The following is a 53649-nucleotide window of genomic DNA, read 5'->3' on the forward strand; positions in this document are numbered from 1 at the left end:
TCCGCAGACTTCTGAGGATCCGGTGGCAGGATAAGGTGCCAGACACAGAAGTCCTTTCTAGAGCAGGCCTGCCGTCAGTTTACACCCTGCTGATGAAAGCTCAGACACGCTGGGCAGGCCATGTTGCAAGGATGCCAGATCATCGCATCCCTAAACAGCTCTTCTATGGTGAGCTGTTTCAAGGGAAGCGATCGCACGGGGGACAAAAGAAGCGATACAAAGATACGCTTAAAGCCTCTCTCAAGTCCCTGGATATTGACACGACCTCCTGGGAGACCCTGGCACAAGACCGATCAACATGGCACACGCTGATCTACCAAGGCTGTCAAACATCTGAAGCCAGAAGGACAACCATAGCACAAGAGAAGCGAGCACTCCGTAAAGCCAGAGTTGCAAAAGCTGCAACAGTGGTGCCCACACATGTCTGCCCGACATGTGGTAGAACATTCCGTGCCCGTATCGGCCTTATCAGCCATTTGCGGACACACCATGAACAGTCCATAACCCGTTAGATGTCAAGGTCCTCTTCGAATACGATGGACGAACAACAACAAATGGTGACTAGATACTTAACAACTCATATGAACTGCAAGGGGCAAGGAGCGCCAGCCCGGAGAGAGAACTCTTGACATCCTGGTTAGATAAGTTCGATGGATTCAGGTTAGAGCCTGAGGAAGTTCAGCCTAGGGCCATGAACTAAGGGAAGCCGTATCTGAACCATTAGCGTTTCTCTGTGGTGGATGGGTGAGGTCTCAGAGGACTGGAGAAGGCCAAGCATAGAAAGGAGACCAGGGAACAGGGGCATGGCTAGAAGGGCCCACTTGGGTAGGCCCCAGCTTTGGGTGGGTGGACAAGAATGGAGGGGCAGGGGAAGAGAGACAGGCGGGATGGGGGGCAAGCCTGGTGCCTCACAAACTGAAGTTGCTCAGCAGCGTAAAGCACTTGTCAAAAAGGCTAATATAATTCTGGGCTGTAGAGCCCTGTATGGAAGCCCCAGGAGATGCAGTGAGAGGGCATGGCCCCCCACTGAGACAGATGGGAAGGAAACCCCACCCCTCCCCTGGAGCCCGGCAAGCCACACCCACCCGACCAGAAGAGAGGAGTGGGACAAGAAGACTAGGAAGCTGGCCTTGCCACTCACTTGGCCTGGAGCAGGTGAGGAGACAGCTGCCTCCACCTATGGCTGGACCAGGAGCACAGAGAGGACCTCTGCGACTCCAGGGGAGGAGCTGCCAGGACAGCCAGCTGATGAGGGCACTGAAGAGTCACTGCGCCTGCCCTTGGCCGTGTGCCCGGGGGAGATGAAGGGACCCCATAGACGGAGGTATGTCGTGAAGGACTTGTAGGAAGTGAGTGGCTCATGGACCCCAGATATTAGTCTGATTTTGTGTCCAAAACTCAATTCAGCACGGTTTGGCTGGTTCCCTGCTGACCCGCTGGTGGACCCATCTGCGCTGGTAGGGCCCTGGGCTGGGAGCTAGTGGAGTAGGATAGGCCCAGGTCCCCCATCCCCTAAAGCTGCCCCACCTTAGGCCAAGAGGGTCTGTGTCTGTCAGCCGCCTGCCTGAGTTAGGAGGCCAGGAGACTCGTGGTGCTCTGCCCTGCCTGGGGCCAGGGCTCTGGACTGTGGGCCCTTGGCGATGCCTAGAGGGCCAGTGCCTCAGAGATTGCTAATTCCCCAACAGCTGTTTCCTTGGTGGGGCCTGAGAGGGCAGGGCCTGGCCTCCCTCCAGAACTAGTGGGGAGGGGTGGTCACAGCCACCTGCAGAGGTAACGCTCCCTGTGCTGTTATGGGCTTCAGCCCAGGCCAGCAAAGGCCTGGGTCAGAGTGCCTTCCCAAAGGTCCTTGAGCTTCCTTCAGGAGGCAGGAAGATTCCTGCTCTTCCCTTCCTGCTAGCATCCCATCCCCTCCTGCTAATTCACATGCAGATGGAGCTTTCTGATTTGGATTCCATGCTTGCTTTACTTTGGAGCTTTTACTCTTGGAGAATACAGAGTAAGTACAGCATATGGGCCTCACTTCCTGCCTTCCCCTGGTCTGCTAGCCCTGCATAGGGGCTCCAAGCTTTCCAGCTTCCCGCAGAAGCTCAGACATGCCACCGGAATCCAGGAGGGCACTGCATCTCCGCCCATACCCTGAATGCACGACAGAGCAGCCAAATGTGCATCATGTGAAAGTGGTTCTGTTTGGCTGCGTGTCTGAGCTGTGCATGCCCATGCTGCCGTTTGTCTTCCCTCTCGTCCGAGAGAGAACCTGTTTCCCCTTGAGTTTGATCACAGACTTTAACACATTTACCAATCGGTGTCCATATTTCAGTAATACAGAGTGCTACTACATGTCAGCTCACAGGGCCACGGACAAACAGGGTTATGGATTCACTTCAACAGAGTCGATTAGGGACACTCTTGCTTTATTAGTCTCATGGCATCAGTGCTACTAATGTTGCTGAATGGTGGTTATGCAGCTATTACAGAGCACACATCAGCAAGCACTGCGGAGCAACGCATATAAGAGTAAAAGGCACTCAGAATGCTTCCGTCCCTTCTACCGCGGGGGGTCCCGGCCCTGATCCTCGCTTCAAGGGCTACGGTCGACATGACTCCAGCTGGGAGAATCCTCCAAGGTCTAGGTCCTGGTGAGACTCACCAGGCACGGGACTCTGCACTAGTTGTATCACGGTTGTTTACCGGGTGTGCGTGTACCACTGACATTCATGATGCAGATATGTATCATTTCAGCCTACTGGTGGTTTTGTCCCCAATATCTCTGATGCCCACACTGAAAAGTCAAAAAGTCTTGGTAGAGATACAAAGTTGCATCGTGTCACGGGGGTTGAGATGGTTGGGGAACAGCTATCACAAGACCCAGGAGCAGTACATCCTCCCGCAACTGTGGGTCGGTGGGACGCCAGATATACCCACTCAAATACATAGTGTGGAGCTGAGATCAGTTTCAAGCAGAGAGGGGACAGCCGTGCTTAAAAGCGAATACAAGTTTTGGGATTGGATACTAGATAGGAGTTGATCCCCCATACATGCTAGGGCAAAACTTATATTGGAAGTGAGGCTGACATAAGTGCTCCAGCATTAAGTCCACCCAATTTTTGTATCTTATTCCTAAGGGGCTAAATGTCAAAAGAATTCAGGATTATGGTGCATCAAGCAGGAGGCAGAAAAATTGTTCTCCTTGGGCTTAAACTGCAGCAAGGGAGGTTTAGGTTGGATTTTAGGAAAAACTTCCTGTCCGGGTGGCGAAACACTGGAATAAGTTGCCTAGGGAGGCCGTGGAATCTCCATCTCTGGAGATATTTAAGAGCAGGTTAGACAGACACCTGTCAGGGATGGTTTAGAATAAGGAGATGGACACTAGATGACTTCCTGTGGACCCTTCCAGCCCTGCATCTCTCTGAGTGTATGTTCTGAGCATTGCTTCCCTCTCCTCCGCCGACATCTATCCAAGATGATCTCTTCTAGCCATTCATGCCAAACCCCACGTGCCAATCCTGTTGTGAGTAACATGAGCTGTTGCAGATAGAGATGGGGGTGTAAGGAGTTACCGTATGCCTGGAGCTCGGCTGTTTCCATTTGCCCTCTAGTTTTGGAGGCTTTAGGTCTCTCTCAGATTGCATTGTCAAGCTATTGTCCCCAACCCTGCAATCTAGAATTAACTCGTTTTTATAAAAGTTGAGCTCCTCTCCTGGAGGGCGCTCATCCTCCAGGTGCTGGGGTTTTACATAAAACCCCCAATACTGCAAGATTTGTGATAAAACCAGGTGAGGTAGCAAACTGGGATGACAGATTCCCTGAAAACGGCTTTTACTTCAGGTCTGGCATTGGAGTCTTGCAGCTTCACCACTGCTCGCCCATTCAAAACAAGAATGAGCAAAGGTACGAATGTTGGATAGGCCGCAGGCGGGCATTGGCCAAAGGGGTGGACTTGATCAGACTTGCCAGACCTTGGCTCCTGCCCTCTTAGTGCAGCCCTGCGGGAGTTCACCTCATGGCTTCTGCATCAGCTGGACGGCAAACTCTGCATACCAGTGATCATCCTTCCTGACTGTCTCTAGACTGGCAAGTTTTTCCGCAAAATCATCTGCTTTTGCGGAAAAACTTGCCAGTTGTCTACACTGGCCGCTTGAATTTCCAGAAAAGCACTGATGATCTCATGTAAGATTGTCCGTGCTTTTCCGGAAATACTGTGCTGTTCCCATTCGGGCAAAAGTTTTTTTCCGAAAGACTTTTGCGCAAAAGGGCCAGTGTAGACAGCACAGTACTGTTTTCCACAAAAAAGCCCCGATGGCAAAAATGGCGATTGGGGCTTTTTTGCGGAAAAGCGCGTCTAGATTGACCACGGACGCTTTTCCGCAAAAAGTGCTTTTCCAGAAAAGCGTCCTGCCAATCTAGATGCACTTTTCTGAAAATGCTTTTAACGGAAAACTTTTCCGTTAAAAGCATTTTCGGAAAATCATGCCAGTGTAGACGTAGCCCCTGTGTATTGAGAGCCTTCCTGTAGGCCACAAAGGCGAGTTAATCATTGGGCAGATGGGGAAACCGAGGCACAGAAAAGGAACGTGATTGGCCTTGGGCCACGCAGCGTGTCCGTGACAGAGCTGGGAATGGAACTCAGTGTCCTACTCTTGTGCCCAAGCGCTGGACCAGCCCAGTAAGAACTGTTGTTTAAGTGGATTCAGTGTGTTCTGGATGGAGGAGTTAGTGTTGCATGGACTCTGTGAAACTGACAAGGAAAAATGTGCTGGGAAATGAGACGTTCTTTGGCAGACTTGGCAGATCGCATTCCTCCAAGAGTCTGGGACACGTTGGTACAAGAACATAGGGAGGGTAGCTGTGTAACTCCCACGGACGGCACAGAGCTTTGCCTTCCAGCTTTAAGCCTTGCTGTGCCACAGGGTCCATCCGCCTTGTTACTGGCAGGTGCTTTTGAGTGCCACTCAAAAAAGGAGTTAGCAATGGCTTTGCACTTCCTCAGCAGATCTGATTTGTCTTCCCTTCCCCACTGAAGGCCATTGCAAAACCCCTATTGACGTCAGAGAGGCCAGGGTTGCATCCCTGGGTTCTCCCTTCTGCCCCTCGGCTGGGGGAGATTCACAATCCCCCTTCGTTATGTTGCTCAGAAATGATTGAAAACATGAAAAGCATCAAGTCAGTTTCCTGCAGTCCCTGGTGCTCCGGGGACGCGGCAGGTCTGAGTGTTCACGTCTCAGTCCTCGCAGAATCTCTTCCCAGACACGTCACCCTGCCTGCCACGGCTCAGAACTCGGAGCAACAGTGAAAATGGGTTCCAGATACTAATGTGAAGGGATTTCATTCCCAGAGTCTTGGGCTGAACTCTGATATCCCACCTCCTCAAGCGCCTCCTGCAGAAGGAACTTACGGGTGACCTGCTGCCCTTTATTTTAAGGGCTCACCCCTTCTTATGCCACTGATTTATAATGAGCTGGACGAGTTCTTTAATTTCTGCCCCTAGCTGCTTTATGCAGAGCTGACATTCTTCCCCAGAGGTGTCTGCATTTCAGGGCTGAGCAAAGCAATTCCTGGGGGTCCCATCTGTAACCAGTTCGACTGGTGTCTGTAAATGTCTGTTGTTTATTATAGAGACACCTCAGTGTCACTAAAGTCTTGCAGCTGCTCTGTGCTCTTGTGAAATTGAGGTAGGTGGGGAAATGTGACTGTCTGCTCTTTGGACACCAGCATTTTGGATCCGTGTTATTAACTACGGCTCCCAATGCCCGGCACAAAGATGGGGCAGTACCATTGCCCCTATTTTACAGATTAGAAAACTGAGGCACGGAGACTCCCCTAAGGTCACTGGGAAAGCAGGACATAGGCCCTAGGTCTCCTGACTCCAGCGCAGTGCTCATCCACTGCATGGATGGGATTTTCATCCCTTCACCCGCATGTCTGTCGGCAGGTGTGTACACAGCTAGGCAGCAGGCAGGGACAAAACACAACCTATCAGGTGATGTGTTAGGGAGGGGGATGAATGGGGAGGGCATGTAAGGGGTTCGGTGCGTGGATGGGTTGTGTAGGGCAATGTTTATATAGGATCTGGGAGCTTGTTTGGGAGACATCAGGCAACTTACCATGTCCTGCAATTCCCCCATCCTACCTGGGCAAGCTTGCCTTTGTTTCCCTGTAGGAGGCGGCTGGGATGTTGGGGGAATCTCTGACAGAACAGAATGCTTAGCCTGCACAACCAGGAATTCAGGGGTTAAAGCCATTTGCTGATGTCGTAAGACTAAAATTCCCCCTCTGGAAATACCCAGCTGACCCTTGAGAACCTGCTATGAGAGGGCTGGTTCTTACTATCGGGGGGTGGTTCCAATTTCGGTCTTAAATAGGTGCTTGAGGGTGGGATGTCTCCTCAGAAAGAGATCGGCCCCAGGCAGTGCCCAGCCAGCCAGCTGCTGGGAAGGGAGGGAAGGAAACAGCTGCCTGCCAACCCCTGTTACAAAGGGATTAGCTGGAGTGAAGACATTTCCCTCTAGGCAAGCAATGGAACCAGCTTCTCTCCTCCTGCTTCTCAGCCTGGGCTGGACCTGCAGAGGTAAGTTCCCTAGAGACCACAGCAGCTCACAGGTTCTCTGGGCTGGAGAGATCGGGGTTCCCTGCTCTTCTATTCTGGCCCTGGGTCCTGCTTTGAATTCTTCCTCTTTGCTGTATGGTACTGCTCTGTCGGTACAGCCACAGCAGCTCTGCCTCCTGGTGCAGCTGTGTCCCAGTGATCTGAGCACAGGGCTCCCAGGGATCTCTTTGCCTGCTCCAGATTGGCTGTGATAGGGGTGCTGAAGAGGGGACTCTCTCACAGGACTGTCTCCAGCCTTGTGCACGTGGCCTGCAGTTATTCAGGGTGTGGCACAGTGGGGTCCTGGTCCGTGGCTAGGAGTGTTAGGCAGGCAGCTAATATAAACAATAATCCCACTTCCTTTTCTCTTCACTGCACATGGAGCTTTCAGACCCTGATTGTTCCCCTGTGAGCTTAGACTATTAAAACTGGCTCAGAAAGGGAGGAAAAAACACGTCACCTGCACCCCCAGATTCTGGCTGCATCTCAAATGGGATTACACACCTGAATCTCCGGGAACAGCTGGCTTAGTTCTTAGAACAGTGCCAGTAGCTCAGCACCTAAGGAATCGGTGGTTGTGAGTAGCGGTGCCCTCAGCCACATTCAGGGCTAGGGCTGGTATTTGTTAGAAAGTCCCAATGAGGTTGCTGCATTCCGGAGGCAATCCATACAGACCGCACCCCACAGAGCTACTGAGCCGGGCTGCTCTCCTTGTCATGCTGAAATAGACGGCTGGTCTCACAGACCCGCTCCTCGCCCATGTGCCGCGGCCCACATGACACCTCCCTTTCCTGATCCTGAAAGTTTCCAGTGCGGAGTCCCCATTCCCATCAGCTGATGCTGCGGGAGCTGCTGGCTCTCGGTGTCTCTGACCCCTGTGCCCTGGCGATAGTTTAAGTGACTCGTGATGCCGTCCAGCAGCTGGACATTGGAACCATGAAACCAGCGTTCAGTGCTCCGAGCCCACCAGCCCTGGGAAGTGCCCTTGCAGAGTTAAAAGCCAGATCCTCAGCTGCTCTGAATCACTGTCACTCAAAAGCGCACAGCCTGCTGCAAAAAATGGAACCTTCATCTTGTGCACTGAGCTCTCCAGGGAGTCAGTCAACAGCAGACTGCTGCCCTCTTGGTCCTTTCCAGACAGTCAAGGGTTGTCGTGGCTCAAAGTTTCCACCGCTGCTGTGCCGCCCAGACGTGGCTGCGTTGCAGCAGTGGGGTTGGCTCGGCATCTTGAGATAAATGTAATCAGCATGTGGCATTCACATGGCTCGCCTCTGGCTGGCCGTTCCTGCTCCACGCTGGCTGCCTGGCTCCCAGCAGGGGGCTAACCGGTGATGGGTGACCGGTGTTTGGGATCGTTTTTGAATCACCACCTGTAAAATCTTTGTGGGGAGTAGAGACTCGGGGTCTGTCCCGTGTGAAGGGTCCCGAGGCCCAGCGCTGCCGGGCTGCCCCCTCGGCATGCAAGGAACCTGCTGCGGCTTCTCAGGCCAGTTGTGGGGAGGGGGAATCGGAGCCTGCAGCCCAGGAGCCAACCCTGCTGTCCTGGGAGGCCTGAGGGGCTGTTTGTGCGCTTGCCGCTGGCTGAGGTCACCACCACGGAGCCCGCTGGAGGGGAAGTGAAGCTGAAGGGAGAAATCCTGCCTCTTTTGAAGACGAAGGCAAAATCACCCTTGACTCCACTGAGGCCGGAATTTAACCTCAGAGCGGCTGCATCTGCAGCGTTCCCGACACGCCCACTATAGTGCACTTGGGTGACATTTGGTGGTTTTTAAAGCTCACACCCGGGAAGTCCTAGGATTCTGGGGGTGTCTCAGCACCAGGAGTGCCGGGATTCTGGGGGTGTCTCAGCGCCAGGAGTGCCGGGATTCTGGGGGTGTCTCAGCACCAGGAGTGCCGGGATTCTGGGGGTGTCTCAGTGCCGGGATTCTGGGGGTGTCTCAGTGCCGGGATTCTGGGGGTGTCTCAGCGCCAGGAGTGCCGGGATTCTGGGGGTGTCTCAGCGCCAGGAGTGCCGGGATTCTGGGGGTGTCTCAGTGCCGGGATTCTGGGGGTGTCTCAGCGCCAGGAGTGCCGGGATTCTGGGGGTGTCTCAGCGCCAGGAGTGCCGGGATTCTGGGGGTGTCTCAGCACCGGGATTCTGGGGGTGTCTCAGTGCCGGGATTCTGGCACAGGAAACGATTGTGGAGACAAGCTTGATACGGTGACCCGAGCGCAGTGGCTCAGAAAGCAGAAAACTGAACCCAAACTCTCTCTGCCTCCCTTTCCCTTGGCAACAGCTGCCTTAGCTCCCCCTGGGCGCTCACTGCTCTTCCCCACAGGAGCCTTGTTTTCACCACTTGCTGCTTCCCTCTTTTCTCCCCCCACCCAGGCCAACTGACCGTGCTGCCCCAGGAGCCGCTGGTGGAGGTTGGAGGCTCCATTCAGTTGAACTGCTCCCTGGACTGTCCGAATGGGAAGGTCCAATGGAAGGGGCTGGACACCAGTCTGGGGAACATCCTCTCCACCCCCAGCTACAGCCTCCTGAGCGTGACGCATGCCACCGTAGCCATGGAGGGCACGTGGATCTGCATAGGGCATTGCCAAGGGAGTTCCTTTCAGGAACAGGTCGATCTTCAAGTGTACGGTAAGTGCCCTGCTTCGGTGCAGGTAGCCCCTGTGGCCTGACACACCCCAGACGCCAAACGCACTGGAGCCCAGCGGGGGGACAGTCCATCTGAGCCACAGCCTGTTACCGCCCCATAGGCCTGACCCAGGCAAACAGGAGGGAATGGCCAAGCGTGCTGGGGAACAAGCCAAACGGACCCTGCACAGACAGTGCTGCCAAAGGCTTTGGAGCGGAAGGAAAGCCAGACCCCTGCTCATCCCTGTCCAGCAGGGCTGCTTCCGGGGTGACGTGCAACAAATGGCACATCAGGGTCACTGGGCGGCTGTGTCCCTCTTGGGGGCCTGATCCTGTATCACCCACCCTGCCCAATTCACAGAATCCAGCTAATGTCGGAACTTACAACCCAGTGGCCCAACTCTGCGGCCATCCTGACCCTGACCAAGGCGGGATGTTTAGAGGAAAGTATCCAGCCTTCCTACCCCTCACGTTGTGCCCTCCAACACCCGGGGGTGCTTGTGCTCACTATGTGTCCTGAAGCATGAGGACTGATGACTAAAATGCAGCCCTTCTGGGGTGGAGGATGGCAGGAGGCCTGGCTCTCAGAGGTGAGGGGCACCTGCAGCAGCCACTGAAAGAATGGGAGCTGTTAGTACCCGCCCCTCTGAAAACCAGATCCTGGAGTTTAAGGTCTAACTTGAAAGGCCCTCCCCACTGCATGGACCTCTGGCTACCTAGCAGACCCCGACAGGCCTAAGGGGGCAACTGCTCCGGGGGGCCTGGCGATGCAAAAGGGCCTGGAGTTCCTGGGCAGCTGTAGCCACAGGCCCTGTAAATTACTGCTGGAGCGCCAGGCCACGCTGAGCTCTACCGAGCCCCAGCCCCCGCTTTTGCCTCCCTGCCTTGCCACTGCCGCGGAAAGAGGAAAGGCTGAGCTGACTGGCCGAAGGTTTGAACCTGAATTCCAGGCAGGCCAAGTACAGCCAGTCCCCGACTTACGAACGAGTTACGTACAGACAGTAGGTGGTAACTCGATCTGTTCGTGAGTCGGGTTCCGTTCCCCGACGTACGGCCGCGCTGTTCGTAAGTCGGGTTCCGTTCCCCGACGTACGGCCGCGCTGTTCGTAAGTCGGGTTCCGTTCCCCGACATACGGCCGTGCTGTTCGTAAGTCGGGTTCCGTTCCCCGACGTACGGCCGCGCTGTTCGTAAGTCGGGTTCCGTTCCCCGACGTACGGCCTCGCGCTGTTCATGAGTCGGGTTCCGTTCCCCGACGTACGGCCGCGCGCTGTTCATGAGTCGGGTTCCGTTCCCCGACGTACGGCCGCGCTGTTCGTAAGTCGGGTTCCGTTCCCCGACGTACGGCCGCGCTGTTCGTAAGTCGGGTTCCGTTCCCCGACGTACGGCCGCGCTGTTCGTAAGTCGGGTTCCGTTCCCCTACGTACGGCCGCGCTGTTCGTAAGTCGGGTTCCGTTCCCCGACGTACGGCCGCGCTGTTCGTAAGTCGGGTTCCGTTCCCCGACGTACGGCCGCGCTGTTCGTAAGTCGGGTTCCGTTCCCCGACGTACGGCCGCGTGCTGCTTGTAAGTCGGGTTCCGTTCCCCAACATACGGCCGTGCTGTGCGTAAGTCGGATTTTGTTCGTAACTTGGGTTCCGGCCGTATAGGAGGTTGGTCGTAAATGCGAACGGTCGTAAGTCGATGCGTTCGTAGCTCGGGGACTGGCTGTATTGTAACCCTGCAGCCTGGCTGGCCAAGCCACTGGAACAACCGCCAGAAAGGTGGTTTTGTGGCTTCTGGAGTGAAATTGGCCGCTGGTCCCTGGACAGATCGGAGAAGACTCCTCGGGGGAGGGGGCAGGAATTGAACGTCCCACTCACTCCCCTCCCCAGTGGCCACTCCTGGCCCAGCACCCGGGGCCCCGACCCAGGGTCGATAGTGTGGCTAGGCAGCCTGCCCTTCCTCACATGCCATTCTCCCCTCAGCTCTGCCAGACACGCTGCAGCTGGAAACCCAGCCCAGGGCGCTGGTGGCGGGGCAGCCGGCCCATCTCCGCTGCTCGATTAGCAAGGTGTACCCACCCAGCAGCTTGACTCTGAGCTGGTATCAGGGGGACCAGAGGCTGCATGGCACAGAGGCCGAAGAAGAGAGCGACGAGGAGGAGCTGTTCAGTTACCACTCGGAGCTGGAGGTGCCCGGGGAGAAGGTGACGGAGGGCTCGGCGTTCAGGTGTGAGGTGGCGTTGCTGCCGCCAGGCGCAGAGAGGCCTTTCCAGCGGGTGAGAGCAGTGACTGTGAGCACAGAAGGTACGTCTGGTGGGTGGGCAACGCCCCTTGCCAAAGCCTGCCCCAGCCATCTCGCCGTGAGGATCTCCTGCTGCCAGGCTGCTCATTAGGGATGTGAAAATCCCATTTAATTCATTAACCAGCGTTGATCTAGTTAACTGATGAAAGGGGGGGGGGGGCTGCCTGTAGTGAGGAGCAGCTCCAGCCCTGGGAATGGTCCTGCTGCTCCCAGGCACCGGTTGACCATTCACGTCCCTACTGCCCATGTGAACTCTGGCCTGTGATGCCCAGGCAGCAGGGGGGCCAGGCTGGATAGGCCTGAATCCACCTGTGTGGAGACCTTTTCCTAACCCCTTCCCGCTCTCCAGGAGTCCCCCAGCTCCTGGGGCCTGGCTCCAGCCCACCCCCCGCAGCCTTCCTCCCAGCCCCAGACGGCTCTGCCCCCGAGTCCTCTTGGAAACCACCCTGTGCAGTTAGGGATCAAGGAAAGGGGCCCTGTACGTGCTGGTCCTTTTTGCTGTCGAGGGCCCTAATCCCAGATGTCACTGGTGGCATGAGAGATGCCTGTGAGGGGTCTGATGCTTAGTGAACATGAGAACAGCCACACTGAGTCGGACCAAAGGGAATCATCCCGGGATTCCTCCCCTGTGGCCCATTCTCAGCTTCTGGCAAACAGAGGCCAGGGACACGATTCCTGCCCATCCTGGCTAATAGCCATTGATGGATTCTCCTCCAGGAACTTATCTAGCTCTTTTTTTGAACTCTGTTAAAGTCCTGGCCTTCCCCGCATCCTCCAGCAAGGAGTTCCACAGGTTGGCTGTTTGCTGCGTGAAAACACTGCATTATATGAAGGGAACAACTAAGCAGTGGATAGGGCTTGAGATTTCTGATGCAGCCATCTCTCTGGAGCTGGGCTCAGAGGGGTGGAATGAACCAGCAGCTGGAGCGTGTTCAATAACAGCAGAGTTCAGGGGGCCATTTCCCTAACTTGTATAGCTGCAGCTCCTTAAGGACCAGGCCACAGAGCACTGGTAACCAAGTGTCAAGAGCGTAATCGAAACCTTCTGTTTACAGCTGTGGCAGAGGAGCCCACAACTGAGTCAGTCCCTGGCCAAGAGAATCCTGGCACCGAGTCCCTGGCTACTACAGAGAACCCCATCGCTGGGCTAGTGGCTACTGCAGGGAACCCAACCACAGACTGGACTTCTGCAGAGAGCCCCTCTGCGGAGCTCACGGTCACCTCCCACAAGCCCAGTCTCAAAGCCACCCCTGACCACCGCCTGGAGACCACCGAGACCCTCGCCACCGAGTCCAGCACCGCCCCGCAGCGCCCCAGCGCCACCCCCTGGAGCCGCCGCAGTGACACCAGCTCTGCTCCAGCAAGCCCCACAGCGGGCGTGGCTACGACAGGGAGCCCCTGGCCCGAGCAGACCACAGGTGGCAGGAGCCCCGGAACAGCATCTGTCTGCAGCCTTCGGATCAGGCCTGACCCTCCCGAAGGGACCACGGGGGAAGCCCTGAAGATCACGTGCGAGGCAGAGTGCGGTGAGGGTGTTGCCGTCAGGTGGCAGGAAACCCCCGTGGCGCTGTCTCAGTACCAGGAGGAGGCGTCCGAGGGCAAGTCCACCCTGACGGTTGACCACGTAGATCTCACCTACCAAGGGGTCTATAAGTGCATCGTGCCGAGCAGGAGCCTCCAGCTGGCAAGCCTGCACATCACGGTGTCTGCCGGTGAGTCATGCACAGCGCGTTGTGTTCAGGGGCAGCTGGGCCAGCCCCGGAGAGAGGGGGCTCCCTGGGATCGTGTGTGTCTCCTCCGAGCCGGACTCTCACCGGTAGCCACAGGCAGCCGGTCCGCAAGGGGAGCTCCCCTCACGGACCAGCTCCCACCTGGCACCCTGCCCTGCTGCCTCTGATACAGTGGCAGGGGACTCCTTGGGAGTGAGATGCACTGGCTGCCGGCCCCGCCCTAGGGACGATAGATGGTCGACTAAGCGATAAGAATTCATGAGGTTACTCGACTATTCCATTAACCCCAAGGCTGACCCAGTATGGCCGCTCTTATGCTCTCTGGCCGGGGCCGGATCCCTAGGCTCTGTCACGTAATCGGTGCCCAGGGCCGGTTTCACTCTGCCTGCACAGTGCAGGGGCGCAGGCTGGGGAACTTGAGGCCCAGAGGAAGTAGCTGCATTACTCAAGTGCCAGGAAGCGCCCAGCGGTACCGAGACCTGGGCTGTGAGGTTTAGCCAGGCAGGTGTAGAGGCCAAGCCACACTAAGGGCTCAAGCTCGGCAACTGACAACTTGTCTTCTCTTTGCAGCCACCTTCGGCACCGACTCGGCCATTGTCGTCGGGACAGCAGGCTCCCTCCTGGGACTGATCGTCACGGCCTTTGCCTCACGGCGCCTGTGGAGGCGGCTCCACCCATGTCATACTCAGGAGTGCTGACCAGTCCGTTCTTGGGGGGAGAAGCGTCTCCCATCTCGTCAGTGCTTGGGAGAAACAGAGCGAGAAACCCTCTTTTCCTCTTCGAAATTCCTACCTGCATTATTAGTGACTGCCTGACACCTCTGCTAGGTACCGGAGTCGCCCCTTAGTCACCGGGCGCTGGTCAATACTGATTATGACGACCGACGTGACTCCTTTCACTGGTGAGCTTGCTGGTCGTTATGGAACACCTGGTACAGTATTAGACCCAGCCAGGCCCCTGGGGCTGCACCTGTCCAAGGACGGAAGCAGAGGATCTGGGAAAGCAGAGCTGAGCAGCCCCTCGGCTGATCGCTCTCTTTCCTTTCCTCCACTTCACTCCTTGACAGCCTGGTTTCCTCTCCAGCCTGGTGCTGGGACGTGGCACCTGAAGCAGGCGGCGGTGTCAGGGTACGGCAGATTCCAAAGCAGACCGATGGACTTTCCCCTCACGGTATATTTAAAACTTTCTTCATTGAAGCTTCCAGCTCGTGAGAGGCTGGTGCGGTGTCCAGAGGGCTGGTCTGAAATTCTGCCTCCTTCCTCCTTATGCTGGCTTCTCAGTCGGACAGTCCCTGGGGTCAGTTGCTCCTGGTTTTGTTTCCAATATGCTGCAAGCTTCCGGGGGGAGGAGGGAATTCCAGGTGCACCAAGGACGGGCTGGGGATGAGCAAGGGTCAGGGTTAGACCCCTTGGGTTGGGGCCCAATAACCTGCAGAAAAATCAGCCAAGGCCACACACAAATGAGGCAAAAAAACCCAACCTGCACTGAGTGAGAGAAACCCTCACAGACGTGGCCTCGACAGTCACCTCACTACCCCCAAGCTCATCTTGGGAGGCGGGAGGCACTGAGGCTCAGGGCCGGATTCACTCCTCTGGGGGGCTGGGACTAGACCAGACTCTGGGGCCAGGCCAAACATGAGGGGTTCAGTGTGCAGCAATGGGCTGTCAGGGAGCAGCTGGAGGTGCAGGAGCAGGATGAGGGGTCTGGGCAGAAGGCAGGGTGCAGGCGCAGGGTGGGGGTGTGCAGTCTGGGTGGGAGGAGAGGTGCAGGATGGAGGCACCTTTCTGGTGCAGTTCCTGGGACAGGGAGCAGATGACTTGTGCCCATGGCTTGCCTTAATTGGGTCTCCTAGGCTCCCCCATGCCCCCACAGCAGGGAGCTGGTGCTCCAGCCATGGCACCTCCCCACCAGCACGTGAGCGAGGGGTGACCTGGAACACGGCAAGCTGCAAGCCATAGGCTCCCACCCCGCAGCTTAGACCCTTGGAACGGAGTGGAGGCTTCGCAAATGCACAAGTTACAAACGCTCAGTGGAGCGCTGTGCTGCTCCCTACAGCCATCTCCAGGCGCTGGATCTGCTGCAGCTACAGCCTCTCCCTCCGAGACGGGATTGCAGGCCTCCTGGAGAGGGCTGTGGGGTCGCTGTCTGGTTCCTTCCACGCCAGCCCCATCTCAAAAACGGGATGGAAACGGAAGTCGGTTAATCTGTGTATTTAAAACAAATGTCCTAAGAAACCCCTCCCGCGGCTGCTGGTGAATAATCCGTATTGAAGGCTGAGGCAGCAGGAGACCTGCTGTGCGTATGGCGTTTGTTGTACAGGGAGAATGGCTACGTGAATAAAGGGGCCGTTTTTACATCCCTGGTGTGGTTTTCTTGGCATGTATCACTTCTCTCTGCTCTGGCCCTACCGTCTGCCTGTCACTGGGCTGTTGTATGCTGGAGAGGGGGCAGGAGGCCTCTTAAGAACAGCCCCACTGAATACACTGCTGTGGGCATTTTGACCTCTGCTGGGTATGATGGTGCCCTCAGCGTTTGCAAGAGGCTCTGAATTGCAGCTTGCCAATTCGATGCCCCCTTGATGGCTCAAACAGAAAAGCCGGCTGTCATGGCTGGTGCAGAAGCATTGCTCACTCGATCGGAGAAAGACGGGAACCCTAGAAATACCTTCAAGAAACCCCAGGTTCTTCTTGGTGCTGGAGCAACCGGGCAGAGCTGTGCTCTACACTCCCATTCTCTCCTGCTGGTTCCTGGCCAACAGCTCTTCTCTCTACCCTAATTCCCACATAATCCTCTTGGCAAGGAAATTCCCCATGTATGGCCCCTGGGGAAACTCTGCCAGTCTGCACCCGGCTTCCTGCTGTGTGGCGTAAGCCCTGCAAGGCGTTACTCCCTGTGCCCCTGACTAGCAAGGGTGGAGGTGAAGCAGCCAGCAGAAAAGCCCATTTAGTCCTACTCGGTCAATAGGGGCTTTAGTAACACATCTGTCCTGCTCGGCAGGGAGGAACAGCCCTGGGGCTCAACAGGCCAGTCCTCCCACATTCTTACTCCTGCAGGCGGCCTAGTATCTGTGCCCAGCCAAGGACAGCTGTGGCTGAAGCAGCTGCCAAGCAAGGTGAGCCTGACCCATCCCTGCAGGGAGAGCTGTGGTGTTTTATGAAGCCCCACAAGCCACCTTGGGGAAGCCAGGAGAGCACAGAAAACTCAGCTGGGACACTGGACGTGGCAGGCCTGGTCCTGTTTCTCCTTGTGGCTGCCGGCCGGCATGCACCGGTTGGGGCCAGGGCTGCAGAAGGGGAACCGGAACAGAACTGCTTCCCTCCCTAGTAAGGTCAGGAGCTAGCTGACGGCTGGGGCCCTAGGAGAAAGGGACAACTTGGCTGCAGCCCATCTCAGTGCTAGTTCTGAGTTGTGCAGGAAACGTGGCAGCTTGGGCCTGGAATGAAGCCCACAATTCCAGCCTCTGTTCCTTGTGCCAAGAACTCTCTGGACTGAGCTCTCAGAAACCCTGCGTGCGCTGGGGCCGGCCCAGCAAGCTCCTTCCACCCTCTGACCTCCCAGCTTGAGCAAATACAACTCAGCAGAGCTCAGAGCAGCAACCACACACCCCCACTCACAGAAAAGGAGAAGACCCTCTGCACATCCAGCAGGCAGGGGCCAACAGAGTGACCCCTGTTGGAAGCGAGGCGAGGCTACTGCCCCTCACTTTGTGGGCTCAGCGACCACACTGGGGGCAGTTAACAGGGTTTAAAAGAGAACTAGATAAACTTGGCTATTAGCCAGGCTGGGTGTCCCTAGCCTCTGTCTGTCAGAGGGTGGAGGTGGATGGTAGGAGAGAGATGGCTTGATCATTCCTTACCTGTTCGATTCCCTCCCTCTGGGGCACCTGGCATTGGCCACTGTGGGCAGACAGGATACTGAGCTGGATGGACCTTTGGTCTGACCCAGCATGGCCTCTGTTATGTTCTCAGGCAGAGGGCAGGTCACCCGCCCAGCGGCATGTTGCGGAGCAGCCTCTGTGTGATCCACCAGAAACTGGACTAAGATTATTGTACGGTTCTGACTGGCCCTGCTGCCCTGAGCCAAAAGGCCAGTCTTCTGTGGCTGAAGAGGCCAGGCCTTCTGGGAACCCCGCCAGCCTGACAAGTTTTAACCCTGAAATTCATAACTATTCTTTAAAGAGGAAGCACCCACTTTCAGCCATGATTAACGGAGGAATGGCCACCCAGTCATGCTGTGGTGCAGACAATGGAATTTCCTTCCCTGTCCTTTTGGTGAAGCCAAAAGCCCCTTTTTCTCTGCACAGACACTGTTTAGTTCAGAGCAGCATTTGCTTCCAGAAGAATCCCCCACTTTCCTAATTGCTAAAGCGCTAACGCCCCAGTCAACAGAAACCAGCTGCATGTTTACAAGTCAGGCTCCCCACCCCCAATTGCTTTAGCTTCTGGGCAAGTAACAAACAAACCTTAAATGCCATTGTTTAAAATAAGGCTGTAAAAGGTTGCAGGGTTACCCAATAAACATTAGGCTTACTAGACTTCTTACTGGGACAGCAGACTGGAGCAGCCCTTGCTGAGTCTGGCCAGCTGTGTGGGGTGGCAGGCAGGGCCCCAACATCGAGCCGATGGGACCCCAGCCATGTGAAGGTGGCAGGCAGGGCCCCAGCTGCTCTGACTTGGCCGATGGGACCCCAGCCATGTGAAGGTGGCAGGCAGGGCCCCAGCTGCTCTGACTTGGCCGATGGGACCCCAGCCATGTGAAGGTGGCAGGCAGGGCCCCAGCTGCTCTGACTTGGCCGATGGGACCCCAGCCATGTGAAGGTGGCAGGCAGGGCCCCAGCTGCTCTGACTTGGCCCTTGTGGACCAGCAGGCCCTTGGCTCTGGCCATGGCTGTGCTCCAACTTGGCCTGGATGAACCAGCTGACCACAGCCATGTGGAGATGGTAGGCGGGCCCTGGTGGTGCTGGAGCAACCGGGCAGAGGTGTGTGTGTGTGGGGGGGGGGGGGGTCAGCTACTCCCAATCACTCCAGGTGGTGGGTAGGGACCCAGCCCCAGTCTGCCCACTGACAGTTAAATGTTATAATTGTGATCATTTAACCCATTAATGGTTATTTACAGCCCCAGATTAAAACCCCCTTGAGTGGCCCTCACCCCCAGCTCTGTAGAGGTGGAATGAGCTGTGCAGTCCCCATTCTGCAGATCTAACTCAGAGCTTATTTATTAATGACCATGGGAACATCCTGAGAAGACTTTCCAGTGGAACACGGCCTTAGGGTGGAGCCCACCTCTCCTTGGCAGCTGCGTGTATTGGGGGAAGGGAAAGTCTCCAGCACTTCACATGCCTCCAATCTCAGCTCTGCTCTCCAGCCCTTCTGTTGGGGAGCGGAGCTCCACCCCCCACCCCGCTTGCATGGTTTGCCCGGCACCGGCGAACACAGTAAGGCAATTACTGCACAGCCTCCCAGAACTCACCCCAATGGCCTCTGCCACGCTGAGGTAGGTGAGCGATAAGAAACATGACAGTGACAAGCTTGTGATTTAAAGCCGCCGACAGGCAGCGTTATGGCCACAGGAACACTTACCAAACAGACTACGTGGCTGCTTCCTCTTTGGGATTTTTCTCCACTGCCAGGAGTGGGGCACACCAGGCCCTATCGGCCCCCTTCCCTTCACCAAAACCCCCGATGCACCAAACCCATTCCTACAGCATTGGAACCAAGAGGAGGGGACGAAGGGCGGGGGGCTAAACAGAAGCACCAAAAGCAAAGATGCCCAGGGCGATTTGTAGTGTAGAATGGGAAAGATCAGTTGCCTCTGCGGGACAGAATGCAGCATCACTGACAGCGCTCTGCTCGGGTCTGAGATTGGAGCACTGAAGATCTCTGTCCTGGGCTAAACTGGACAGTGTCACCAGCCAGAAGGGAGTAGAAGTGGGATCACAAAGGAACCTTTGGTCAGACTGTAAACCGGAGTCCAGCCAGCTGACAGCACCACTGAAATCCTGGTGAGCAGCCCCTGCCACAGCATCCCATTCCTCGGGAAGCTCTGTAACCGGCACGGCACCTGAGCTGCTCCCAAGCCCAGTCTCCTTATCACATGTAGTCAAGATTCTGCCTCCCTCCCTGAAGGCCTAGCCTCTGTATTGGCTCTCAGCACATTCCCAGCCTTCCCCAGAGTAGGGACAGACTCCAAGACAGGGGCAGTCTAAGCGAGTCAGACAGATCACAGCCGCACGGGAGCAGAGAACTTGCATGCCCCTAGCTATGCACTGTGCGCTGGTGCTTCAGCAGGTTGGACTTGTGGTTGAAGGACCTGGAGCAGTGTTTGCAGCTGAACTGCTTCTGGTTCTGATGAGTTCTCTTGTGCTGCAGGAAGGTGGAGAAGTGGGTAAAGCTCTTGGTGCAGTGCTCACACTTGAAGGGCCTCTCACCCGTGTGGATGCGCTGATGCTCCTTGACAGAGGCTTCCCATTTGAACCTCTTGCTGCACTGGGGGCACTTGAAAGGCTTCTCCTCTGTGTGGATGCGGAGATGCTTGATGAGGCAGGAGGTGCGCTTGAAGCTCTTGGCACACACGTCGCATTGGAAGGGTGCTTCGTCCGAATGGACCTTGCTGTGCTTGGCCAGGTCCCCAGCCAGCTTGAAGTGCTTGCCACAGGCATGGCAGCGGTGGGGCCGCTTGTCCGAGTGGACCAGGCGGTGCTTGATGAGGTCAGCACAGCGGATGAAGTCCTTCTGGCAGGTCTCGCAGCGGTAGGGCCGCTCGCCCGTGTGGATGCGCTGGTGCTCCTGGAAGTTGGAGAGGTGCTTGATGTCCTTCTTGCAGATGTTGCAGCGGTAGCACTCCAGGGGGACGGGCACACGGCTGAGGAGCCGGTGAGATCGTTTCCGCTTTCTCCTAACTGGGGAATTTGGAGAACTTTTCACTGCTTCCATGGAGTTGGAGACAACCTGGAAAAGCAGGGGTTTAGAGCACCCCATGTGCACTCACTCTGCACTTTATAAAGCATGAAAGAAAGAAAGCTCCCCACCTCGAGGGCCTTCCGTTCTAGCCGGGGCAGCCCATCCATAGAGGCGAACTAGGCGGTCGCCTAGAACGCCAAGTTAAATGGGGCACCAAATGGTGGCTCAATATCGTTGAGGGGTTTGGAGGTGGGGGCAGGGGTAGCCTAGGGCACCAGTTGCTGGCAGCTAGTCTAGGGCCTCCCCTGATTCTAGCGCAGGCAATGAAGGGGCATCAGTTCAGGCGATTAGAAATGCCAGTGATCAATGCTAGAGGCCTAATGGCAGACGCAGCTTTAAAGGAGGGCACAGGCAGACTGAGCTGGTCTAACCGCAGGAGGCAGCATGAAAGAAGGGAAACAAAGGGACATGGGGAAAGGGGCCACGGAGCAGGAGGAGGGACTGTGAGTATGGACTTTATGATTAGCCACATGGCACAGTCTCTAGTACCCTGGGGGGGGGGGGGGGAGCCACACCCACTCCCTTGTGCAAATCTGTAGGGAAGAGGGGATTTTATTGCTCTTATTGGTGCACGGGAGTCCTGCCGGCCTACAGTAACCCGTGTGTGCCTCAGTTTCCATGGCGATGGGACTGTGCTGCCACAGCCCCCCCCCCCCCCAAATGGCCGATTCCCTTTGGAACCTGGGGGGGGGGGGGGGCGACCAGGTGACACCTTGTGCCCGGGAAGCGAGACAAAGGCGGGAGGAGCCTGGCTGGGAGCCGGGCAGTTTCAGCTGGGGGGAGGGGCGGTGCCCTGGCTGCGGGTTGGCCCCTCCCCCTCCCTCCGGGGGGGCCCTACGTCCGGCGGGGGGGGGGCAGGGCCCGGTGACTCGCCCCAATTCCCCTCCCCCACAGCTCCCGCCTTGGGGCCCGGGCACGGCCAGTTACAGGAGCCCAGGGCGCCTCGGACCGCGGGGGGGGGGGGGGGGGCTACTCCGGCATTTCCAGCGCCCCCCCCATTCCCGGGCCCCTCCCCACTCACCGCCACCGCCCCCCCCTCACTCACCGCCCCCCCTTCCCTGCGCCCCCCCATTCCCGGCCCCCCCTCACTCACCGCCCCCCCATTCCCCGCCACCGCCCCCCCCACTCACCGCGGCTCCCCAGACTGCTCGGCCCCACCCGCTCTCCGCGAGGGAAGAGGTCAAAGAGCCCCGGATGCAGAAGCCCAGGTCAAAGGTCAGCGTCCATAGGGACCGGTTGCTAGGCGGGGCCTGCCCGCAGTCGCTATGGCAGCCGAGCGGACGCGGGGCGGGGCCGGATGGCGACCCCGAGAGCCCAGGGAGGCAGGAAGCGAAGGTCCCAGAACTAAGATGGAGGCGACCGGGCTTCGTTGCCCACAGCCAAGATGGCGGCACCCGCGCTTTCTCGGATCATCCGGCTATTGTACAAGATGGCGGCCGCCAGAGGCTCCCTCGACCGTTGATTGGATGCAGGGGGCAAGATGGCGACCAACGGTCTTCTTCACCCTCTGATTGGCTGCGAGTAAGCGATACGGCGGACAGGCGGGTTCCTCACCAACTGATTGGTAGCCCACAGTCAAGATGGCGGCAGAGTGGCTTCCCTGCCCACAACCAAGATGGCGGCCTGCGAGAAGCGGCGCTCAGCGCCAGCCCCGGTAACCGGGAGCGGGCTCGTGGAGCCGGTTCGGGCGGGTGCCGCAGGCCGCGAGCCGGAGAGCGAGGCCGAGTTCCTGCTCCAGGCCGGGGTGACGGCCATGGTGCGGGAGGCGCTGCTGAAGGTGCTGGAGGCCCGGCCCGAGGAGCCCGTCTCCTTCCTGGCCACTTACTTCGAGAAGCTGGTGCTGAGCGGCCCGCGGGCCGGCGGCGCCGGGGACCTGCACAGGCAGCAGCAGCGCCTCGGCCGGGCGCTGTGGTACGCGCGCCTGGCCCACCATTCGCACAGGTGCGGGACTACAACTCCCGGCATGCTTCGAGCCAGGCCCCAGCCCTCTGTCTCTGGGCGAGCGCGTGGAGCATTCTGGGAGTCGTAGTCTGTGACGGGCACGCAATGCATGCTGGGACATGTAGGCTCCACGGCTGCGTTCACACTGGTCTTTTCCTGATCCTGATAAATCCGGAGCGCACACCTGGTGGTGGCAGCCTGTAGGGGCTGCTGGAAGCAGATTCAGGGGTGCTTGCAGCAGCTTTGGCTGGTTCATCCTTTGCCTTTCTGCCCTTGGTCTCGCAGGCACTGCTGCAGGTGCAGGGGACTGGGTGTGAGGGTCCAGAGATGCTTATCTGCCTTGGGTAGGGTCACCAGTTTGATGGGAGGGCTGCTATTCCTGGAGGCTCTGTCACCTAATATAAAAATTAATCTTCAAGCAAAGAGCATGTCCTGGCAAATGCAGGACAGTCGCATACCCAAAAGAGCCCAGTTGGGTGGGCTATGACTTTGGGTGGGTGGGTGTCAGCCCCACACCATGGCATCTCTCCCCAGCCAGAACTCTGAGCAGTGAGGTGTCGGAGCGCCGGCAGAGCGGGGTCAGCGCCCATGTCCCAGCCCCCCTTCCTGGCTGGAGTGCTGAGTGGCATGGGGTCCGCTACCACATCCTAGCCACGCTCACAGGTTGGAGCGTCAGCAGCTCAGGACTAACTACTAACTACTGCACACCAGCCCCACTCCTGGCCAGAGTGCCAGGCACAGCAGGGGCTGCCCAGACTACCCAACCTGCGGGGGTGGGCCTGCATGAAAAAATGGATGGGCCACAACCCGCTCAGGGCCACTTGTGGCTACGCCACTACTCTAGGACAAACTTTCAGAGTTGGTATCTATAACTCTGAGTAGTAAGTGAACCTGTGTACCCTGCTTTGCTGTCCAGAGCTGGATTAAAGAGGATGGAGCAGAGGCAGAGAGAGAGGGGGTGGGGTTTAATGTTGTTCAGTATAAGTCATCTTGCATGGCAAGAAAATGTGCCCCTGTTGTCTGGAATGCTGAAACTTGAGCCAATTTTGTTTTAGTAGCAGTTGCTTTAGCGAGGGATATGTAACTTGGATCTTCCGCCCCACTCCCCGCCCCAGTCCTGTGTGCTAATATGTTCTTTGATTGTGTGTCGTGGCAGGACTGCTTTTAACAACAACGTCAGCATGGCTTATGAGTGCCTGAGTGCCAGGGGCAGAAGGAAGAAGTCAGGTGTCAATGGAAGACTCTACAGTGAGTTGCTCAAGAAGATCTGCCAAGATGGAGAAGCCCCTGAAGAGGTTGTTTCTTCTTTGCTGAGGAAGATCCAGTGTCGGGACCACGAGGCAGTACCTTTTGATGTCTTCCGCTATGGAGTACTCAGCTGTTTTGTGCTTCTGGAGTTTGTGGCAAAAGCTGATACCTTATACGACGTACTGGATGATGGCTCTGGCATAGCAGATGAAAGTGTTTGCCAGGCAGTCCTGGACACTCTGGAAGAAGCTCTCGGAGCCACCGACTTCTCGGTACCCATCCGTTACTTGGAGGCTGGATCTAAGCTTGGACCAGACTGTTTGGCTTTGGCCATGGACAAAGCATTGCTAGACAGGAAGATTTGCTCCTCCATGAACAGGGAAGAGTTTCTAAAGAGAGCCACAGCCCTATTCATTGCAAAAGTAAAACCTATTGACTGACACCTTGCAGTTGGGACAACACTCGCTGTGTTTTCCTATGACTTCAAATGAAGCACGTTACCCTGGGAATACATCAAATCCTGCGACTTTGGGTGGCCAGAGTAGGCCACAGAGGGAGCAAAGTGGGCCTGCCAGTTCCTATCCTAAAGGATAGGATCTACTTGACTAAAGAATGCTTATCTTAAATTTCTCATTCACCTCCTGGCTCCATCCTGAACACCTAAATGCCAACCAACTGTAGCATTTGATCTGCTGGCTTGTATATCAGAACTTGTATATAAGAACCTCCTATTTAAAATGCCTGTTTATTTTCTACAGCTATTGTAAACCTCTGCTGAGGTTATAGCTTGGGGAACATCCAGGAAACCAGCTAAAAGTGAGGCCTTATAGCCTGAGCACATTACTAGAAGTTAGGGACTACTGAGCTGTTGTCCTGGCTTTGCTACTGATATATTTTGTGATTTTTTTTTTTTTTTTGGACAAATCACTTAAGTTGTGTATTCCCTGTCTTTAAAATGGGAGTAATACGTACCTCAGAGAGTTGTGGTGAGGTATAACAAATAAATGCAGCTTTGGGAGGATCTAAAGTGCTATTTAAGTATTGTTAGTAATGTGAAGTAATACATTAAATACACAAGATGACGCACATCTGGCAAGAATTGAGATTTCAGCAAAAACACTTGCTAGTTCTGCATTTGGCCAGTGGCTGAATTTCAGACACCTGTATTAGCATTAAACTATTCTGGGGTTTTTCATCATATCACAGTTTACTAAACTGCATCCTGTCACTTGAACTTTCACAAGCAGAGATCGTACATGACTAGTAAGCTATACAGCAAAATTGGTATTATACAGATTTGCTAGTAAGTCTGGAATTTGAGCAAAACCAGGCTAAATTCTAATTCCCTTATGCTAATATACCTTGCTATGTTTACTTAGCCCTTCAACTATTGTTGTTGGTTGGACCATACCATATCTATTTGTGAGTTTAGAACTATGATTATTCATGTCATTCAATTATTGGTGTATTAGAGGCCATTAAACTGTTTAATCTCTGTTAGTTTTGCTATACACATTTTTATTCTATGGTAGCCTTTATTGCTAACAGTGCTACATTTTATAGCTTTCTCTAGGTGCCCCCTGTGTGAATTAAAAAAATATCCCTGTGTTGTAGGAAAGGGCAGCAGGGGGAGAAATAAAGGGAGACTTTGAAAATAGGCTTCTAATTTCGGGTGCTCAATGTTTAACATCTCGGGCATCATTTTTTTCAGAGATGCTAAGCACCAGCAATTCCAACAGGAGCTCTGCAAATCAGGCTTTTTATCTTAGAATTTGGGCATCCAAAATTAGAGGCCACTTTTCTTGACTTGCATGCGATGCCTCAGGCCTATTTTCCAGTTGGGTTTACTGTTCTTCCTAGTGAAACAGAGTTATTGTGAGATGGGTGCCAGGAAGGTGGTGTGGTCTTTAGGAGATGTTTGTTTTGAGTTGTTCTCGCTGCATATTACAGAATTGTGAGCACTGGAGCTTATCTGCCTACCTTTTGTCAGAGTAAAAAGTAGGCCACTTGAAATATACACAAATCCTTCATCCATCAGACATGTTCCTTGTTTCAATGTGCTCAGTTGTGAGAAGAGCCTACTCTGAATATGGTACTGATATAGAACACATTGTTATGTAGCTGCTGTTTCCAAGAGATGCTTTGTCCTACTCTAATCCCTTTTATCCAAGGGATTTAGAAACATTGCTCAAGAATTTCAAAAGTGACCAGTGAATTTGGACACCCAAGAGAGCTGATTTTCAGGAAGTGCTGAGTTCCAGCCTCCTGAAAATCAGGATGAGACTCAAATTCTCTAGCTGTCTGCTAATCTTGGTCATTACACCTCACAATAAATGGTGAGAGAGTATTTGTACAACATCCATTTTAATAGTTGGAGAAGCAGAGACCCTAGAATTCAAGTGACTTCCTTTAGGTACCCAAACAAAGTAGTATCAAATTCAGTAGGGTAGCACAAGCTTCTTGTCTCTCAGTAGACTGTAGCAACTAAAATTAGCTGCAGTCTCATCAAGTTTTTTATATTCTTACGGTAGATAGATCTTAAAAGTAAATATCTACTGTGCTAGTCCTCCGTTGTGGACAATTTCCTATACTTAGAAAGTATACTTGAGCACTGAATTATACCCCCTCATAATACATTACGGTTAGACATTGAAATGTCATAATCCTAAACAATGGCTCCACTTAACTGACAAGTATATAATCCAGCACAACTGAAAACATTTGCTTTTGATAAACCCTGTCCTGCAGTAGAGTGACTGTATTACAAACAGCCGGGGAATATACAGAGCTATCGTCATCTATGTGATGTGAGTGGCATTTTATTATCTTTTATCCAAATTCCCCACTGCTTTATCTATAAACTCTATACAGATAGGATGCCCCTGCCAATTAGTGAAATGCAGCCTGCTGTGGGACAGAATGGTCACAGTTCCTAATGACAGTTTAGGCCTTGGTAGTAAATAATTATCTAAAGATGTATTTGGCCAGACTGCTGTAGCGTCAACAAAAAAATGGGATGGAGGTCTCCAATAGCAACAGGTGCTCAATATCATGGTCTCACAGGGCAAGTGAAAGACGGTATTGCTAGTTTCAGGTACCCTTCTTGCCCTCTGGCATTGTGCACAGCCATTTGTTTCATAGATAAAGGGAGGAATGCTTCTTCATATGTGACACTAGGGATGTAAAATCCTGTTTAATTGGCTAATGAGTTAAATATATGTAACTAGTTAATTAAAAGGGAGGACGTGGGGGTGGAATGCCCACCCCGCTACAGGAAGGGGCTGCTCCTCCCCTGCCTGCAACAGACCCCCTGTGGGGCTAGAGCAGCCTTTGCCTGTGACAGGCAGGGAGCTGTTCCAGCCCCACCAGTTAGCCTCACCTGGTTAAACTTTCACATCCCTTCTTGACACCAGCATCACTTCCAGGTCCCGCCCCTGCAGGCCCTCATCTGCAGTGTGGGCAGCCCCTGTCTGTGTTAGCACAGGGGCGATGAGGTTCCCAGGCCTAGCTGACATGGCAGAGAGCAGCAGGCCCGGGGAGTGTGCTGGTGGAAGGCTGGTGCAGCCCAGAGGATGCTAAAGCCACTGAATTGCAGTCTATGCTAAATGGGGGTCGTACCTGCTGGGAGAGCAAGAAGCTTGGTTATAAAAAATACCACTCCCAGGGCGAATACTGGCTCCTGCCAGTCACAGCTACCGGCGCCCAGCCCGCCCCATTCTTCCCCTCCCCATCCCTGCTCCCCAATGGGCGCCATCTCCCCGCCTCCGCCAGGGGGCGCCAGCGCCGCCTCTACCCCCGCCCTTCATGAAGTCACAAATCCCCGCCTCCCTCGCAAAGGCTGCTGGGAGCTGGAGTCCTCCGCCTCCGGCCACGCCCCCCGCGCGCAGAGCCGCAGCCTGCCATAGGTTAGCGCGAGCGCGCTGGGGCGGAGTGTGGCCCCGCCTCCCGCGAGCGGTGCGGAGCCGTTCCCGGCGTGCCCCGCGCGGCAGAGCGGCCGTGAGGCGAGGCGGCGGGATGGCGCGGCCCGTGCCCAGCTCGCACAAGGCGCTGCTGCTGGAGCTGAAGGGGCTGCAGGAGGAGCCCGTCGAGGGCTTCCGGGTCACGCTGGCCGACGAGGGCGACCTGTACAACTGGGAGGTGGCCATCTTCGGGCCCCCCAACACCCACTACGAGGGCGGCTACTTCAAGGTGGGGGCCGCTGGGGGTCCGGTGGGGGGGGCCCGGTGGGGGACACTGCCCCTGGGGGTCCGGTGGGGGGGGCCCGGTGGGGGACGCTGCCCCTTGGGGTCCGGTGGGGGGGGAGGCTGCGGGGGGACGCTGCCCCTGGGGGTCCGGTGGGGGGGGCCCGGTGGGGGACGCTGCCCCTGGGGGTCCGGTGGGGGGGGGCTGCGGGGGGACGCTGCCCCTGGGGGTCCGGTGGGGGGGGGGCTGCGGGGGGACGCTGCCCCTGGGGGTCCGGTGGGGGGGGGCTGCCCCTGGGGGTCCGGTGGGGGGGGGCCTGCGGGGGGGGGCTGCGGGGGGTCTGTGGGATACTGCTCCTGGGAGGGACCGGCTGGCGGGTGGGGCCCCCTGGGCGCTGAGGGGTTCCTGTGCTCCGGGCCCCCTTCAGGCCGGGCTCACGGGGTGTCCGGGAGACTTGAGGGGCTCTTGTGAGGCGGTTTCTTCTGGGGGGCTGTGGCGGGGAGGGGGGTGTTTCCTGCGGGGGGGGGTGCCAGTGAGCTGGGGGGGGCTGAGGGATCCAGTTTGGCTGGGTGTCGCTTTCCCTGTCATTTCTGCTGGGCTGGGTCTTAATTCCCAGTAGCTCTGGAGGCTGCTCCCCACCTGCTCCCTGGCTAGAGGAGACACCATTGGAAGAAGCCCCTTAAGTGCCCCCTGGAAGCTGCTTTCCCTTCTGTGTTTGGAGGGTTGCTGGGGTCTCCTAGCGATGTCACGGCCCCTACAGCCCTTCTCCAAGATGTAGGCAAAGGACTCCGGCTCTCTCTGTGGAGAAGAGTTGTTCAGGCCTAGCGAGCCCTTGGTGATAGATGTAGGTCCTTCTCCCAGGGGGAGGAGGGGATGTCATTATGGGGAGGTTTATGCTGAGTGTGTATGTTGGGTGCCGTGTTCAGGTGTGCATATAAATATTGAGTCTGTTTTGAAATTTGGGAACTGCTCCGATTCCTTCCTTCCTTCCTTCCCCCTTCTCTCAATTCTGGGCATGGCTTGGTGGAAAAGAGCCCAAGGAGTGAGTCAGCCTAAGGTCTGCTGTGCCCAAGAACCAGACAGGCTCCTCTGCCCTGTACCTGAGCAGGCAGATCTGCCACTGCAATACCAGATGTGCAATCTAAACTGTTGATGAGTCTTCTCCCTGACCTGGTCTTTCATGCTGGGGTGGGACTTGTCTTTCTGTACCCAGGTTGTCAGTGTGAGAGACTGATGTCTCTCCTAGGAAACACAGTTCTTACATGTATCCCCTCAACAGCTTTTGTCTTCCCCTTTTTACATGAGTCTTCTAGACCAACACTTTGATACATGTGTGTGGGGAGGGACAACTTCTCCTTGAACTTGTGTAAATGTCACAGTGCATGGTTCTTAGCAAAGCAGTGTTGTTTTCAAGGATCCCCTTGTGAACTTTCTGTCTCTGGAAGGTTTTGTTCTGATCCTCTCTAGCACAATAAAGGGGATTATTCCAGACCAGAGCTTGCTGCGTGGCCTTGTCTGTCTGTGGGGAGGGGAATAGCCAGCCGGGGGGGGGATCTTGTTTCTAAGCCCCCAACTTCTTATTTTCATCCCTCATTTTCTGGGGAAGCAAAAAAGGATAGTCAAACAAAGAGCTGTGATGAAGGTCAAGTTGGTACCATATTTAAAGGGACAGTAGACCTGGGAATAATCCCCCTTCCTCGTGGTTGTGCAGAGGTCTTTGACCCAAGACCAAATTTGTGACTGAGGATTGACTTTGGCAGAGAACAGTGGTGGGTAATGGAGAAGGAAGACATTAAACTGTAGCTCAAATTCAGGCCCATTTTGGGAAGGGTGAGACAGGAAGCTTGTCTGAATTCAGTGCAGCAAAGCAGATGTGTCTGTTTTACACTAATCTTTTAATAGCTGTTACCCATGGCCCAGCAAGGCAGCATCCTGTGGTGTTTGTAATTACAGAAGGGTCCTAAACCTCATCTGTGATTGCCTTCCTGAATAGGTTCTGTGTTGGGATTGTGGGTCTGGAACCACCGAGGTAGGGTGGGGTGAGAATATGCCATGCAGTGAAACAGGATTATTTGATGGAGCCAGAAGCATTTTAGTTGACATTAAAGCTTGTTAAAGGTCACTTTCCAAGCTTTACCAGGACCCCAGAGAGTCTGCTGCAACCCTTAATCTTACCATTTCTTCTGTGGTGGTTGTGCTGTCCTTTCCAAGAGTGGAGTGCTAGCATTCCTCTACCTGCCTCTGGAAACCTCCACAGGGCGAGGGTATCACCCCCACGTGTACAGTGACATTGCTGAAGCTGTGCATCTTTCTGTATGGCTTTAATGTACACAGAAGGTCTGCATGCTGACAGATGGGAGTTCTGGCTCTGCAAGGAAAGGTACAGCTTGGCTTCCCACACACCACTCTGCATGTGATTTCACCTCGAATCAGAAAGCTGAGTGAAAGCCTGTCTCTGGTCCACTTGAATCCTTGGATTCCCTGTTGCTTCTGCCTACAAGCGGGACCCCATTGTGATGGTTCAGTTTGCTAGAGAGCTGGACTGATGTACAAAATTCATAAGGATTTATATTTAGCATCTGAAGTATGTACCTTTGCCAGTTTTTTGCTTGGACTTTCTCAGTGGGGACCGGCTATTCTTAGGGATTAAGTCAACCTGCATTAGCCACAAAGTTCCAATTCTCCACAACAGCTGAGGATCTGCAAGCTTACAGACAGCTATGGCCCTGTCCCATTTTGTAGATGAGGACTGAGGCACATAGGTTGAGCCAGTTGCTTATAGTCACACAGGAAGTCTGATAGTTATGCTAAAACTCAGCTCTTCTAGCTTCAGCTTTGACCAATAGACCTAACAGATGTTTGGGTTTCAAAACCAGCTTTGGTATGAGGTGATGATTTTGTGCAGACATGTTAGAACTGCTCACTTGAATGTAGTGCTTTGAGCTGTTTTTGTCTGAGCACTATCACAGTGGAGCTTAAGGATGTTAAATATCATGTAACTGGCTAATTGAATAGTCAATGCATTTTTGCATCGACTGTTTAGTCAATAGGGTGGCACTGCCCCCTTTGTAACACCGCCACGGTGTTTCAAAGGGGAAGCGCCGCATGGAGCCTGGGATCAACTGGGGACTCCCCAGCTGACCCCGGGCTCCATGCAGTGCTGCTGCTTTGAAACACTGCTGCAGCATTTCAAAGCAGCAGCGCCACATGGAGTCCAGGACCCTTCCCCCCCCGCCCCTGCTACCTCTATCTGACAGCGGCAGCAAGTGGTGAGGAAGCAACTAGTCAACTATCCTGTTGACTATCCAATAAGCAAATACTTATCGGATAGTCAGCTAGTCCTTAACATCCCTAGTGGAGCTAAGGCTGTTGGGGGTTTGTTTGTTTGTTTCATGTTAATCATTTGGATTGGGAGCAGTAGCATTAATTTCAGAATGTCCTATGAGGTTTAGCTGATTGTGTTCAAGTGTAACATGGTATCTAAGGCCAGTATGTTTCATTCATCTACTTTTGTGGGGGGGGGGGGTGCAAGGAGCATGGATCAACAATCTATAATCCCCAACAACCCCCTCTCCACCACTGCTTCCCCCCATGCCTTTCTCTTATTACTAGAAAAACGTAAACAATTAATAGTCTAGTAACACCTTAAAGACTAACAAAACATGTTGATGGTATCATGAGCCTTCGTGCTTACAACCCATTTCTTCAGATTAGCACCTTAAAGACTAACAAAACATGTAGATGTCATCTGAAGAAGTAGGTTATACCCACAAAAGCTAGTGATACCATCTATGTGTTTTGTTAGTCTTTAAGGTGCTACTAGACTATCTAAGTTTTTCTAGTTAGACTAACTTGGCTACCCTTCTGAATCTTATTACTAGATAGAGGTTAATGGGCTACTCCACCCTGAATAGTCCTTTGAAATGTGTTAACTACTTATGCTAAACAATCTGTTATGTCTTTTATATTTATCTGTGACAAAGTTTCCCAGACCTGAGCTCTGTTAAAGCTCAAAGCTTCTTTCTGATACCAACTAGGGATGTAATAGTATAGCTGATTAACCGATAGCAAAAACTTATTGGTTAATGCTATAGACTACATGCATTCCCCCACCTTGCCAGTAAATTATTTAGCAGGCTGGCCAGCAGCCCAGCTCAGTCCCGGCTTGCACTGAGTCTGGGACCTACTCTTCTGCTGCTCTGTATTTAAAGTATATTAGGAGCCAGGAAGGCAGGCATTCCCCCGACTCAGTTTTGGCTCACAATGGGTCCAGAATCCCCTCTGGACAGGGGCTGCTGCCACCATAGCAGAGGCAGTAGTATGGGGTGCCACGCAGGAGCTGATCCATGAGGGAAGGCGGTTTAAAAACCAGCTCCTCTAGAAGACTGGCTGCTTGTTGCCCCATGGTGCTGTGTCTTATACAGAAGCAGCCGCAGCACAGAGTGGCAGGAGGCTCCTCTGGAGTGGGGCTGGAACACACTGTCTGCCAGTCCCACCCCCAGGGACTATAGAGTAGTTGAGTAACCAATAAGAATTCATGAGGTTAATTGACTATTCAGTTAACCGATATTTAACATCCCTATTAACAACAGAACTTGGTCCAATAAAAGATACTTTCTGGTCTCGCTAAGATCCTGGGACTGACACAGCTACAACAACACTATGGGAGCACCTGTCCCAGGATGGGCCAATATTCCTAGGATTGAATCAAGTTAAGATCTTACTTCAAAGCAGCTCTTAAATTGTCCGGCTCCCTGACTTCTGCATTTATCTTCTAAAGCTGCTGCTGACATGGATTAGCAGTTTATTCAACACCATTCTGTAATATCCTCAGATCTTTTCTTTATGCTGTTACTGGCATTTGGGAGGGAATGTGGTTGGAAACCATGACTGGGTTCAGGATTCCTGAGTTGTGTTCCTGTCACAATCCACTAACTTGGCGAGTTATTTAACCTTGACTGTTATGTCTGTAAAATGGTGAAACTTACCTGCTTGCCAAGAGACTTAATCTTTATTAAGAGCTTTTAAGCCTGTAATGTGAATTGCTCTAAAAGTGCAGAATGTTTCTTGACGTTCTGCAAAGGGTAAGCAAAGCTCTCTACTCTTAGTTCCGTTCTCTTGTCACCTGTAGTGATAGCAGTTGAAACTTTTAGACAGAGTCTAGGTTTATAGTATTGTTTTAAATATAGAACAGGAAGAAAACTCCAGTGGTTATCAAGTCCAGTTCTCTGGACTCATGGCAGGACCAAGTCCTGCCATGAGAATGTCCCTGACAGGTGTCTGTCTAACCTGCTTTTAGAAACCTCCAATGATGGAGATTCCACAACCTCCCTAGGCAGTTTTTCAGGGCTTAACCTGCCCAACAGTTAGTAAGCTTTTCCTAATGTCTAAATTGTGCTTGCTGTTATCTAGTCCTGACTATATTAGTGTCTAGGCCCCAAACTGAAATCATCTTTTGAAACTAAGCAACTTCTATACCCACGTCTGTAGTCCTGTCAACCGTGAACAAGCCATTCTGGGTTTTATTGTGCCAGTTCTGCTGATCTCTTGTTTGTTTCTTCGTCTGCACGTTGACCTGGCTTCACTTCAGTCTGTGGAACAACGTCCAGAGTTGAAGATTCTCACTGGAGCTGCTCCCTGCCCATGATGCAGTGGACCCAGCTGGAGTAGCCCCCATAGCATGGTGCAGCAGGCCCGTCCTGGCTGGAGCAGCCTCAGCCACACTGGCCTGCTTAATCAGCTAACTGGTGAAAAAGGATTTTACATCCCTAATTCTCACCTAAACCGAGTCCATTTTTTTAGATGCAGGGGAGAGGCTCAACCCATGTTAGCTATTTCCGGTCTCTAAGGAATTAACCCTGAAGAACTTGTTAGGCAGAAAGCCTGAAGTTCTTGCCTTAAGCTATTATAATACCGTAAGAATAAAGTTTGCCACTTGCAATGTCTCCAGTAAACACAGTGACTGCCAGCAAACCTGACCTAGTTGCCAAGCTGTGTGGATGTCCAAAGGCGCACCTCCATAGATTGAAGGCGAAAATTTGATCTGTGGGCAGTCCCCTAATGCCTGAATGACAAAAGTACTGTCTGGAGGGTCACAATTTTCTGGGGCCTTCTTAGCATTTCTTTCCATCACCACAAGAGTCTTGTGGTTTGGTTTTGTTTTGTTTTTTTTCCCTCATACCTGGCTGGCCTCTTGAGCAGTGACTCATCCCTCTTCTGGGAGGAAACAGTAGGTGTCATAGGGAAACCTGTGGTGGGGAAATGGTAGGGAACTGGTAGTCTGCTGAACTCTCCTGAAGAGGGAGAGGGGGGGTTGGTGGTGGGATGGGGGGTATATGGAGGCCTTATCACTGTATTGAAGCCAGTATTGCTGAGTAGCAAGGCGCTCCCCTTGCTAGGGGATTACCTGGCTCCATCCAACAATGCAAAGCTGCAGGGATTGAGCTGCAGTGCTCCAAGGGGAGGGATTTCTTGGGGTCTGTTAACACCTGAGGCAGTTGAAAGAGCTGGTTTCTGCCTGACCTTCCATAGCACTGTCTGCCAGTGCGTCTCATGAGCATGGTCATATCCTTCCAATTATACACCCTTCCCCAGGGAAGCTATTATCCTCCTTTCACAGGTATGGAAAGAGGCAGAGCTAGTGATTTGCTATGACTCATCTCGGAATAGTATTTTAATTTTCTGTGCCTTTTCTCTAACCATTCAACTATGCTTCCTCCCCCACCCACCCTGATGCAGTAAAGAGAATCTGGTAGCTTTGGATTTAGCTACGCGGTGCAAAATGGTGCTGGTGCTCCCACTGGACAAGGCTTAACTTAAAAAAACAACAAATGGTCTGGTAGCACTTTAAGACTAACAAAACATGTCGATGGTGGTATCCGCTTTCGTGGGCACAGCCCACTTCTTAGTCACTACTTGCTGGAGGTGCAGTGGGGAGGAATGTGTCTCCTCTCTGTGTGCAGAGCGCCAGTGGGGCATACCTGGGCTGCATGTACTCACAACTCATCTGGTGTTGTGTACAGACTTGACTTGAGTTCTTCAATTCCCCCAGAAGCATCAGCATGTCTGTCACTCGCCCCACAGCTGCTACTAATGAATGCTTTGTTTCTTCCCAGGCTCGCCTCCGGTTTCCTATTGATTATCCCTATTCGCCTCCTGCCTTTAGGTTCCTGACCAAAATGTGGCACCCTAACATCTATGAGGTACGTCACACAGAGTATCTTCTCGTGCTCCCCAGGACAGATTAGATTTCTAGTTAGCTGCCGCAGTGGCACCAAGCCCTCTGGATGACTTTTGAGTATTGACCTCAATGCTGTGTCAAACACCATCCTGTATTGAGATGTCCTGGGGCTTGTATTGGGGGGTGAGGTTAAGCGAATGATCTCCTGGGGTGTTTTGTACCGATCTCGTTGAGTGCTGAAAACACAGCAGCCAGCTCAGGCTGGTCCTTGTCTCGGACAGATCACCTCTTTTGGAATCCGTTCCAGAAGTAGTCAGTCTGTCCAATCTTGCTGTCTCCGATGCTTGTCTTGTTTGCCCACAGCACCTGGCTGGAATGTGATCATGCTTTGTTAGCTCCATGGACAGACAACTGCTGTGGCTAAGTGCAGAAAGTATTTAGAGTTCACAGTGTTCTGTGTGTACTTGCCTCATTCAGAGCCTGGGGGATATGGCCATGCAGGCAGGAAGCTTCTCAACAAGTGTCCCAGAAGATCAGTGTTTTGCACAAATTACTCACGGGCATTCCATCCATTACCTGCCCTACCTGTGTGCAGTAACTCTGGCTCTCTCCAGTGCTTTAAGGGCTGGCAGGTGGCAGGTGGGCAGTGGGTGTGATTTAGATCAGTGCTTTAAATCATCACAGCCAGGATGACTGAAGTGAACTTCTCCCTACAGACTCTCTGCACGGTGTCATATCTGTACTGGCTCAGACTACAGGCACATCTCGGTACAGTTCAGCTGCTCTGTGAGGCCTTTCAGGCTAACTGAAATCTGCCTGAGCTGCTGGCTTACGGGAGGCCAGGAGATTGGTCTGAAGATAGGATGGCTGATTCTCTGGGCACTGGTGACAGTGGTTGCTCTCAGTTCTCTGGTATTTGTCAAGTCACTGGGTAGCATTTTCCTTACAGCCCTAAGAGCAGAAGGGGGAGGCAAGCAATCAGGAACAACATGCAAAATAAATCCTACAGCTTGTAGATGGTTTGCAGTGTTCGGATTTGGGACATCAGTGCCTGTGCAAACAGATTTTCTCTGTGCTTTCAGACTGGTGATGTCTGTATTTCAATTCTTCACCCTCCGGTGGATGACCCGCAGAGCGGGGAGCTACCTTCCGAGCGATGGAACCCAACCCAGAATGTACGGTAAGATTGTGTGTGGAAGGGAGGCATGCGCTGGAGGCAAGATGCTCTGATGCAGAGGTTGGAGGAGGTGCCCAAAGGCAGCAGCTGGGAAAAGTGCTCCTAATCCCAGAGGTCATGGGAAATACCTAGACTTAATTTCTTTTGAAATTCAAAGGCAAATCAGTTCCTTACAGACTGGATACCAGCACTGTTGAAAGGCAGCCTAAGCTGGCAAAGGGTTTGAGACCAGCTTGGCTTCTGATTGGTATTCAGTTACTCCTTCAGCTTATGAAGGCCATGGTGTCTGACCTGCTCCTGGGAGTTAGGATGTGTCCACTGTTGAAATACACAAGGGAAGTGGCTGCTGCTCTTGCAAACTGTCCGTGTTCTATTAAACTCCTGGCCATGCAGAAGATACTGTGATTTCCAGTCCCTGTCAGATCTGGGTGGTGCAGGTTAGCCAATCTCCTGTCTTGGCTCTTACCACTTATTAACTCTTTCAGGACCATCCTTCTGAGCGTGATCTCGCTGCTCAATGAGCCCAACACCTTCTCACCAGCAAACGTGGATGCCTCTGTGATGTACAGGAAATGGAAGGACAGCAAAGGGAAGGATCGGGAGTACACAGACATCATCAGGTGCGTGGCTTGTCAGAACTTGCATTTGAGCAAGAGGGGCAGGAGTATCTTGCTTTTAGACTGCCTTATTTGGGAGTCTAAGCGGCCCCGCACAGATTTTGGGGTGAACACCTGTGAGGTGGCTGAATGCAGGAGGGATTCTTGTTCCACTGTTGCTATAGTCCTGCTGTAGTGCACGCTGTGGTTAACATCATGAAAGCCCACTGCTACCAGCAAGGTTGGGGTAACAGAAGATGAGAAGTTTTGCAGAGAAGAAAGCATGCAGAGATCTCAGATGCAGAGTCTGCCCTGCATGCAGCCTAGCAAAAGCATGACAAAGGACCTAGCCAGGTGGGAGGTGCTGGTCTGGAGCAGAAACTGCTGTTAAACCCTGCAAGCCTAGGATCTAGGCCTTGCTCAGCCCTTTGACTTAGTATGAGGCCTGTAGCAAGTCTCTTCTCCTTCCCTGTACCTCAGGTCAAAATGGGAGGGATGTTGTGAGGCTGGCCTCTGAAAGGTGCTAGGGGAGCACCAATAAGAGCTCTCAACTTGGAGGTGGTAGGGGCAGGATGGTAATGGAAAGATTTTATCTGAGTCACACACTTAGTATCTGGGCTGGGCTGTTTTTGTTTCCACACTAGATAGAGATGTGGATCAGAGCTCTGCGCAAACAGGCAGGCCTGCTCTGGGCCCCTCACACCATGAGACTTGCCATGGTACTGATGGTAATGCCTCACTCAGTGACATGTCGAGTGAGTCTGGTTTTGGCAGGCAGACACCTTCACACGAGGGATGTAATAGTGGAGTCAATGAACCGATAAGCAAAAGCTTACAGGTTAATGCTATAGATGACATGCATTTCCTCCCCACCCCTTGCCAGTAAGTTTTTTAGCAGGGTGGCCAGCAGCCCAGCTCAGCCCCGACTTGCACTGGGTCCTGGACCTACCTCCGATGTGGCTCTGCATTTAAAGTGTACTAGGAGCCAGGTGGGCAGGCAGCCTGACTCAGTTTCTGCTCCTGCCGGGTCCGGGGGCTCAAACCCTCCCCCCCCAGACGGGCTGCCTATAGAAAGTTGACTCACTGATAAGAATTCATGAGGTTAATCAGCTGTTCAATTAACCGATATTTAACATCCCTACTTCACGCTGTGCCCCACTGGAATGTTCAGAGTGCGACCCAGAGCAGTGAGAGCTTGTCACCGCTGCCCTACAACCTCAGGAGCCTTGAAACACGCTGCTGCTGTCTTCCCCCTTGTCTGCTGGCTGGAGCAGCAGACAAGCATGTGCTGAGTCTGTCCAAAGTCAGCACTAGGCTGGTTTAGATTACAGCAAAACGAGTTTGTTAACGGGGCATGACTTTAGTGACACCAAGTAAAAGGGTAGAGATGGTTAGAGCCCTGCGCAGATACAAATATATATATACCCGGAAATGGGGATAGGAATCGGTATCCGCTGATCCTGTTCCTTGGAGACACTTCAGCCAAAGCGACGAGGAGTCAGATGCATCTGACGAAGTGGGTCTTTGCCCACGAAAGCTTATGCTCCTACACTTCAGTTAGTCTATAAGGTGCCACAGGACTCCTCGTCGCTTTTGCAGATTCAGACTAACACGGCTACCCCTCTGATACTTTCAGCCAAAGGTGAAGGATGTAGTGCCACCGCTCCAGGAACCAGCACCCGGTGCTGGCAGCTTCTCTCAGCCCTGTGGCTGTATTTACCCCCGAGCTGCATCTCTTGTCTGGGGTTGTACAGCCCCACTGGTGGTAGGGCTGGGGAGGTACAGCTGCATGGCCAGGAGGAGCTGCTGGCACAGGGCACTGGCTCCTGGGAGTGGCGGCACTAGACTACACGCCTGAGAGTAGAGGCCTGATCTGTGGATACCAGTTTCCTGTCTGTGGATATCCACATCCATTGGTAGACATTTGTGTCTGTGCAGGGCTGTAGAACGGTTACAAGCAAAAACGAAAAACGTTTACAGTGACTAAGGCTTAACAAAGCAGTCTTGGTTCCAGGTGGATTTCTTCCAGACATACAAGATGCTGGTTTCCCTTGTGTTCCTAGCAGAAAGATCTTTGCCTAAGCAGGTTTCTTTCTTAGATTCAGTTCCTAGCAACTTCATTTCCCCCTGGTTGAAAGACCCATCTTGAGGAGATTGCAAGAGCTCTAGGCTGGCCCCTTGGGCTAAGATGGCTTCTTCTCTCCTTTGTATTTTCCCAAACTCCATGCCTGTGGACTTCCCATCTCCCTGCTGATTCATGTGTAAATTGGGCTTGCTCTGTTGTTGGTCACACCTTGCTTAGTTTCAGTAGAGACTGGTAAGTAGCTGTCTTCCCTCAGGCATGTGGAGAGGGAAAATCTTTCTTCCTCTGTTTGGCCAGTTTTTAAGGTGTGATATTATTTTGTATTGATATTTACTCAGTGTTACCTCATAGAGTTCACCGTGACATCGCCAGTCATTAGCTTTCGTAAGACTTTGCTATGTTTTGTAGACAATAGAAGTGTCTTGTAATTAAATCAACTGATTTACTTATTCAGGGTGGAGCTTGACCTTTTATGTAAATGTACCTCTATTGCCTTTGCCTGAACACTAGGCTGGTCAGATGAACAAAAACAGTTCCTTTGGCAAAGGCAGTTGGCTTATGTAGAGCTTGCCAATCCTCCTTCTGTGACCTGTTTGTGGCTTTGCATGGACCCTGTACATACACCGCGGAAGAGTAATGATCAGTGAGCGACTAGCTTTCGAACGATATCTTACAGGAGACAGTTCAGGTGCTGATTGTGACAACCGTGTGTTAGGGGTAATACGAATGCCAGGCCTGACGAGCTGCTGACAGAGCAGCAAATGACTCCTGGGCCTCTCCACGCCCATCTCGTGCCTTTGTAGAGCATAGAACCCAATGTGCTTTCTGATCCCTAGAGTTGTGGGTGTGCATCAGTGCCCGTTGGCAGAACGAGTGAAACATGGACGTTAGCCTGCAGGGCTAGTGGACTGGCACTTCTTGGCCTGCCACCTTGAGTGAGTAACTGCTCCATGTCTTTGCTATGTTCTCATCTGCTCCTTGCCCCTTTCAGGAAGCAGGTCCTGGGCACCAAGGTGGATGCTGAGCGGGATGGTGTGAAGGTCCCCACCACGCTGGCCGAGTACTGTGTGAAGACCAAGACTCCCACCCCAGATGAAGGCTCAGACCTCTTCTACGACGACTACTACGAGGATGATGAGATGGAGGAGGAGGCAGACAGTTGCTATGGCGATGAGGATGATTCTGGCAACGAGGAATCCTGACGCCCTTCTGGCAATTGCAAAACTTATCATAAACTATTGAATTTTACCTCAACTAGGACACAAACTGGCTTGAATTTAGGATCTGTCAGCCCTGAAATTAACTCTCTACCTCACAGGGAGACTGTTCTGCTGTAAAGGAAAAACCACAACTGTCTTTGTAAAAACCCTGTTTTATAAACTTCGGAGGGAGGGGGGGTGAGATGCAGAGTGTTTACAAATCCACCTTGAGCTGGGAACCCAGCAAGCCTGGTTACACTAAGGAGACAGCCACAGACAACCTGGCAAATCATGTGTGGGGCTTGGAGGGGGTCTCTTTGTCTTAAAGGTTTCTGGGAGGTTGGGGAGAGGTGGCGAGATTGGGGAATGCTTGTGCTTACGGCTAGTTTGCAGCTGGTGATGAATTAATCGATATGGGATTGATCAGAGTGGTCACCAGTCCCTCCCCTGTGCTTCGTTGTTAGTTTCAGCTTTTCCATGCAGGTGCGGCTCTGCAGAACCAATCCGGGTCATCTGAGGGCAGTGGGCTTAGCAAGCTGCCAAGCCAGCATTAGTCTAGTTCCCTAGCTCACTTACTCTAGGGCCTTTCTGCCGCTCTGCGGAGCCTCTCTCTGGCAGTTGCCACGCTTTGGGCAGCAGAGCATTGTGTGAAGCTAGCAGGGGTGGGGAGAAGTGTTCCAGGGCAGAACATCCAGGCTGCAGGCAAGGGGGGGGTGTTAGTTCTTAACTGGGTGGGAGGGGGGTTAATTTCCAATCTTTTTGCTTCTGGTTTTTTTTTTGCAAAGTATTTAATAAAGTACTTTAAGGGACTGGCTGTGTGCCACGTGGCCACTAGGGTGTGCTGCTGCCGCGCACTCTGGGAATCTGCTGCTGAGCTTTGGTGATTTGCCTGTGGGCCTTGAGCACTGTGTTTATCTTTACCCCTTTGGTGACTGTGACAGGGGAAGGGGCTTCTCTGCAGCGCATGGTGCCCGCTGCCCTGAGTGAATGAGAGAAGGCGTTAGGGTGTGGGGGGGACACAGAGCAGCCACTAAGCAGGTTCCTGCTGTCTGGTGACTGCATGGTCTGGCCCACAATGATAAGAACAGACTAGATCCCCTAGCACTGCGCCCATGCAGGGCCAAGGCCTTCACCCATCTCCCTAGCAGGATCGTGGCCATGGGGCTCTCAGGCTGCTGGGCGGGCTGGCCGGCTATCTCTGCACTTCAACAACTAAGGATGTTAAAACACTTCACTGTGTAACTCCGGGCCCACTGCCCGGCCCGCTTCCCCGTCCATCGCAGCAGTGAGGTCCCACTGCCTAGCTGCCAGCCCCTCTATGCTGGAGATTGCTCCAGCCCAGTGCAGCTGGCTGCCAAGGGCTGACTAACTGGCAAGCATACCAATAAGCCTCCTGCTTCCCAGTTCACTGTTTAACAGCCCTACTCGACACTACAGAGCCTGTGCCACAGAGTGGTGTTGACTCAGCTCTGACTGCAGAGGCCCTGGTGGAGATGCAGTGTGTAAGAAAGCCACTTCCACACACAAGGCCTCTTCTGGAGCCTGGCGGCCTCGGTACAGGCTCTGTGGGTGTAGCTGTGTCGCATGGGACAGCTAGAGGATAGACAATGCGGATTTTTTTAAAATGCTCCAAGAGCCATCCTCGCGATTACAAGCTGGTAAATCTAACTTCAGTACCAGGCATGTTGGTTGGAACTGTCGTGAAGAACTGAATCCTCAGGCCATGTTGAATGCACTAAATTAGAGAAGTCAGCTCCCCAATCTCCTGGAATTCTTTGGGTGAGTGCAATCAGGACGCTTGACAATGGGCATCCTCGGCTAGCGAGTGGGCTGGATAAGCAGCCCTCCCTCTCAGCAGCCACAAAATTGTCATAACCAAGATGGTCTTCTGGGACAGCTAACTCTGCTTGCGTCCCTACAATTTGCAGTGTGTGCCGACTGAACAGTAGCAAAGCTTTGATTGGATGCAGGGGGAACACCAGTGTTGCGTACAATCCGCACACACCTCACTTTGTGCGTCCTTGCTTTATGCTCTGTCACTTTAGTAATATGGGTAGGAAAAAACACTGTGGTGCCAGAAACCAGCAGGGTCTGGGAGCCTGTACATGAGCAATGGTAAACAACATGTCTTGCAGGTCGCATGTAGAACCGGCCGGGCCACCTGTGGCCCTCAGGTCACAGGCTGTCTGCCACTCATACAGTGCTGCATCTGGGCTTTCAGAAAACCTTGACCAGCTTCCTCCTCCTAGGAACACCAACATGGACTAGCTAGCCCAGGAGCCTGTCTTCCAGCTGTGATCAATGCCAGGTGCTTCAGAGGGAATGAGCAGTACAGGTGAACAGCAAGAGATCCAACCCCTTGCCTGTTCTCTGCTCCTGTCCCTTCAGCAGTCATGGCAGAAGAGGACAGCTCCTCTCGCGGATCACTAACTGGTTTAAAATAGGATTCCTATACTTTTCTCTTCCCTGGAACTGGAAGGGACCTTGAGAGGTCAAGTCCAGTCCCCTCACAGCAGGACCAAGCACCGTCTAGACCAGGGCTACTCAACCTGTTTGTGGCGCATGGTGCAGTTTGGGTTTACGGGGGGGCTAAACGTGCAGCCCGCGGGTGGAATCCTTTGAACATGGCCTCCACTGGGAACCCCTCCATAAGGGCGAGTCCATAGAATGGTTTTCTGCAGTAAAATTCCTGGACTGTCATTGCTCGTTAAAAGTGCTGTCGGGGGTGGAAATCCGGTAAATAGCAGCAGAACTGCGTGTTGTGTAGTTTTGCCTTAATCCTTGTATTCATGCCCGGCAGTGTGAAAGAAGCTATTTGCATGTCTATGCAAGCACACTTACGTTGCGGCCCCCGGCACGTGCTGTGAGTTTCATTGTGGCCCCCCAGAGCTTCCAAGGTTGCGTAGCCCTGCTCTAGAGCATCCCTGATAGATGCCTGTTCAACCTGCTCTGAAATCTCTCCAGAGAGGGCGGTTCCGCCTGGATGGACAGTTTTCACAATGGAGAGGGGGGAGGCCCCCCAAGACTGGGCCCTCTATTGCTCAACATATTCCTAGCTCTCGAAAGGGGACGAACGGTGAGATGGCAAAATGCAACAGCTACACAGTCAGGCGAGCCTGTTCAGACCAAGCTGCCTGCAATGCGTTATGAAGCCGTCTCCCAGGACTGGCTGACTCGGCAACATTCGCTATTGATCAGAGTTAAGTAATGCCCTGGAAAACAATCCCAACTATATAAAACACCAGCCCTGCCCCTCCTGAGCACGGGCCTGGTGAGGCTGTTGGCTCCCTGGGGCTCTGGTAGAAGTCCGAGCCCCAGGATTGAGTGGGTCCCAGGCCCAGACAACAGGAGTGGATGTGCCTTGCTGGTGGGCCTCAGTAAATAGGAGGCGGTGAGTCGGGAGAGCTGCCTGCTCCATTTCACCAGGACTAAGTCCACTGGTGTGTGCGCAGGCTCCAGCGCTTCCAGGTACTTTTCCCAGCCAGCCTTTTGAAAGTTCCACCCTTCTGTTTGGAGCTCTTGACAGCTGGGAGCTGGGCCTGGTGTGAATCCGTGGCAATCGGTCGGCTCTGTGGAAAGTTACCCAGGACGTGGCGTGTTGCTGGCTGAGGACGACCATGAACCCAGGCCCAGACGAGTGGGGAGTTGATGCTGGGTCGCCCAAGTATTAGTCTAGTGTCCTCACTAGTGGACAGTCCTTCCTGTTTCCCCCTTTTAACCCCTCCTCCATGTGGCTTCACCACTCCCCCCCCCCTTTCTGGGACCCCACGCACTCAGCACAAGCTACAGTCCACAGCTCGCCAGACTCCAGAGGGCAGCCGCTGGTGTTTGGAGCGAGGTGTCTGGGTCTGGCTGCTAACCCCACCCTGCTCTTCCTCTCTTAACTTCTGCTTTTTGCCGATCTTCACTTGGCAGCCCTGGTGCTCCAGGGTGCCTGTAACAAAGGGTTTGAGGCGGGAACGCAGGGGGCTGGGAGCTGAGTCACGGGTTCCATTTTACTGACAGCCAAGTTTCACTGGGCGACAACGCACAGGTTTCCCGTGCATCAACAGGATCCGAGCTGTTCCAGCATGGGCGTGTGAGGGTTATTCACAAAGCGCTGAGTCACTTCTGTGACTGCTGCTTGCAAATGCGTGGTTGCATGTGGGGTTTGTGGGCAGCGTTCCTGCTTTTTCCATCCACGTGCAGAATAAATTGTGTGTGCTGAGGCCAGTGCGGGGTGTGCACCACCAGTAGAAACACATGCTGCCGGCTGTAAGTACTCTGCTAATGGGCTGAGAGGCATTTGAATCTGTGCTGGGTGCCTGTCCAAGCCTACCACTTACAGGAAACCCAGAAATCTTTCCCTAAGCCTAGTTTTTACCACTTCACTCCCACTATTGATTTTACATGCACAGGCCCTGATGTTCCAGCGACGGGCAGGAAGATAAAAGCAGGAGGATGCTGTGTGAGCTCATAAGGATGGTCTTAGTCAAGATCCCCACAACAACCTGAACTCCACTGTGCTTGGTTCCTATGCCAGGCTGGTGTCTGTGCCTCAGTAATTCTAGCTGCCAGCGGGACCAGGCATGCGCTGCGGAGAAAGGCCTTAGGTTACAGATTCTTGGGCTGAAGACACAGCTGAGCAGGGTCATGGCCTCGGGTTGCTGCAGAGCACAGTCGGCTATGGAAGACCAAACTGGATTCTGTTGTGCCCAAGTCCCCAGCAAAACACGCTGCCTCCCAGGCTGGGGCTGATGGGCAGAGCCATTTCGGTGTCTCTCGCAGCCCAGACTGAGCGTGCGGGGGGAAGTGGGGTCTTGGCTTGAAGGGATAGAGCAGCCGTGTCACACATGCGGCCCACGACTACGTTTTTATAAAGGAACCGAGTGCGGCCGCCTGGTTACGACGTTTGTAACGCGGGCGGCCGACCCGCGGCACTCGAGCTGCATGTGGCTCTTCGATTAAGGAAATGCGGCTCCTGCTGCTTCTGAGCCGCGTGCCCGGACTGCTCACGGCCGCCCGCTCTGCGCACCCGTCCCGGCGCCTGGAGGGAGAAGCGCATGGCGGCAGCAGCTCCAGGACCCAGGCATTAGGTTAGGACAGGGGGAGCTGGAGATACCTGGCTCTGGGGGAGGGGAGGGGGATTGGGTTAGAGCGGGGAGGGGGCAGGGGGTGCCTGGTTCTGGGGGGCCGGGAGGGGGATGCCTGGCTCTGGGGGAGGGCGACTGGGTTAGCACTGAGGGGGCTGAAGCACCTTAAAGCCTTCATGGATGCAAACAGCCATTTTACACGTCACGTCCTCGTATTCTAGTCAAACAAGACCTGAAAAAACCCACAGAATATCCCTAAGATGTAATCGATAATAATTCCGACTTTCCGATAGAAGGACATTTCCTTGGGTGGCCCTGAGAGCTATCGGCTTTCATTTGTGTGGCCGCCGCAGGCTTTGTGTGACATGCCTGGCGCAGAGGCTGGCCGGGAGCGTGCAGGGTCGGTCCGGGCTCAGTCCTGTCCGCAGGGCGGGTTGCTACAGAACTCAGGGGGCCTGGGGCCGCCCTGCGGGTGGCAGCATCCACCAGGCCCTAGTGCCTGGGCTCTTGAAACTGGGGCTGGACAGGTGAGCTGGGGCTGGAGGACGTTTCTTTCCTTGGCTATTATGGGGCCAGATTATGAAAGGGGCTTTTTAGGGGCTGCAGCCCAGGCCCCCAGGCTGTGGGGTGGGGCTCAGGCTGCAGGGGAAAGTGGCTCCGTGCGCTGCCATTAACCCTCACCCCCCGCCCCACTGCAGCCCTGTGCACGGTGGCTAGCAGCGCTTGTCAGCAGGCGCCCCCCCCCCCGTTGGCTGGGACTTGCACCAGTGGGAATAGTGGGGGTGGTGCCTGCAAGCAGAGGGCTGTTTGGAACCCCCTGCCCCCACAGGATCTGCACCAGGTAAGCACCCCTTTCCCACAGACACCCCCCTCAGACCCTGCACCCCCAGGCCCCTGCTGCACCCCACCCCCCTCAGACCCTGCACCCCCAGGCCCCTGCTGCGCCCCACCCCCCTCAGACCCTGCACCCCCAGGCCCCTGCTGCACCCCACCTCCTGCCAGACCCTGCCCCCTGCCCCTGCTGCACCCCACCCCCCTCAGACCCTGCACCCCCAGGCCCCTGCTGCACCCCACCCCCCTCAGACCCTGCACCCCCAGGCCCCTGCTGCACCCCACCTCCTGCCAGACCCTGCCCCCTGCCCCTGCTGCACCCCACCTCCTGCCAGACCCTGCCCCCGCTGCACCCCACCTCCTGCCCAGACCCTGCCCCCTGCCCCTGCTGCACCCCACCTCCTGCCAGACCCTGCCCCCTGCCCCTGCTGCGCCCCACCTCCTGCCCAGACCCTGCCCCCTGCCCCTGCTGCACCCCACCTCCTGCCAGACCCTGCCCCCTGCCCCTGCTGCACCCCACCTCCTGCCAGACCCTGCCCCCTGCCCCTGCTGCGCCCCACCTCCTGCCCAGACCCTGCCCCTGCTGCGCCCCACCTCCTGCCCAGACCCTGCCCCCTGCCCCTGCTGCGCCCCACCTCCTGCCAGACCCTGCCCCCTGCCCCTGCTGCACCCCACCTCCTGCCAGACCCTGCCCCCTGCCCCTGCTGCACCCCACCTCCTGCCCAGACCCTGCACCCTGCCCCCTGCTGTGCCCCACCTCCTGCCCAGACCCTGCCCCCGGCCCCCTGCTGCACCCCACCTCCTGCCTAGACCCCACTCCCCCAGCCTGCTGAAGAGAAGGGGGAATGAGGTTCAGGGCTTCCCCTAGACCAGCTTTACTTTTCTGGGGTTCTGGAGTTAGTGGATTTTATGGATCTACTTAGGCTCTGGAGTAGGGACAAAACTGAGGGGTACAGTGTGTGAGCCAGGGCTGCCCGCAAGTAGGCTAGGGATGGGGTGCAGGGTCTGGGAGGGAGCTGGGGTGCAGAAGCAGGCTGGGAGTAGGGTGTCTGGCCAAATGGAGGGAGCAGGAATAAGGGAGGGAGTTAGAGCAAGCTGGGGGTGCCAGGTCTTGGGGGGGGGAGCCCGGGCATGAGGGGGAACCAGAGGGAGGCTCCGCAGCTGCAGGCTCACAGCCCCGGGCCAGCCCCGGAGGCACCACTACCGCGGCAACCCAGCCCCATCCCGGCCCGAGGCCCTGCTGCTACAGCCACGCGGTCCAGGGCCAGCCCCGGAGGTTGGAGGTGCCGTGGCCACGTGGTGAGGCAGCAGCGCCTCCAGCTTCCAGGGCCGGCCCCGGACCACGTGGCCAAGGCGCCGCTGAGGAGCCTCGGCCCCTGCACTGCCTCCTCCCAGCGCAGCTTCACCTGCTGCAGGCGAGAGCGCTCTCCAGCGGCTGCGTGGGGGCGAGGGGCGGAGCTGAGCTCCTTCGCCCACGGCCACGGCACAGGTGCCACAGGATGGGCACGCCCACTGGGGGCAGGGCCTGGAAATGCCTTGTGGGCGGGATCAAAGCCCTAGATGGGCCGGGTCTGGCCCACTAAGAAGCTTTTGCCCGTCCCTGCCAGGTGTCTGTCTAACCTGCTCTGAAATATCCCGTGACGGGGATTCCACAACCCCCCGGGCAGTTTAGTCCCGTGTTTCACCCCTGACAGGAAGTTTTTCCTAAAGTCCAACCTCAGCCCCACTGGCTGCAGTTTCAGCCCCTTGCTTCTTGTCCTGCCCTCAGAGCCAAGGGGAACAATTTGTCTCCCTCCTCCCTGTGACACCCTTTTAGACACTTGAAAACCGCTCTCACGTCCCCTCTGTCTTCTCTCTTCTAAGCTACATAAGCCCAGTTCCTTCAGCCTTTCCTCCTAGCTCATGTTCTCTAGACCTTGCATCATCCTTGTTGCTCTTCTGCAGCCCTTCTCCAATTTCTCCACATCTTTCCTGAAATGTGGTGCCCAGACCTGGACACAAGGCTCCAATTGAGGCCTCATCAGCGCAGAGAAGAGTGGAAGAATGACTTCTGTCTCGTTCACAACGCTCCTGTTAATGCAACCACTGTCAATCACCGCTGGGTCGGCTCAGCTCGGCCTGCCCCTGTGTGTCGGCCATTGCTTCTACAATGACAGTGCCTAGGAGCCCTGGCTCATGGACCGTGGCCCCGCAGTGCGAGGGGTTGTACAAACAGACCCAGAAGACGATCCCTGCTCTTGTTTTTCAGAGATCCTTTACAAAAAAACCAGGTCCCGTTTGCTATGAAGGGGCACCGGACCCTACATTTCCTCTCACACGGGCAGGGGCCTTGATCTGGACTTTTCACTAGGAGCTGTACAGCTGGCTCCTGCATGCCACCCCAAAGGTGGCTGCATTTCAGCTGTGTGCTGCATGTGTATTGTCTGTGAAACTCTAGAATCCTTCCGGAGGGACGGATGGACGCTGTCCTGTCCTGTGAGCCTTTAGTTCGGTGAGAAATAGATAATCCAATTCCTAAACGCTTGAGGGGGAGGTTCAGAAAGTCATGCATCAAAACCACAAAATAGCAGCGAAGAAATGGGAAACTGAGGCACGTAGTTTGGTTGTAAAATGCTTGGAGATCTGCCCTTGAAATGCTCAAGAATTATCTTGTTTTTCTTTCCCTTGGTCATTCTTTCTTCGCCCACCTCATGAAAGGTGGATTGAGACTGGGATGCCTTCTCAGCTGGGATTTTTTCTTGCTTTATTTTTACAGACGTTATCTTATGAATTTTTAAAAACTTCTATCCAGAATCTTTGCAAATATCCAGGTTTCGAGACCTATTATTAACTTTTCTCTCTCTCCACATCTAGTTCAGCCACAGTTCTAGAGACATTGGGTCGCCCACTCCCAGGATTTTACCATGGGCCACACTAGGGCTACAGCTACACTGGAGCCTTCTTCTGGAAAAGCTTATGCAAATGAAGTGTGGCGTGGAATATTGCTGCGCTTCATTTGCATAATTCATTAGTAGACGCTTTGGCACAAAAAGGAGCTGTGTAGACCGCTTCTTTTTGCGCAAAAACCCCTTTTTGCACAAGAGCCATTCTTCCTCATTTTTTCACAGCTCTTTTTTGTGCAAAAGCAGTTGCTAATTAATTATGCAAATGAAGCGTGGTGATATTCCACGTCACGCTTCATTTGCATAAGCTTTTCTAGAAGAAGGCTACAGTGTAGCCGTAGCGTGTGTGTGTTGTGGGGTTTCCCTTAAAGCCTCAGCCCCTAGGAATCATGTGTCTCAGGCTAGGTCCACACCAGAGGGGTTTTTTTGGAAAAAGCTACACAATTGTGCTTGGCAATTTGCGAAGCTTTTTCCAGTTGCTTTTCCAGAAGAGGCTTTTCCGCCATTTGGCCCACTCTAGACAGGGCCAAATGGTGGAAAACCCTCCTCTTGCAGCGAAGCTCTTCTCTCTCATAGAACGAGGCACACAGGACTCCCCGAAAGAGCGTTTGCTCTTCTGCAAAAAAAAAGTGAAAGTGCAAACATGTTCCTTGGATGCGGTGGGTTTTCTGGGATTCCTCTGGTGCCCCTGCAGTGTAGACGTACTCTCCGTGAGAATCTTGGCCTTTCTTTTTTGAAAAGTAGGATTCTAACTGAGCTGGGCAGATTTTTCGATGGAACTCGTTTCTGTTGGCAAAAGCTGGTGTGAATGAATTCAAAATATGGTGGCATCATCTTGGGATTTTTTTTGGTTCTGAAAGTCTCAAAAGGAAATTATAAAAGCAATTCTTCTGATGAGGCTGAAATGTTTCATTTAGTCTTCTAATTTAAATATGGAAGTCAGACACATGTTTTGACCTCGGCTACATGTTCTGGAATGCTCTGTGTCATGACACATTCAGCACTTCTACTTAGACCCAAGGCAGGATGAAATGAAATTGGAAAATCTCAGAATTTCACATAGGATGCAATTTTTGGTTTGTTTAAAACCAGTTCCAGTTTCTAAGGCTCGTGGTAAGAGAGAAAGGCCTAAAACATAACCGTGAGGACACCCCAACACTGGAAGGCAAAGGAAAAGACCCCGGCTTCGATTGTTTTTTAAGATCTCATGATTTTATCGTGGCTTGACTCTCAACAGTTGAACTCAAGGGCCAACTGCTGTAGCATGTTCCTGTCAAACCCAGGAGTTGAGTCTCAGGAAATACAACCAGGGAGCAGACCGATGCTTCCCATATCCTGCCCCCGCCGGGGTCTGCTTCAGCGGAAAGTTAACGCCTCTCCTCAGATAATGCACCTGGCTGTGTGCTTGGTGGGATAACCACGCTGACAGGGGGGCTACATCCGTCCTGATCCTGCCCTCTGGCTGCAGAAACAACGTGAACTTCCCAGGGTGGTGGGAATGAGATCAATTGACCTAAACCCAAGGGATGGCTTCAGACTTTGAAGTCAACTTGCTCCTGCCTTTTACTTTGTTATGTGGCCAGTGCATTGTTCTCTTCGCTGCCTCTACTCTCCCCACCAGAGTGCTCCCTCCCCCCTCCCCGGTTTAAATATTCTCTCCTGGGCAGACAGATAATGCCAAGACCAGAGCAGCTCTGAGGACCAAGGAAAGGGTCGCTGAGGAAGTGGAGGAATGAGAATGATCTGAAAGACAAGCATCCTTCACTGCACTGAAAGCCCCTAGCTCTTCAATGAGCCCATCATCACACTGGTATAATTAGCTTATCTGAGGGCATGGCTACCTAAGGCAGCGTGTAGCAGGTTTAAAACTAATAAAAGAGAGTTCTTCTTTACACAGCGCATAGTCAACCTGTGGAACTCCTTGCTGGGGGAGGCTGTGAAGGCTGGAACTATAATAGAGTTTAAAGAGAAGCTAGATAAAAAGCTTTATGGAGGTTAGGTCCATAAAAGGCTATTAGCCAGGGGATAAAATGGTGTCCCTGGCCTCTGTTTGTCAGAGGCTGGAGAGGGATGGCAGGAGACAAATCGCTTGATCATTGTCTTCGGTCCACCCTCTCTGGGGCACCTGGTGCTGGCCACTGTTGGCAGACAGGCTACTGGGCTAGATGGACCTTTGGTCTGACCCAGTACGGCCGTTCTTATGTTCTCATGTGTAGCAACAAGGCCGTCTCGACACTGTCATGTTAAAATGAAGGTCACCATGTGGGAACACCTGGGCTGAGAAAGGGTAACCAGGTCACCAGTAAGATCACCCTACGCAGGGGATTCTTACGGGTTCCGGTTAACCGATACCTGGTGGGGGCTAGGAGCTGGGCCTGCTGCCGACAAGGGCTGCTCTGGTGGCGGCTGGGAGCCTGGAGCAGCCCTCCCCAGATCCTGCTTAGCTGGTTAACCAATTAAACATGAGGAGAGCGCTGCTCCCCGAGGCCCAGCAGGTTAGCTAAGAGCATTCCAGCTACTGGGCTGGATGGACCTTTGGGCTGGCCCCGTACGGCCGTTAACCCAACACTTGCCCGGTTAACTGATTAACTGGGACGTTACGTCCCTGGGGAATGCTGGTGCTGATCAAATACTTCCACCCCCTACAAGGGGGGGCTCGCTTTACCGGCATTCCCACGCGCATTCACCGCCCAGGGCTGCCTGTCAAGCAGCGGCGACTGGATCAAGTGCCAGTGTCGCGCTGCCCTTGCTTCTCGCGTCCCTCGCCTGCCAAGGAACTCGAATGTGCATGTTGCTTTTTATAGCCCACACTCCCTGGGGCAGAGTTCTCAAGCTGGGCTGGCTCTGCTCCCCGATGCCCAGCTGGTTAGCCGTGTGCGGTCAGGCGGTGCCCAAGTGCCTGAGGAAGAGTCGGGGCTGGATTCTCTAAGGACACGATCTAGTGTGGCTTCCAGGCGATCTTCTGATGCCAGTGGGGTGCCCCAGGGGAAAAGACCGGGCACGGAGCATGGCTGAGAAACGCGTTCAGGGCCGCGCCCATCTCTTAAAGCCTCTTCTTGAGGGGACGAGGCACACGCTGACCTAGGAGCCAGCCATAAAAACGAAAGTTTAACACGTGTCTGTAGGAGACACCGCTGGAGATGACATGCAAAGGAGTCGGACTTGTTGTTGACCTGGGATACCAGATCCCCAGGCATGAGACTTTTGGGGAGAGGCAGGATAGTGGGGGGGGGGGGGAATTAGCCGTTAATGGGAGGTTTTTCCTGCTGCAAACCAGACCTTGTATTCTAACAGCTTTGCCTTTAACATGGCATGACTGGTCCTGATCCCGCATGTGCCCCTCCCAACGACCACAAACCCTGCAGGTTCCAGACTTTGCTATACAAGAATCTCCTCTCTCCCTGCCAGGGGCGACCAGTGCCTGCAGGGGGGAAGGGGTGGAAGGAGGACCGCCCAAGGGGCCGGGACATGTGGGGGCACCCCATTTAGCCATTAAAATGAGGGTGGGGATATACGGGTGAAGTGCACCTCCGGCATGCTCCCTTGCTCCCTTCCCCCACCAAAACGCAGCCACTTCTGGGATCAAAGACAAGAGGGACTGCCCAGAGCTACTTACAGAGCAGGCCAGCTAGCAGAGGATAAAAAGCAAAGCGCCAGAGCAGCTGTTAGGAGCCAAGGTGCTGGCTCCAGAACTCTTGTTCCGCCTTTTTGGCTGATCTTGATCCAATTAATATTCAGCATCAGTATGGGGAGGACAGTGTTGCTGGCAGTGATGAATGGAAAAAAACAGGAGGAGGCAGAAACATTGTAATGGGCACGAGCTGGAATTTGGCTGGAATGCGAATCTGTAAGGAGGCCTAGGAAGCGTGTGGTGTCTGCAAACACAGACCCGGCCAAAGTCCAGTGACATGGAGCACCAGCCTCTATACCTAGCTTTACTTGGGTTTTGACCTGGGGAGGGGGCGGGGGTTGTTTTTAAGGCTATTACAGCAACCTCTCCCCACCCAGCCGTGGCTGGTGCAGACACTGTCACAGTGGAGGTTGTATCTGTCTGATCTCCTTCTCAACCGCCCACAGAATCCATGTGGCTTCCCATAGGATTTTTACAGTAACAGCTAAGCACTGCTGAGGCAACCCCCACTAGGAACCCATCCTGGCCTGCCACAAGCAACATCCTAGCTATGGATCACGTGGTCTTCCACCTCGAGCAACCAGCAATTAAAGTGGCAGTGCGTTCCAGACTTCTGTAGGCAGTAAAACAGAACAAACCAAGGCCATAGAGGGATCCCTCAGTAAATACATGGTGCACGGAGGGTGTGGGGAGGGAAAGAATAGGTCTTCTCCCAGGAGCTGGTGGCTGATCAGCAAGAGGAACAATTGCTGCTGCTGCTCTGGAGCATCTGAAATGCTTTGTCATTCAACTTAAAGACAGTTGGAATTTTTGGCACTGAGCCTACTGGAGAAGATGAGGTTAGTCTCACTCTGACAGACTCCATCCCTGGGCCACTCGCTGTGTTATCCATCTGCTTAGCTGCCCTGACTTGCTCAGCCCCATGCACGCTGGCAGCAGGAGCGGCTCGAGGAGAGCTGCCGGCATCTGGCGCCCTGGGCGGAATGCGCGATTGGCGCCCCCGCTTCCATAGCCCTCAATGGCGTGATGTCATCATTGGGCGCCGCGTAAAATGCAACTGCTGAGGTTGCTTACATCCACAGGCCGCCCCTGGCTGGCAGCAATTGACAGAATAAACGCTGGGGTGGAGGCTGATAGTCTGGCTTTAAAAATGGCAGGTGTAGTGGGGCTGGAAATCTTGAAACCACACACAAATCCTTCTCACACAAAACACAGGACTGTGTAGCACTTTACAGACTAACAAGATGGTTTAATAGGTGATGAGCTTTCGTGGGCCAGACCCACTTCCTCAGATCAAATAGTGGAAGAAAATAGTCACAGCCATATATACCAAAGGAGACAATTAAAAAAATGAACACCTATGAAAAGGACAAATCACATTTCAGAACAGAAGGAGGATGGAGGGGGGAGGGAAGGGAGGGAGGTAAATGTCTGTGAGCTAATGGTATTAG

General features: G+C 54.0%; 4 protein-coding genes across 4 annotated transcripts; 3 read left to right on the top strand and 1 right to left on the bottom strand.

The window, feature by feature from the left end:
• The first annotated feature begins 6049 nt into the window (after window positions 1–6049).
• On the top strand, window positions 6050–15572 carry LOC112546405 (mucosal addressin cell adhesion molecule 1). Its single transcript, XM_075902586.1, has 5 exons — window positions 6050–6565; window positions 8952–9206; window positions 11168–11488; window positions 12542–13198; window positions 13787–15572. The coding sequence occupies exons 1-5, from the start codon at window positions 6514–6516 to the stop codon at window positions 13912–13914; spliced, it is 1413 nt and encodes a 470-aa protein (XP_075758701.1). The 5' UTR covers window positions 6050–6513; the 3' UTR covers window positions 13915–15572.
• On the bottom strand, window positions 9085–21800 carry LOC102461656 (uncharacterized). The gene is made up of 2 exons (XM_075902589.1): window positions 21307–21800; window positions 9085–20164 (listed from the first exon to the last, which is right to left on the bottom strand). The coding sequence occupies exon 2, from the start codon at window positions 20147–20149 to the stop codon at window positions 19472–19474; it is 678 nt and encodes a 225-aa protein (XP_075758704.1). The 5' UTR covers window positions 20150–20164; window positions 21307–21800; the 3' UTR covers window positions 9085–19471.
• Window positions 21792–24865, top strand: TPGS1 (tubulin polyglutamylase complex subunit 1). The gene is made up of 2 exons (XM_014575471.2): window positions 21792–22117; window positions 23274–24865. Exons 1-2 carry the CDS (start codon window positions 21792–21794, stop codon window positions 23803–23805), a joined length of 858 nt encoding a protein of 285 aa, XP_014430957.2. The 3' UTR covers window positions 23806–24865.
• Window positions 24866–27228: 2363 nt separating this feature from the next.
• On the top strand, window positions 27229–40457 carry CDC34 (cell division cycle 34, ubiquitin conjugating enzyme). The gene is made up of 5 exons (XM_075902588.1): window positions 27229–27553; window positions 34663–34749; window positions 35810–35907; window positions 36390–36524; window positions 39575–40457. The coding sequence occupies exons 1-5, from the start codon at window positions 27380–27382 to the stop codon at window positions 39783–39785; spliced, it is 705 nt and encodes a 234-aa protein (XP_075758703.1). The 5' UTR covers window positions 27229–27379; the 3' UTR covers window positions 39786–40457.
• The last annotated feature ends 13192 nt before the right edge of the window (window positions 40458–53649 follow it).

This window comes from Pelodiscus sinensis, chromosome 19, assembly GCF_049634645.1.
Source record: "Pelodiscus sinensis isolate JC-2024 chromosome 19, ASM4963464v1, whole genome shotgun sequence".
NCBI lineage: Eukaryota > Metazoa > Chordata > Testudines > Trionychidae > Pelodiscus > Pelodiscus sinensis.

Coding starts and splice junctions, on each gene's coding strand:
- LOC112546405 (XM_075902586.1), top strand. CDS start 6,514: ATGGAACCAGCTTCTCTCCTCCTGCTTCTCAGCCTGGGCTGGACCTGC. Junction 6,566..8,951: donor CCTGGGCTGGACCTGCAGAG/GTAAGTTCCCTA, acceptor CCCCCCACCCAG/GCCAACTGACCGTGCTGCCC. Junction 13,199..13,786: donor GCACATCACGGTGTCTGCCG/GTGAGTCATGCA, acceptor TTCTCTTTGCAG/CCACCTTCGGCACCGACTCG.
- LOC102461656 (XM_075902589.1), bottom strand. CDS start 20,149: ATGGAAGCAGTGAAAAGTTCTCCAAATTCCCCAGTTAGGAGAAAGCGG.
- TPGS1 (XM_014575471.2), top strand. CDS start 21,792: ATGGCGGCCTGCGAGAAGCGGCGCTCAGCGCCAGCCCCGGTAACCGGG. Junction 22,118..23,273: donor CTGGCCCACCATTCGCACAG/GTGCGGGACTAC, acceptor GTGTCGTGGCAG/GACTGCTTTTAACAACAACG.
- CDC34 (XM_075902588.1), top strand. CDS start 27,380: ATGGCGCGGCCCGTGCCCAGCTCGCACAAGGCGCTGCTGCTGGAGCTG. Junction 27,554..34,662: donor ACGAGGGCGGCTACTTCAAG/GTGGGGGCCGCT, acceptor GTTTCTTCCCAG/GCTCGCCTCCGGTTTCCTAT. Junction 35,908..36,389: donor AACCCAACCCAGAATGTACG/GTAAGATTGTGT, acceptor TAACTCTTTCAG/GACCATCCTTCTGAGCGTGA.